Genomic DNA, 70353 nt, shown 5'->3' with positions numbered 1-70353 from the left:
CGTACGGGGAGGGCGGCGGATATTGGGTCAGCCCAGCTCCGGGACTGGTGTGCCGCTGGGGAGGGCGCCGCAGAGTCGAGGCGGCCGGTTCTGCCTCGCTTCGGGGAGGGCGGCGGACACCAGGTCGAACCGGCGCCGGGGCCGGCGTGCTGCCACGGAGGGCGCCCCTGATTTGAGGCGGCCGGTCGCGGGGGCAACGGGTTTACCTCGCTCCGGGGCCGGCCGCGGACATCAGGTCTACCCGGCTCCGGGACATCGGGTCTGGCTAGCTCCGGGGAGGGTGGCGGACACCGGGTCGACCCGGCCCCGGGGACGGTGTGCCGCCGTGGAGGGTGTGTTATGGGTTATGTTTTGACTAGCTCCTCTCCCTACCCCCCACCATGGAGCTGCCGGCCCCTCCCCCAGGCTGTTTTATCTAGCCGGGTGTTTTTTCAGCTTTTGGGGCTTTTTGCCGCTGCTTCCGCTGCTCGCTGCTTTGGCTGCTGCTTGCCGCTGCTTCTGCTGTCCCCCTGCCCCCCTCCCCTCAGCTGCTCAGCTGCTTTTCTCCCCCTGGCTGCCTAAACTGCCCCTCTCCCTTTCCCCCCCCCATCCCTAAGATTTGCACCGGCTCCAGAGGACACGGATCTGAACTTCGGAGACCACCTCTGGAAGTCTGCCAAAGAAGCTCCGCTGCCCTTCCCGGCGAAGATCTGCTGAGTTCATCTCAATCTGGGTCTGTGCTGGGAAGTGTTTCTTTTGTATTTTGTTAATAAAAAGTTTTTTCCACTTTCCCCTGAAGAAAATTCTTTTCGAGCTTAGTGAAGGAAGGAATTGTAAGGGGGAAGGGGACCCTTTGGAGGTCTTTTTTCCTAAAATTTGTCCCAAACTTGGACAAATTATTTTGGTGGCCCGTACGGGGAAACCAGAAAAGTGGAAAAAAACTTTATTCTAATAATATTTTGTTTTCAACTGTTGGTATTGGTATGTCTATTGAATCCAGAATGTCTTTTTGTTGTGGGAGCCTGCCTGTATGGGTGGTTATTAAGTTTCTTTGAAGTGTTAATACCGTTGTGGTCGTTGGGCTTGTTTACTTATCCAGAGATAGCTCCGGTGCTCTCTTTAATACGAAGTTTTTGTATTAAAGGGGTATTAACCAAAATACTCATCGGGCTAGGCTTGGTGATAATGGCATATAAGAGATTTATAAGAATGTTAGAATCGGCTTCAGGAATATATAAATCATGGCTTGTGTTATTTCTTAGAGGAGAAGCAGGAAAAGAGGATTTTCTGCCTTTATTTCCTTTCCTCTCCTCTGAATTAGTTACATCTGTATTAGAAAATATTCAGACCTCCCTGAATATTAAGGACATTATCTTTTTGGCAGTTAATTTGTTAAGTCTTTGTTGCACCATTTGCAGTTTATACAAAATTAAGGCCGAGATTTCTAAAGGGGCTGGGAGGACTCCTGATTTGGGAGTCAAGCTGGGCAGGAGGAATTTTGAGTGGAATGGCAAATGGGAGAAAATGGGCCAGATTTTAAAGGAGTTTTCTGACCCCATAATTTGGGAATTCCCATCTGAACAAATTCAAGATCCAATTGAAGTTGCAAGGTACTTAAAGGGGAAATGCCAGGATGGTTCTAAAGAGAAAAGGATTATTGCAGTAAGCTGGGCCCTGGCACATGCATATCGCACCCTGCTAGGCACGATAGAGCAGGAGACAGAGAAGAGGGAACAGGGAGATAAATTATCCCCTATTCCAGTGACTCAAGTTGCAGCCAACACCCTAGGCCAAAACCCAGCAGCTAAACTGGAGAACAAGCCCCAACCAATGGCTTTGGCTACTAGTACAAGAAGTGGGAAATGCACCAAGAAGACTGATAGGCTAGTGGAAGATGATGATGATGATGATGCTGGAGAGGGACCTTCAACACCTCCTGATGTAAAATCAGGAGTTAAAACAACTAATGGAAGAGCAGAGACTAATAATGAATCCCTTTCCCTGAAGGATCTTCGTGGTTTAAGAAAAGATTACACCCAGAGACCTGATGAATCTATTATCAGCTGGCTGGTTCGTCTCTGGGATGCAGCAGGGGAGGCCACAGTTTTGGATGGCTCTGAGGCGAGACATTTGGGGTCTCTGTCTCATGATCCTGTTATCGACCAAGGTGTGATGAGGGGAGCTAACCCTCAAAGCCTTTGGGCACGGGTCCTGGATAGCGTGGCACAAAGATATCTGTGTGCAGATGACTTATATGTGCAGCAGACCCGATGGAAAACCATAGAGCAGGGGGTTCAACGCCTCAGGGAAATGGCAGTAGCAGAAATTATTTTTTCGGATGATGTAACAACTAGAAATCCAGACCAGGTACCATGCACACCGCTGATGTGGAGAAAACTTGTGCGGCTTGGGCCACCTGAGTATGCGTCTGCCCTAGCGATAATGAAGAGAGATGAGGTGTATGAGACAGTACTCGATATGGCAAAGAAGCTTCGTGCATATGCGGATGCAGTACATGGCCCGACTCATGCTAGAATTGCAGCAGTGGAAACACGCTTGCGAGACTTAGAAGATAAAATAGAGAAAAATCATCGGACACTCAGGGAGGAGATTAAGGAGGACCTCCTCCAAATTTCAGCTATACAGATTAGAAACCCTGGTACCCAACACGGACGTTACCCCAGTTGGGAGAGGAGGTACACTCCCCGAGCTGAATTGTGGTTTTTCTTGCGAGATTCTGGAGAGAACATGAGAAGATGGGATGGGAAGCCTACGGCTGCTCTGGCAAAACGAGTGCAAGATTTGAAGGAAGGAAAGATTGAAAGAGGAAGTTCCACCAAAAGGAAAGCCACTCCTGTTTCTCGCAGCCAAAGTGCTGAACATGATACTGATAATGACATGTCTGACACCCTTGAGGGAACCTCTAAGATGTATGCCCCAGAAAAGAAGGAGAAACAGGCTTAGAGGGGTCCTGCCTCTAGCCAGGGTGAGGCACCAGGGGATGCTCAGGGCTGGGGGGTCTCTGGCCGTGTCACACCGGGAGATGCATGGGGCTCACTTCCGTCTGGTTCTGTGGTGTCACAACACTGCCCTGGGTTCCACCAGGCCCTGTTGTGTCACGATGGGGCCTCGTGTTTGTGAAATTCTGTTGGAATTCAAAATGCAAGGAATTCTCACAACATTGGGCCTGTCAATCAAAGTCTAGAAAACAACCCAGCATTTGACCTGAGGCCTTGGGATAATCTTCCAACTTAGGTGCTAGAAGCGAAAATGTAGATTTAATACTCAAAGCAGAGATGTATTTAGATGAGAAAAACTTCAGCTATAGAGTTTAAGATATAGAAAAAGTAGTTGCAGAAGAGACAAAAAGTCTTAGACTAGGTCTGTGTGCCAGAACTGGATTTGCTAAGAAAGGTCACACTTCAATTAGACTAAATTTCTTAGTTTTGAATTAAACATAAATATCTGTGTTGGCAGTGTTTTATTGGTGAATAAATCCTTAAAAGACCTTGTAGGCAGAAGTTTTGCAACTTCCAGCCATGCTGTTGACACTTGTGACAAGAACTCCCTTTTTTTGTAGAAGATAAGAAAAATCAACTGCACTTTGAAAAGCAACTGGAAGTCCTGTCTCCTGGCTGGGACCCCCAGAGATCCCTCCTATTGGCCTGGCCACCCGCAGAGACCCCTTCCTCTGCTTCTTGCAGGGCCTGACGGGGCTCCAGGAGAGCTGCGGAGGCACCAGGAGCGCCCGGAGCTGCTCCCGAAATCCCGGTGTGACCCCGGCCCTTCCCCCACCCAGCCCTCACATTTGCCCCCAACCCTGGGCCCTAGCCACGCCCCTTTTGGAGTTCTCCTCCTCCCGACCAATCAGATTGCTCGGTCACACTGTGGCCACGCCTCCTCATTGTTACCTCACAATGCAGGACGTTGGCTGCTCCACCCCCACGCTTGTTCCTCGATGCCTATTGGCTAAAGCTAAAAGGGGCGGGGCTTGCTCCGGGTATATAAAGAGCCCCGGTGGCTCGGGTCGGGAGCAGCGGTGGCGGCGGCGAGAGGAGGAGACCCTGGGAGAGGAGCCCCGAGAAGCGCCAGGAGGAGACCCACGGGGCGGGCACAGATCCGCTCTGTGCCATCTGCCCGGCAACGAAGGGCGCGGAGACCCCACCCATGACTCCACTCCACGGAGACCACCCCTTCGCCAGCGCACACCGCGATAAGCACAGATCACCCGGCCCCCCCCTCAATGGTGGAGAAAGACCGCGGTGACCTGACCCCCCCACATCTCCACACAGGATAACCACGGAGACACCCTGGTCTCCGGTTCTCTCCTTGGGGAGAGGAGGGTGGACCCAAACAGAGCTTCCCCCCGGGGGCAAGGAGAACGACGGACCCCAACAGAGCATAGCCCCGGGGGCAAGGACAACGATGGAGACCCACTGAGCATCCCCCCGGAGTCGAGGAGGACGACGGACCCCAACAGAGCATCCCCCCAGGGGCGAGGATGACGATGGACCCCGACAGAGCATCCCCCGGGGGCTCGGACGACGGACCCTGACAGAGCATCCCCCCGAGGGAGAGGAGGACGATGGACCCTGACAGAGCATCCCCCCGAGGGAGAGGAGGACGACGGACCCTGACAGAGCATCCCCCCAGGGACGAGGATGACGATGGACCCCGACAGAGCATCCCTCCGGGGACGAGGATGACGATGGACCCTGACAGAGCATCCCCCCGGGGGTGAGGATGACGATGGACTCGACAGAGCATCCCCCGGGGGCGAGGAGGACGGACCCCGACAGAGCATGCCCCTTCTTGAAGGCGACCAAGACAGCACAGCGTGCCAAAGGTAACCTGGATGGACACCACTCCAGCTCACCCAAACCGCAGGGGGTTGGACACCACCCCAGATCAACACAGGTAAGGACAGACAAGCCCCGGGACAGTGAGGGACTGTGCCGGCCCCCCCACATGGGAGGGTTTTGACCATCGTCCCAGCCAGCTAAAAATAAGGACAAAATAAAGTTGAAAAAAAATCACATCAAGTGCTGTTCCTGATCTTTGCTCTCCCAACAAGTCACTCGCCACTCAAAACAAGTTCGCAACCCCGCCCGCCCCATGCAGAGGCGGACGGAGACCCTCGGGTGGGCAGGGAGCACGAGGGGGCCTGGGGGTGTCTCCGTCCCCCTCCTCCCTGGGTGGTCCTGGGGGGTCTCAGGCCTCTCCGGGTGGGAATGGCGGGGCTGGGGGGGTCTCGGGCTGTGTCACACCGGGGGATGCTCAGGGCTGGGGGGGTCTCGGGCCATGTCACACTGGGGGATGATGGGGCTGGGGGGTCTCTGGCCGTGTCACACCCGAGGATGATGGGGCTGGGGGGTCTCTGGCCGTGTCACACCGGGGGATGCACGGGGCTCGTTTCCGTGTGGTTCTGTGGTGTCAACACTGTCCTGGGTTCCACCAGGCCCTGTTGTGTCACGATGGGGCCTCGTGTTTGTGAGATTCTGTTGGAATTCAAAATGCAAGGAATTCTCACAACATTGGGCCTGTCAATCAAAGTCTAGAAAACAACCCAGCATTTGACCTGAGGCCTTGGGATAATCTTCCAACCTAGGTGCTAGAAGCGAAAATGTAGATTTAATACTCAAAGCAGAGATGTATTTAGATGAGAAAAGTTTAGCTATAGAGTTTAAGATATAGAAAAAGTAAAAGTAGTTGCAGAAGAGACAAAAAGTCTTAGACTAGGTCTGTGTGCCAGAACTGGAATCGCTAAGAAAGGTCACACTTCAATTAGACTAAATTTCTTAGTTTTGAATTAAACATAAATATCTGTGTTGGCAGTGTTTTATTGGTGAATAAATCCTTAAAAGACCTTGTAGGCAGAAGTTTTGCAACTTCCAGCCATGCTGTTGACACTTGTGACAAGAACTCCCTTTTTTTGTAGAAGATAAGAAAAATCAACTGCACTTTGAAAAGCAACTGGAAGTCCTGTCTCCTGGCTGGGACCCCCAGAGACCCCTCCCATTGGCTTGGGGCACTCTAGAAATGGGACTGGGGCCCCCAGAAACTCCTCCTATTGGCCAGGCCACCCCCAGAGACCCCTTCCTCGGCTTCTTGCAGGGCCTGACGGGGCTCCAGGAGAGCTGCGGAGGCACCGGGAGCGCCCGGAGCTGCTCCCAAAATCCCGGTGTGACCCCGGCCCCTCCCCCACCCCGCCCTCACACCTCTCTGCCCTACCCTACCTTGGGCACAAGCCACGCCCCTTTTGGAGTTCTCCTCCTCCTGACCAATCATATTGCTCGGTCACACTGTGGCCATGCCTCCTCTCTGTTTCTTCACAATGTGGAACGTTGGCTGCTCCGCCCCCACGCTTGTTCCTCGACGTCTATTGGCTGTTCCTAAAAAGGGCAGGGCTTGTTGTGGGTATATAAAGAGCCGCGGTGGCTCGGGTCGGGAGCAGCGGCAGTGGTGGGAGGAGGAGACCCCGGGAGAGAATCCCCGAGCAGCGCCAGGAGGAGACCCACGGGGCGGGCACAGATCCGTTCTGCGCCATCTGTCCAGCAAGAAAGGGCACGGAGACCCCACTCGTGACTCCGCTCCACGGAGACCACCCCCTTCTCCCCGCCCCCAGCCCACCCCAAGGTACGCACAGAGACACCCCAGCTCTTCTCAATATTAGGTGGAGGACGGCGATGGCCGGCCCCACCGCAGAGCAGCGAAAGGGCAACAAAGGGTGCGGAGACCCCAGCAGAGACTCCTCCCCTCCACGGGGCGCACCCCCACCCACACCAAGGTAAGCACGGAGACCACCCGGACCCCTCTGTGGGGAGGAGGATGGACATGACCTGACCCCTCATCCCCACAGTGGGCGAAGACAGAGACGATCCCGCTCCCCAGTAGTGGAGGAGTGGCAACGACGGGCGCGGAGACCCCACCGATGACACCGATGCTCCATGGGGACCCCCCAGCCCACACCAAAGTGCTCATGAACAGAGACCCCCCCAGGCCCTCTCCCAGTAAGGGGAAGCGGGTGGAGGTGTCCTGACCCCTCTTCCCATTCCCACACAGGACGAGGACAGAGATGGCCAAACTTCCACTTAGTATTGGAGCCTCAACAAAGGGCGTGGAGACCCCACCAGAGACTGCTCCGCTCCATGGAGACCCCCCCACCCACACCAAGGTAAGCATGAACCACAGAGACCAGCCCGCCCCCTCCCAGTAATGGGAAGCGGGCGGAGATGTCCTGACCCCTTATTCCCACAGTGGGCGAGGACAGAGATGAACCCGCTGCCCCCTCATAGTGGGGAATCAGCAACGAAGGGCACGGAGACCCCAGCAGAGACTCCTCCGCTCTACGGAGAGCACCCCACCCACACCGAGGTAAGAACAGAGACCACCCAGCCCCCTCCATGGCAGAGAAGGACGGACATGACCTGACCCCCTCATTCCCATAGTGGGTGAGGACAGAGACGATCCCACCCCCCCAATAGCGGAGGAGTGGCAACGATGGGCGCGGAGACCCCACCAGTGACTCTGCTCCATGGAGACCCCCAAGCCCACAGCAAGGTAAGCACGAACAGAGACAACCCGGCCCTCTCCCAGTAATGGGAAGTGAGCAGAGATGACCCTGTTGCTTAATCCCCACAGTGGGTGAGGGCGGAGATGATCCAGCCCACGCTTAGCGGAGGAACCGCAACGAAGGACGCGGAGACCCCACCAGAGACTGCTCCGCTCCATGGAGACCCCCCCACCCACGCCAAGGTAAGCACGAACCACAAACGGAGACAGCCCAGCCCCCTCCCAGTAATGAGAAGTGGGCGGAGATGTCCTGACCCCTCATTCCTGGCAGTGGGCGAGGACGGAGATGAACCCGCTGCCCCCTCGTAGCAATGAAGGGCATGGAGACCCCAGCAGAGACTGCTCCCCTCCACGGAGACCCCCCCACCCACACCGAGGTAAGCACGAACCACGAACGGAGACGGCCCGGCCCCCTCCCAGTAAAGTGAGGAGGATGAAGATGACCTGACCCTCATCCCTACAGAACGCTCCGGACCCTCTAGTAGTTGAGGAGCCGCAACGACGGGCGTGGAGATCCCACCAGAGACTGCTCCGCTCACGGAGACCACCCCACCCACAGCAAGGTAAGCATGAGCAGAGACCACCCAGCCCCTCCCTGTAATGGGAGGAGGATGGGGATGACCTGACTCCTCATTCCCACACAGGAAGAGGGTGGATGCTTCTGGGTTTTGGGGATGGGGGTGTGTCTGTTGCTGTCATGCTGGGGGATTCTCAGGAGGTGACCCCTTGATGGGAGGAAGGAGACGGGGACCATCCAACCCCCCTTTATGGGCGGAGGGTGGAAAGGAAGAGTGATAAAATGGAGAGTGACCCTCCCGTCACGCCGACCCCGCCTCCCTCCCTCGCTCCTGGAAGCCTCGCGGCCCCTCCCCCAAGGCGCGGCGCTGCCGCCATCCCGCGCGTTTTCCAACCGGCCTTGCTATCCCAGCCAGCAGCGGCGAGCCCCGTACCCAGCCGCGAGGCTGGGGGGGGCTCACCCTGAATCCCCCCCGCTGCCCGTGCCCCCCCCTCCGCTTATGCCACCGCCAGAACCTCTTCCGGCGATGCCTCGGCTCGGCTCCCCAGCCCCGGCCAGCAGCGCTCCCCGGGGAGCTCCCGTCCCCGACCCGCCCTCCCGTCCAGAGCGCGGCTGCAGCCGCGTCGCCGGCCCGCCCGCCTTCTCTCGCCCCACCACTCGAGCCGTCGCTGCACAGCTGCTGTCCGGTGCCGGCGCTGCCGTCGCGGTGCCCCGTCCCCGACCCTCCCGAGCAGCCCGCGTTCCCCGCGCCGCTGCCCATCGCCGCCGCGGTCCCGGATCCGGCCGTGCCGCCTTCACCGCAGCCCCGCCTCCGGCCCGCCGCGCTCCAGCCACGCTCTCGCCTACAGCACCGCAACCCAACCCGGGACCAGAATTCTCCAGTTCAGCCTTATTATCACACCCTGGAACACTCGCTATAAAAGACAGAGGGGGAGGTGATGCCACAGCAGCCCCGTTAATAATGGAAAAACAAGGAACTATTTTACACCTGCCAGAAACAGCTCAGGAAAAGAATGGAGTTGTATCGATTGTGTGAATGCATGTTATTTTTCTTTTGTTTTAGTTTTTGTAGTCAAGCTTTACCTGTAAGTCAACCAAAGACAAATATTTGGGTTAATTTAGCCAAGTCTGCAGGCTCTGATACCATTTGCCTATCTAACACAAGTCCTGAAAAACCCTTTTCAACCTGTTTAGTTGGAGTACCTTTCCCAAAAGGTTTTGATAATGTTACCCTTGAGAGGTACTGGCCTTACCATGATCCTCATGCTCTTTCAGATCCCAGCCAAAAATATCAAACTTATATTGACAATTCTAAAGTTGGTCAATTTGATCTCCAAGAGCCGGAAATCTTAGGTTCAGTAACTATGAACAGTTGTTATTTCTTTCATCTCATGGAAGGAGACAGTCCTCATTTAAATGTTACCCCATATCACCCAGTTTATAGCAATGTGACTTTTTGGTGTAATCAAACTAAACTTCTCACATATTTTGAGCCACACGCAAGTCGATTTAGCAAACTTCCAATACAATTTCCCAAGGGAATTTGGCTCATTTGTGGAGACAGAGCATGGTAGGGCATACCTTCATATATAGAAGGTGGCCCCTGTGCACTTGGACAACTTACCATAATAGCCCCCAGTGTTAAAGAGGTGGTCAAAAAGAAAAGTAGAAAAATCATATCCTCCACAGGACATCATTTTGAAAGTGACTTTCGCCTGTGGAACTCTGGCACGACAATTATCACAAGCATTTTTTTACCTCAGGTGAGCACCTCATTTGCTCTGAGACAGTTAAATCAGTTGGGATGTTGGCTCAGTAAAGAAGTAAATGCCACATCAATTGCAATTAGTGACTTGTTGACAGATGAAGAAGCAGTGAAACATGCCACTCTACAAAACAGAGCAGCCCTTGACTTCCTTTTACTGGCTCATGGGCATGGCTGTGAAGATTTTCAAGGATTGTGTTGCATGCATTTATCAGATCATTCTGTTTCTATTCATAAACAGTTGCACAATTTGAAGGATTTAGCTAAACAAATTACTACAAGTGATCCAACCTGGCTAGACAGGTTGTTCAAAGGTTGGAGCTTTGCCTCTTGGCTAAAGGAACTCTGTAAAATAGGCTTGTTTATTCTATTAGTAATAGTTATGTTATTAGTGTTTTTACCCTGCATACTCCAGTGTATAAGGAAAATAATGACCAAGACAGTTTCTAATATTTTTGTTGTTCAACGAAATGGGGGAGATGTTGGTGAAGGAATAGCAAAGACTTATGAATGCCTAGCAAGCAGTTCTGAAACAATAGATGAAATAGAGATGTTAGCAGTATTTGAGATAGATAGTGAAAATAGTTATGTTAAGGTTTGAGGCCTCTTCCTTTGTTTAGATAAAACCAAATACCATACATGCCAAAGAACCAACAGACATCCTGTCCCAAGCCTGGCAGGAAAGATCTCAAGATAAGGGTAAAGCCTTAAAACATGGTAATTTAGTTGTTCCTATAGGTTGCATCCAAATATTAGGAAATTAGTATATTGTATTAGATTGGTTATTGGAATTTAGAATATTCATTATGGAATAATACTTATTGTACTGCAAATGGAAAATCCTTCTGTTTCTCTCTTCTCCCTACTTCTCTTATCTTCTGTTTCTACTTCTCTCTTCTCTCCTCTCCTGTTCCTGCTTCTCCCCTTCCCTCCCCGCTCCTCCTCTCCACTCTTATTACCTCTAATCTCTAACTTTTCTCTAAGCTCTCTCTTATACCCACGCCCTATAATAAAATACAACCCTGAAGAACAGCAAATAATAAGCTCCTGAGTCTGTCCCGCGACCATCCAGAAATCCCCCGGTCCCACAGCCTGTCTGTCATTAAAGTGTGTCTGAAGGTGTTTTGCAGCTAGGGAGTGCATTAAAAATGCCACTTCAGTCAGTGCTGAGCTTCAGTGACAAAAATGCCACAAGCTGCTGTTGCTTTGAACGTGCAGAACCAAAGTCCTGCCAAAACACAGCAGTGGTGATTTTCTGATGCTGTGTCTGGCTCTGTTGCCGTGGAAGGGTTATGGAGCAGTGAAAAAACACCAACAAGACACTCTCTTGCTTGGTGCAGAAAAGAGCAAGGAAGAGCAATTTTTGAAAGAAACCATTGCCTTAAATAAGGCAGTTCATGGAAAACAAAATACAAACAGATCAATGGTCAGAGAAGGAGACACCTCTCCTCCCTGACTTTCTCATGGACCTTGCAGGTGTTTATTTCTGTTATGATTTTTTCTCTTGTGTTTACAGTAAAGAAGGAGTCTTTGGCCTGGGAAAAATCCTGGCTAGAGGATGAGAAAGTTTCATGGCCTGAGAAAAATACTGAGAACTTGAGAAAAAGGCCTAGCTAAAATGTGCCTGAGCCTCCAGCAGTGCCCACAACCGGGACTGGCACCGGCTGTGGGGATTGGTTGTGGCTTTAGATCTTCCCAGAGCAGAGCAGCTGCTGGCTGCTGTAAAGTTGTTTCTTGTCAAGGCACGTCAGGCTCCAAAGGCAAAGAGCCCAAGGCTCTCCAGTCCCTGTTCAATCTCTCTGCCATAAAGTCCTGATGGAAGCAGGAGCAGCTCTCTGCTGCAAGAGGTGGAAGCTGCGGCTGGTGCAGAGTCTCCAGAGGCAGATGCTCCCTGGCCTTTCTTCTTCTGTTCTTTTCCTCTTCATCTTCCTCTTCTTCTCTCGCATGCTGGTAGTGGTGATGATGATGGTTGTGGAGGAAGAGAGAGCGATGAGAAAGGAGCAAGAGAGAGCTCTCACTGCAATATACAGATTTTTATTGACAAATAACTCAATGAGCCAAAAGCTGAAGCATTTCTCCTAAACCTATTAAAATTCTGCTACTCAAACGCGAATGTTTATGCTGAACTTCTGCACATGGTCTATCTGTTCTATCTGAAGAATATAAAAAATATTTTTACTCTATTTTTCTTCTTCACAGAACTGTGTTTTTAAGCTCTCACTGTAGCTTGTTTTTTACATCAGCTTCTGTCGTTTTACTTTTTAAGGCATTAAAAACATATTTCTACATACTTCAAACTAAGATTTATATTTCTCCTTCATATATACGCCAATTAATATTCTACTTACCTAAATTATAGCTCAGACCACTATTTCATGTTCGAGTGGCTTAATGCTATTTTATTTCTCAAGAGGTTTTAAATTTAAATTGTGCATTCTGGTCTCTCTCAGAGGGACTGAAAGAGGCTTCAGTGTGACACATTTCAAAACTGGGAATGGGGACAAGGAATGACAATGGGTATGAAAAGAGGAAGCAGGAATGGGAATATGCAAGGGACACAGAATATAGAAATAGCAATTGCAGAGAGAATATGGGATGGGGGTATACAAGATGGAACAGGGAATGGAAACTGGAATATGGGAATAGGAATATGGGAACCAACGCTGGAAATATAGAAATGGAAATGTTATATATACATATCTGTGAGAGCCTCCTGTGAAATCCTTATCATTCCCAACAAACAGGGAATATGGGACTGGGAATATGGGAATGACAACTGGGTAGAGAATTGGCAACAGGGAGAGGGAAGGAGAGTGGGAATGGGAATTGGAGACTGCGATGGGAGCCAGGAGGATGTGGAGCCGCCAGCCAGGTGTCTTCCCAACATGGATCAGAGGCACCAGGGCTCAGGGGGGCTCTGCCCACCGGGGGTCACTGGGGATCATCCAGCGCGGATCCTGCCATGGGGATGGAGCTGCAGCAGGGCATGAAGCTCTTCCCACACTCGGGGCACTCACAGGGCTTCTCTCAGTGGAGACTCCATTGGTGTCTGGTCAAGTTGGAGCTCTGTGAGAAGCTCTTCCCACACTCGGGACACTTGTAGAGTCTCTCTCCAGTATGCATGCGCCGGTGGGTGATGAGGTCAGAGTTGTGCTTGAAGCCCTTCCCACAGTCAGGACACTCATAAGGCCTCTCATCCAAGTGACAGCGATAGTGATGGAAAAGATGGGCTCTTCTCAGAAACCTCTTCCCGCATTTATCACACTCATAGGGCCTCGCCCCAGTGTGGATCCTCTGGTGCACAGTCAGGCTTGAGCTGCGGCTGAATCTCTTCCCACACTCCCCACATTCATACGGCCGTTCCCCCGTGTGGATTCTCCAGTGTCTGATCAGGTCAGATCTCCACCTGAAGCCCTTCCCACATTCCGAGCACTTGTGGGGCTTCTCCCCATGGTGAAGCTGCTCACGCAGCCCCAGCTCCGAGCTCCGGCCGCCTCCCCGGCCCGGGCTGGCTCTTTCCTGCTGGGATCCCCGGGCTGTGCGTTTGCAGCCCCTCCTGCTGCGGGATCTGCAAGGCTTTTCCTCCCCGTTGCATTCCTGCGCCATGGAGCCGCTGCAAACGGCCTCTTGCCCGAGGCTGTGCCCCGGGGATTTGTCCTCCCTGCTGTCCATGCTCAGCTCCTTGTCTGGGGGAGGAAGGACAAGGACAGGATGGGATTTGCCTCCGTGCCAGAGGGAAGGGCAAGGAGATCGCACCAGGGCTGTGATGCAGCCAGGGCCGTGCTGGGCTGGGAGATGGAGCAGGACACAGGGGGAAAGGGGCACTGACTTCCTCCTCACCTGCCTGTGGCTCCCGGGACATCGAACTCGTCCTCATGGCCTTCTCCTCCTCAATGCAGCCCAGGTTTGGGAAATCCTGGTTTGTGGAGGAAAACAAGGGCTGAGCACGTTGGGTTTGATGGTGGCGCTGCCCAAGGGCAGCTGGAGCAGTCAGCGCCCCTTTCAGCCTCGGGGGCCCGGAGCCCGCTCAGCACCAACCTCCCGCATCCCTCCAGGCTGCCGGGGGTCCCACGGCTCCGGGATCGCCCCTCTGGCTCTCCCCGCTCCGGGGCTCGGCTTTGGGCTCCTGCGAATCAAAACAACCCCTGAACCGCAAATTAAAACCCTCCCGGAGCCCCCCATGATGGATTAGGGGCGAGCTCCCCCTCCCCGCTCACCTGCGGGTTCTTGGGGGGGGCGATTCTGCCGCTCCCGGGGGACGCTGCGGTCTGTGCGGGCGGGCGAGAGAAGCGCGTGGTTCCAAAATCGCTCCTCCTCTTCCTGCCGCTCCACCTGTGTCCCTCCTCTTCCTCCCGCTGATTCTCTTACGTCTCTTCCCCCTCCTCCTCTTCCTCCCGCTCCTCCGCCTCTCCCAGCGGTCTCCCAGTGCAGCCAGAGCCGCTGGAACTGGGGTGCCCAATGCCCAGAGAAACCTCCAGGTCCCTCCCAGGGCCCCTCAAATCCCTGGAACCGAGCGTCCCCCGCATCCCCTGGAAGATCCCCCCGTGTCCCCAAGCAGGTCGTTATTTCACATCTCTATTTTTACCCGGTTTTGGGTGTTTGGAAAGGACAAAGAGAAATGCAAGGAAAATCCAGGCCACGGGGAGGGTGTGCAGCCCCCAGCCAGGTGTCTTCCCAACACGGATCAGCAGCACCAGGGCTCAGGGGGGCTCTGCCCACCGGGGGTCCCTGGGGATCATCCAGCGCGGATCCTGCCATGGGGATGGAGCTGCAGCAGGGCACTGTCTTGGTTTGACAGACAGGTGTGTGCTGAGGAGCTCTAGAGCTTCTCTTGAAACGGAAAATGTAAACTCCCTCTCTGTGAATTAATATTACTTGGAAATTAAGGAGCTGCCTGGCAAAGATATGGGATTTAGAATAGCAGTTTTTCACTGGGAAAATGTAAATAAAAGTATAGCAATATGAAGACCAAGACACTGGCAAGGTCAGAATGCAGCCTGTAACCCTGTTGCTCGAGTGTTGGTTACAGTCTGAATAATGGCACCTATAGTTTTCTTGGAGTGACAGATGTGATTTTGTTGAAGCAATAATTTTGGAGAAGGGTGTAGACACTTTTTTAACATCTAGTGGTGATGATGAAGAGCCAGGTCTTCTTGTGGGAATTTAGTGGGAAAGGTTGCTCTGATGTTTCAAATTTCAGAAAGAAATACTTGGCTTTTCTCCTTGGGTGGGGCACCTCCCATAAGGTATAACTCCTTGTGGGGAAGAGTTGTGAGGGATGGCTCATGGCAGAGATAAGGAGCCCTGCTCCACCTGGTTTCAGCAGATGGTGACAGAATGTATACTTCTGCTTGCATATGGCATTGCAACTTAAGATATGATCTACTCCTTATTACCATCTTCATAACACCTTAATTAATCTTAATTAAATAAAGAATTAACCTTCTTAAAACTCTGTTATATATTTTCAGCCACAGTGAAATTTACACACAGTTCTCACTTAAGATTAGGTTTTTCTGTGGTACTCAATGGGTTTCTTTATCTTTCTGCATTACCTACTAAGTGTAACTAGGTTTTTGAGCAAAAACAATTTTACGGATTGGTTTGCCTTTGCTTAATGTGGACCTAATCTAAACAGTCTTAAAATACCTTTTATGTGTACTCCAAAAACTTTATCACCATGCACTGTGTGCAAGGCTTCAGACTGGGCAGGACTTGCTTGAGTGATGGACTCTCAGGTGTTGACTATTTAGGTGGCTTTTGTTAAGTTCATTTCTCAATTTTTGGATGTTTTCCTGCCAAGTGCCTTTAGGGTAATTTTAAGTAGTCTTTTGTACAGTTCAACTTTCCTGGCAGCTGGTGTGTGATAAGGGATATGATCTATTTATTCGATATCCTGTTTTTTGGCTGAGGTGTTTCTAAGGCTGTTCTTGAAATGGGTCCTGTTGTCTGACAATTCTCTCAGGGGTGCTGTGTCTTTATAGGACTTGCTTTTTTGGGCTTCAGACGCTGTTTTGAGTAGTAGTGTGAGATACACGGTGGGTTTCTAATGATCTGGTAGTGGCTTCTACAATTGTGATCACGTAGCACTTGTCTTGGGGGGTTTGAGGCAGTGTGATGTAGTTCATTTGGCTTCTTTATACCTATATTTGGAATAGTGCTCCTCATATTAGGCAAGCCTTATCGGTTTGGCTTCCTTGATTTTAGCACGTCTTACAGTTATGGATAACTTGAGAAGTGCAATTTATATTTAAATGTGCTTTTCAGTGTTGTGCCTACTTATAGGTGGCATTTTTACCTTGATGGCTTGAGGCAGTATGGGCCTATTGAATTAGGAACAACTCTCTCTTATGTTGCTAATTTAAATTTATTGGTGACATCTCTATTTTTGCAGCTTGATCTCCTTGCTCCTTGTTTTAGTGTTCTTTATTAGCCTGACTTTTGGGGACGTGGCCATCTACATGATGGACTTTTACAAATAGTTTGTCTGAGTGGCAATGTTTTTGCACTCATCATCAGCCTGAATTGGTTTTCCTTTATGTTGCTAGCTGGCTTTTTTTCACCTTTCTAGCTAACTCCACAGAGCATTGGTTACTATTTATGATTCAGTATAAGGGTAGAGCTTTGCCCAGTTCTCTCTTTCAGCAGTGTCCAGGGCCAGCTGAATGGCTTTGAGTTCAGCAAGTGCACTTGATTCACCTTCTCCTTCAGTAGCTTGTGTGACTCGTTGTGTGGGGCTCCCTGCGGCCACTTTCCACTTCTGGTTCATCTCAACCATGAGACAGAAAATGTCAGTGACAAGAGCACAGCGTGTTTCTTGTGCTGGTAGTTAGTTGTATGTTGGTGGAGCTTTTTAGCCTGGGTTACTTTTTTCTGTTCCTTTTTGTTAGTGAGACTAAAGATTTTATCTTGTGGCCGGTTTTAAGTGGTTTTAAAATTCCAGGGTGATTTGTGTTTCTAATCTGGCCGTGCTGTGTGATGAGAGCAATCCATGGGCTCCATGTGGTGTGGGTGGCGTGCTGGGTAGAGGAGCCTTTTCTTTAAACATCCACCCCAGAACCGGGAGTCAGGGTGCCAGGAGGAGTTGTGCTTTTGTGATAATTTCTTTTGAGGCGGCTTGAACTTTCTTATTATAGATTTTGTTGGGTTTTTTTGTTTTTTGTTTTTTGGGGTTTTTTGTGAGTGTAGTTTATTTCAGACTTTCTGTAACTTCGGCTCTAGAATTATAGTGCTCGGCCTTGAGTCTCCCCAGGCACCTTCTGCTAAAGGCTCCAGGACAAGCCATTGTTCTTGGCTGCAGAGTGAAGGACATTCCTCACCTCTGCTCCCGTCCTGACTGGGCCAAGGGCATTGCATGAGCGATTTTCTGCTTGCTCTGGGTGAAGGTTTGTTGCTGTTCAGGGCCACAGCTGGAATTGTTCTTCTTAGGGTGACCAGGTAGAGAGGGCTCACAATGTGGCTGCACTCAGGAATGCATTCTCTAAAAATGTATGGCCCTAGGAAAGCTTGTGTTTCCTTCTTGCTGGTGGGTGGAGACACTGTGATGATCTCATTGATCATTTCAGTGGGGATCTGGCTCTGTTCATCTTGCCACTCTACTCCCAGGAACTGGATCTCTCAGGCAGCTCCCTTGACTTTGCTCTTCTCAATGGCGAAACATCCTTCCAGCAGAGTCTGGATGATCCTTTCTCCTTTCTCAGCTTCTTTTATTGCCATGTTCTTCCACACATTATTATTACAATATTATTATTATTAATTATGTTATTGGTGTATTGCAGATGTTTTGGAGCTTTACCCTTTTCCAGTGCATCCTGGATCAGCCCGTGGCAGATGGTGGGGCTGTGTTTCCACCCCTGGGGCAGTCGGTTCCAGGTGTGCTGCACGTCCCCCCAGGTGAAAGCCAACTGAGGCCTGCACTCTGCTGCCAAAGGAATGGAGAAAAATGCATTGGCAATGTCAATGGAGCCACTTTGTTGCCTTGGGCTCCAGCTCCTCCTGGAGATCCAGCGTGTCTGGCACGGCAGCGCTCAGCACTGGAGAATCATTGACTGGGAGACAGAGGGGGTCTACTGACTGCTGATCAGAATCCAAATTTACTCTCAGCTACATGTGCTTATATACCATTTTTAGGAAAGCTGGTAATTTTTTACCACATTGGTTGGGGTAAACATCACACAAACAAGCTTACACATTTTGCAACATTTTTATTTGAATCATTCTTCTTTCCTGTTACCAGTCTTGATCCAATCTTCATGGAGCCTTCAAAGCTCTGTTTGCTCTTGCCATGGCATCTTGGTTATCAAGCTGCTTATGCTGATTAAATCCACAGTACTCTGTCTTAGCTCCCACAGTGGAGTGACTTCATTCAAGGCACAATAGCCTACAGTCACTTTCTATTGTCTGTCACACTTGCTCACAGGCAAACTGAAGCTGTTGAAGGGTGAGTGGGTTTTACTGAGCATTTTTTTTACTTTCTAGCCAAGATTTTATGGGTGGGGATAATGGCATCTTGATTCATCTGATACTGCTGTCTGTCTGCTCTTGATGTGTGTCACGATCCAACCAACCCAAGCGGGAGTCGTGACTGGTTCTTTAGGGATCTCAGAGTGCAAAATACACAGCAGGGGACAAAACATGTTTGCTTTTGCAGAAATGCAGTTTATTTAGTGCCAACCAAAATGCGATAGGGGGATAGAGACAGAGAAAGAGAGAGAAAGGGGGGTTGGGATTATAGCTACCAAGACAGGCAGATGAATCCTCGTGGAGCAGCCAATAGATGTCCGTTGCTGTCTGGGGAGATCTCAGGGGGTCTCCTCTAAGAACGTCACTTTTATAGTCCTTTCCCAAATCGAGTGGTTTCTGGCCAAAAGGTGGGAAGATTTATGGACTATTGTATGTGGAGCTTGTTACCCTGAGGAACAGGTGGAAACAGGACATTTCAAGGCACACCAAACCATCTTTGTTGTTATGAACACACGCAGGGCAGCCCATACTGGACCAGTCCATTGTTGTTCCATCTGTGGGAGCTTTGTTGAGTCAGCGCCCCGTGACTGGTTGTCATGAGAAACCAGTCCTGGTGGGCATCACCTGCGGAACAGTCACTGGACGTTCCTCCCATCCCTGGCCAGCGCAGGCCTCAGGCGAGGGTCGTTGGGCAGAAACAGACGAGAGGCTTGGAGGGACTCTCACATCACCCCGTGACCAACGAGCGTCGCTGAGAAACTCCATCAGCATGATGTTGTGACGTTGTAGCATCTTCAGGACCCGTCATTGATAGCACATCCCGAGAACAGGGACAGAGAAAACAAATAACCGGGGATAAGAAGGAAAAGGGAAAAGAGAAAAGGGAAAGGAAAAGGAAGGAAATAAACACAAAAATAATCAAAGAATTCACAATCATAATCGCTACAATAATTTTCAAACAATCAAAATTAAAACAAATCAATAAAATAACATCTAAACTATTAAAATTCAAACAATTAGAATTAAAACAAATCAGTATCCATTATAATATGTTTTTATGATTAAAACAATTATTTTCCAAAACCGTTTTCAATCAAAAACTTAACATTACTAAAACTAACCACACCAATTATAACAAGTAATAAACAATTCTAATCAGTTTGCTGTTAAAGGCCTGATTTTTACTGCTCGTGTAATTTGTCTGGTGTCAATAACTTTAGGGGTATCTTAAGCTGGTGGAATAGTGATCAAATTATGTGCTTCCATTGTTGATGCCCATTGTGTCAGCCGTTTTACCGTTCTCCAATTCAGGATGTATAGAATGACTGACAAAACAAAACTGATTAAAACCAAAATCAAAAGCACAACAATGGGATGACAAAATTTGTTTAGGATGCCAGTAGCAGTAGGTGGCCACCCAAAAAGAGTATCCCACCACCTGGGTTCAGCATCCCCTTTTACCCTTTCTAAAACCGGATGTATTTCTCTCACATCGTGATGAACTGTCACCAGGATCTTCTGTCCATTTTTCTTGATCTTTCCCAAGGTCACAGTTAAATCCTGGTGAAGCAACAATTGTTTAATCAAAGTGAGGTTCATCCCGATGGAAGCAGGCACTAACTGATGAATCAGTGTAAAATTGGATTGCAAAAGGTGATAAGACATAACTGGAGCAGTATAGGAAAAGTCACAGCCCATGATCGTGGTAAAATTACAAACACAAAAATTTAAATTATTTTTTAGATCCACTGTTACATTTTCTACCATCACTAAGTTGTAAGCAGTTCTTACACACACACATCTATTTCCTATGTACACCAGCACTGTTGCAGGAGTCTCATCAAGGTGTATTTCAAAATGACAGATATTTTGCTCTGTGTCTAAACAGATGTCTTGGGCCACAATGGCATTGCTCTCACAAATGAAACCCTGTTGCTCCCGAACAAGACAAGATTCCAAATTATCAGTTTGCCATTTCTCACCAATTTGAGGGGCCCATTCTCTATGCTTGAAAGGATAGAGAATAGTTCCATGGTGATTCAATCCTAATGCAATGATGGGGTATATCAAATGCACTGAAGCGTTGCGTATTGTCAACACAAAGGCTGTGGATGTGTTTGTGCTGGGGTTGTAGGTAAAGTTTACCAAATTCCACCAGGACTGAAACTTCCTTTCAAAATCATTAGCATTGTCCCAAATTATTGTCCGGATTTCAGTAGGGAAGATGCCTTCTTCCCCTTCCCTTATAATTGAGGCAACAACTGTTTGTATCTAAAGCTGTGCCTAGATGCAGCTGAGGGCTAAGGAGATGTTGTTTTGAGCAGTACCAAGAGCATCAATTATCAATTTGTGATAATTTACATTTGCCTTTTCCCAATCCGGTAAAATGTTTGATAATAACCACTGTTGCATCCCCAAGGCTGTTAAAGAGGACTGCAGAGGTTGTTTCAATTTGGTCAGGTCTCTGGTGGTGGCAACCAATTTGTTCATTAATACCTCTGAATCAATGCTATTTAAAATTCCCAATCCTGTTCCCACAACACCGGTTATGTCTCTTGTTTATTTCTTGAAAGGATCCTCCTGGTTTTGCAACCTGGTTGTTTGTCCACCCCAAGAAAAGGTGAACAAGCTGGCTGAATTTCTGAGACATTGTTTTGCATTGGCAATTTGACTTGTTTAAAAGACCGCGCCGAATTAAACAATATTAGCTGTTGGCCAGTTTTCCGAATTACCCAAGGTCCAATTTCAAAAGTTTTTAGGCTCAGTATAACCGGTGGTTGGGTAGTAGGTGTTACAACATTAACATTGAGTTCCCCTATATATTTTGTATTGTTTTTCCCATACATAGATTTTTTGGGAAAATTGTACAACTGTTCAATTTTGATTTTGGATCTTCACAAAATAAAATACATCTGTAAGGTCCTGTGCTATAACTCTATACAGATTTGATGAGGGATTCAGCAATTAATCTTCACGTTCCATGGCATTATTCTGTGAAAAGTGAACACAACAGAATCTGCCACAAAGAGGCAGGAAGTTAAAATGATGGAACTATGCAGACAGAAGTTCTGTTAACTCCCAATCATTTTGCTGCAAAAAGGAAGCCACTCTGTACCTCCTTTAAACACAGCATAGGAGTCAGTGTAGTTGCAAACAAAGGAGGCACTCTGCATTTCAAGATAGAAAACACCCCAAATAATGATTAGCACCCCAACCCAAGAGTCATCCCATCCCCCAGCAATAATTTGCTCAGCAGAAGCATCAGTGAACAAAGAATTAGTGAACAAAGATTGTCTGGGGGGAGAAAGCAGAGGCTACTTTAATTATTGAGGCAGGTTTGTCATCGCTGTTGCCCAAGTTCTCAGTTTCTGTTATTGTCAGATTTTTTACAGTTCCTTCTGTTACTGAGGATTTCTGGGCTACCCCGTCACGGGGGGCAGTCCCAGTAGTGGCTGTCTTCAACAACTTCACTTCCTGAGAAGCTTTTTGAATTTTCCGTGAAGGAATCTTCAAACCAAGGCTTTTTAGGTGTGAAATTGTTTTCTGTTGCACATCCCTCACTTCTTCTTTTTCTTCTCCTCCTATCAATACATCATCTATGCATTGGTACACAGCTACAGTGTCAGGTTTGGGTTTTTGGATTGGCCATACAGGGGAGTTTTGCAAGTCTTGTATAACCGGTTTGATCTCTACTTTGGCACCAGAGAGAAGAGGGTATTGTTTTACATTTACAGGTGATTGCATAGGTGATTTATGGTCAGCAGTGAATTTTCTTTCATGCATAATTTGCAAGCAGGCAGCTTTATGAATGTTTTCTAGAGTTGGTCTGGGGTGCCAGTTATGGCTAAAGGATCACCTCTTTCTAGGGGGCTAAGTTCCCCAGCCCAGTAGGCTGCACGCTGTGTCAGAGACCATGGAACACGAGTGTTTCCAGTTGTTAAGAAAACTCCAGGCCCCCAGTATCCACTGGATTCTTGTTCACTTAATTCAATTTGATCTCCTCCAGTGAGTGAAACTCTATAAACATACTCAGTCTCAGATTCTTGTGGGAGACGTGAGTATTCTTTCTTTAATTTGGCCAATTCAGTAGCAGTGTATGGTATTTCTTTGGAGGTCATGTGGGGGTCAAAATCCTTGTCATTCAGGTATCTATATTCCGTTTTAAATAGAGGTCTCATTTTAGAGCAGCAGTTTTCCCCACTATCTTATACGTGTACTAACTCTCTCTGTGGATTTATCTGCTTTATGTGATATGTTTCCTTTTCTTGTGTTTCATTAGGTGTATCAGCATGTTGTGAGGCATGTGATAATTGTAGCAAATAGTTGTGATTTCCTTCCTGCTCTAGTTGGTTTTGCAGAGTTTCTACCTGATTTCTTTCCTCCTGTAATAGTTTCTGCAAAGCTTCCACTAGGTTTTGCAAGGAGTCTATCACTGCACTTTCCTCACTTACTCGTTTAAAACGAGATTCTATAGCAGCTGAAAGACAAGCACCTAGAACTGAGCAAAGTGTGGTTTTATTTCTCTTGCTCAGTTTGAATTTTGTTTCATGTTGCAAAGAATGTATCTTATCAATCACATTTTCTAAATTAAACCAATTACTGTGTGCCCAGTCCTCCCCCCCTTGGGAGGGTCTGGCATTATACTTAGCTAGTAAAGTGTAAAATGCAGCTTTATCATTTTCAGACATTTTTATGAAGGGACTAAAACCACTCTCAGGGAGACACACTTAAAGTTACACAAAAAGCACAGCTGAAACTGTGAATCCCTTCTCTTCCCTGGAGCGGGTGAAGAGACACACTACTTGGGAGGTACTAACTTAACTACAAAAACCACTTGTCTCTTCGCGATCCCAAGTAGTCAAATACAATATACAACAACTGTAACCTCTCAGTTACAATTATGTGCAAGGGGGAAAAACCACTTCAGGAAGAGAAACACTTGTCAACCAGACTTCTGCTGAGGACAACCCCCTGTCATCCCTGGAGTGGCTGAGGAGACCAAACTGCTTGGGAGGTTCTCTTTTAGTTTCTAAATGGGTGTCTCCTCGACTACACCAAGCAGCAAACAACAAAAAACACAAGTCCTGTCTTTTGCTCAGCTGAGATCCTTTCAAAAAATTCTCTGATTACTGAAATGGAGTTGATTATCCACCTGGGTCTGTGTGCAGATTGCAGGAAGAACCCAATACCACCTCCCTTGCTTTCTAACACTGTTCAGTCCTTACGGCACTGACAGGCTAGGTGTGGCTGAAATGGCACAGGTCTTCCCCTGGTACAAAGTGCACAGAAACCCCAACTCCCCCAGTATCAGGAATTCAATTGCCGACTATGCCAAAAAATGTCACGGTCCGCCCAATTCAAGAGCGAGTCGCGACTGGTTCTTTTGTGGATCTCGGAGCGCAAAAGACACAGCAGGGGACAAAACCAGTTTACTTCTACAGAAATGCAATTTATTTAGTGCCAACCAAAAAATGCGATAGTGGGACAGAGAGAGAGAGAGAGAGAGAAAAGGGGGGTCGGGATTATAACTACCAAGACGGGCAGACGAATCCTTGTGGAGTCAGCCAGTAGGTGTCTGTTGCCGTCTGGGGAGATCTCGGGGGTCTCCTTTGCGAAAGTAACTTTTATAGTCCTTTCCCAAAGCGAGTGGCTTCTGGTCAAAAGGTGGGAAGATTTATGGACTATTGTATGTGGAGCTCGTTACGCGGGGGAACAGGTGGAAACAGGATGCTTCAAGGCACATCAGACCACCTTTGTCGTCATGAACACACGCGGGTCAGCCCATACTGACCAGTCCATTGTCTCTCATCTGTGGGAGCTTGTTGTGTAAACTCCCCGTGACTAGTTGTCATGAGAAACCAGTCCTGGTAGGCATCACCTGCGGAACAGTCACTTGGCGTTCCTCCCATCCCTGGCCAGCGCAGGCCTCAGGCGAGGGTCGTTGGGCAGAAACAGACGAGAGGCTCGGACGGACTCTCACACTCGCTGGGCATCCCTTCAAAGGAAGTTTTTCTCTGGGTTTTGTGCTCCAGTGAGACACTTCTAGGCCTTTTCAGAAAGCCTGGCATCCCTCCCCCATGCTCCTCGTGTGCTTATGCTCTCAGAACTCAGCAATGAACTCAGCTGGAGCTGTGCTTTGCCTCAGGCAACCATCCACTCCAGTTCTGTCTTCTTCAAATGCTTCACGGTCTATTTTCAGCCCAAGGCAGGCAGCTATTCTTCCTGGGTATGGGGTGCTCTCCCCTGGCTCAGCCTGATCCTGCCTTGTCCCAGGAAGCCCTGGGATTCTTGTGCCCAGGACACGGCTGTGTGCAGAGAGAGAGGCTGGTGCTGAGCAGAAGGACTTCAGTGCTTCCCCTGCCAGTGATGAAGCTGGGGAGGAACAGGGATGCCCAGTGCAGCACAGCAAAAGCTGTTTGGTGGAGGGATGGGTAAGAGCAGGCACAGAGCACCTCTTGCTCTTGTTCCTGGGGGTCTCATTGTGGATGTCCCTGTGCCCACACAGGGATGGATGATGACTCTGCTGAGACCCTAAGCCACAGCTTCAGTTTGGAAGCTGTTAAATTCATTAGTGCAGCATGAGGCCCATATTAATATGATTTTTCTTCTTTAACAAGACATTTTCAGCAGGATCGGGGAGATACTTCAAAAGCTTCCTAGATGCCAAATACCAGAACTCAGCAACTCCCATGTCCCAGTGTAATCCTCTCTGTGTGCACAGCTTTTCCTCTGCTTGCTGGCCTTGGGGAGGGGGGGGCTCCAACAAAGGCCTGCACATAATTTATGAACTTCGGGTGAAAATCATCAAACCAAATGATGGTTTGCCATGGGAGTGAAGCCCTTTTCTGTCCCAGGAATGTGTTCTCTGCATCAGTTGCAGCCAGTCCCTGTTGTTCATCTTGGCTTGATGACAGCTAAACAGGTCCTTCTTTTCTTCTGAAGGGACTGAGATGCTTTGTTCCAAGTCAGATTAGAGATATGAGTTACTACAAAACAGAAGCCCAGCTAGCCTTCAGGAGAGTTCCTCTAGTCTAGACACAGCCTCCCCTGAGCTCCCTGCATCCCAGCACAGCCCTGCAGCTTGTGTTCAAAGCAACCCAACAGGCTCCAGAAGCCTGAGTAACCCCTGTCGAGTGAATGCTCCGTTACAGCATAAAGGAGAAATCACATCTGAGTGATTTGCTCCCAGAAATTAGCAGGATGGGTTAAACCAGGACATGAGCACTGTCTGCTGGCACAGTGCATCCACTCAAGAGATCTGCACTGGCAGGGAGCTGTAGTGCTTCAAAATATGTGTGTTCCAAGCCTGGGGTGGGACATACCCTGTGAAACCAATGTCTGCAGCTTCTGTGGCAGCAAGAGAGATCCTTTACTGTCACCTCAGCCCTGAACACAGCCGTGCCCAGGGCTCACTGCCTGCCCCACCTCCAGCTCTGCCACTGCAGGGTTGGTACTGTGATCCTTCTGTACTAATCAGATTTTGGCTCAGATTTGGCCACACAGTCAGTCACTGCAGAAAAAGACAGAATAGTATTGTGGGAAGAGGAAGAAAATTCAGTCAACCTATGGAAGAAAAGATTTGTGGATGTACATTGTCATTTAGCATGGTGGTCACTTCCAGCCTCACAGCCAAGCAGGTTTGGACTCTGGTGAGAAGAACTTGTGTCCTCTGGGTGTCTGTCACAGCTGGGGACTGTGACAAACACTTTGTGCTCACACTGCTCTGTGAGTGACACCAGCCTCGCTCAGCCCCCACAGCAGAGCTGGTTGGGCAGCCATGGCCTCGATGCTGCCTTTTCCTCTTTGGGGAGATTCAGCACTGTTTGAGGTGCTGCACCCAGGTCAGGCCAATCCCAGGCACGAGCACAGACTGAGAGAAGAGCTCATTGACCAGCAGAGAAGGACTTGGAGGATATGATGGATGCAAAGCTGGACATGAGCCAACAATGTGCAGGCGCTGCCCAGAAACCTCGCTGTGCTGGGCTGTACCCACACAGCAGGGATTGTCCCCCTCTCCTCTGCCCTTGTGAGACCCCCTTGCAGAGCTGCTGCAGCATCAGAAGGATGTGGAGCTGATAGAGCAAGTCCAGAGGAGGCCATGGAGATGCTCCCTCTGCTCTGGAGCCAGGCTGGGAGAGCTGGGGATGTTCACCTGTACAATAGAAGGCTCCAGAGAGATTTCAGAGCCCTTTCCAGTGCCTGAAGGGGCTCCAGGAGAGCTGCAGGGGGACTGGGGACAAGGCATGGAGGGACAGGACACAGGGAATGGCACATTTGGATGGGATATTGGGCAGGAATTGTTCCTGGCAGGGTGGGCAGGGCTGGCACAGGGTGCCCAGAGCAGCTGTGGCTGCCCCTGGATCCCTGGCAGTGCCCAAGGCCAGGCTGGATATTGGGGCTTGGAGCAGCCTGGGACAGTGAGAGGTGTCCCCAGGAAGGAATAAAATTATTTTATGGTCTCTTCTGACCCAACCCATTCTATAATTCCATCATCTCCTCTGACTCCACAGAGGGGCCATTTCCACTTCCCCATTGCCATCACAAGATGGCATTCCAGACCTAAAAGCTGAGCTGGCTCAGCTGATACTCAGAGATCTTTCCCAGGTCCTGAGATGTCCAACCCCAGAAGAAGCTGTGGATTTAACCCTGCCTGCTGAGCTCCTCTGCCAGGTCTCACCCTGACACTGCCTTTTAATCACATCCCTAATGCCAGGGCTGAGCTTTAATCACCTGCACTGAAACACTGCTGCCCTTACTCCAGAACCTCTGAGCCATCTAATTGCACTGCTTTAAGCCAGTTACACTTTTGACAGTGAATGGCATGCAGAGCACTTTCATCTTGACCTGCAACACCTCCAGCTCTTGCAGGGCCTCCTCTGCCCCCAGGAGACACTGCTAATCAGACCAAGCCAGGATGTTTTTTTAAGACACAGACAAAGGGGACCAAGGGCAAATAATGAGAAATGAATCTGACTCATTTTGTTACAAAGCACTGTTGAAGGTACACTGCCTTTTCTTCCTTTTCGTTGCCTGAGAATGATTTGGGAGAGTAGTGAGAAGCCGTTCAATAATTTATAACTTCAAAAAAATAATAAAAATAAAAAATAAAAAAGAGAGAAAAATTATTCATCTTCCATATGTTTTGTAAAAAGAAAGCTTATTTTGAGTTAGGTGCATAAAGCCCTGGTGCAGTGTGTTATCCCCTGTGTCTGCTCCCACATGTGAGTGGGCGCTCCAGGCTTCATCCACCAGTTGCTCCCTCCATGTTCCAACCACCTCCTTCCCTGGCTGGCCAAGGGCCTGCAGCCTCCCAGCAGGGCTTGGTGCCATGTGCTGGGTGCCAGCTCGGCCAGCACAGCTCCCAGGGGTGGCAGAGGGGCAGGATGTGCTGCTCAGCTGTCCTGGAGGCTGAGGCTGGCTGAGTCCCTCTGGGGAGCTCAGGGAACAGCTGCTCAGGCTGTTCCCTTACTGTGGAGTTGGGGAGCAGCCTTGCTTGGTCTTGTCAAGAAAATTAATCCACAAACACCAGAGTTTTATGTCCAAAAAGGAGACAGAGGAGTCCTTTTACTTTATTTGAATAAAGGGAGAGGCCATGGGGCATTCCCGTGGGATCTCTCAAATGTTTGGAGGACACAGCCTCCTTTTTATCCTAATTTCCCTCTCTCTTTCCCTATTGGCTGAGGTACTTGGGAGTTACAGACTTCACAGATACCTAAGATTCCCCTCTAAGGTATAACCCTCCCTTTTAATTTTTAATTCTTAGAGAATTCATGGGTTTCCCCATTGCTTCTTTCATCTTTCAATATCCAATTTCATTTACCAGCAAGCCTACAATTTGTAAAGGCAAATATCTTTTTCCATTCATCAATTAGTGGAATCCATCCCATTGTTTCTTTTATTTCTCAGTGCTAGTCTTACCTACCAGCAGAACCACAGCTTGTTTGTAAAGACAAATCCCTCATTCCTCTCAATCCAGGAAGGGCAGTGCCACTCTGCATGTGGCAGGACAGCACATCCCTGCTGTGGGATCCTGCACCCCTCTCTCCTTTTCTCCCCCTCCACACCTGCCTGGCTGTCCTGGCCCTGTCAGAGCCTGGTGTTTTTGTGGTTCAAAATGCACTCGTGGAGCCTGTGCAGCTCCCTCTGCTCTGGGCTGAAACTGCTGCACAGCAATTTCTTTTTCTATTTCATCTCTGGCAGAGCCCTTCAGCTTTGCTCCCTTCCTCTTCCACCCTCCTCTCCTCCTGCTGAGCTTCTCCCTGGCCCAGTCTCCTTCCCTGGTGTCCCCTTCTGCTCCCAGCTCCTATTTAACCCCATTTTTTCTGTCCTCTCTCTCTCCTTCAGTGCTCCTACCCAGAAGACAGATCACAAACCACAAGCTCTGCTATTCACCTAACAGTTCCTAAACCACTTTCTCAGCGTGATAAATGTGCTAATCCTGTGGAGAGGATCCCCTAGGATGCAAACCCTGCTGGGATCTGTGGCAATCCCATGGCATCAACCACAGGGTCAAACTCTGCCTTGCCCCAAGTGTGGGCACCACAATCAGCTCCCCTTAGGAATCAGACCTGCACAAAGCCACCAAACACTCTGTGTGCTTCCAGTGCTCCAGCAGGTATCTTGCTTTAATTCTGTGAGCTTTATAAAGCCTGACTCAAACCCCAGGGATTTCAGGCAGTGCTCACACCCAGACCCCTGGGATCAGGTGCTGGGGACAGATGAGTGGACACAACAACCCAGTGTTTTAAAGCAGAGCTAACTAGGAACAGCTTATTCCATTAAGAAAAAAGGAAAAAAAAATATCATTCTTAATTAGGACAGAAACCCCCAGATAGGCTTTTTTAAAGAAAATGCCTAAAAATACAATTTTTGCTTTGATTTGAAAACTATTTTTTACTCTTCAGACTGTAAGATAAAACACATTTGAATTGATGATGTGTTTCACAGCAAAAATGCATCCCATATTATCTTGAAAATGCTGAAATGAGTTGTTACAAAATTTTCAACATTTACCCCCTTTCTTAAAAACCAAAATTTTTGATTTAGATTAAATGTATTTTTTCTCTAATGGAAACTCTTGATTACATTTTTACCCAACAGCTCTAATTAGAATTAACAATTACAGCTGATTCTTGGTGGGGTGATAAACAGCTGGCCTGTGCAGCCCTCTCCACTCTGGGACTTCCAAACAAGCCCCAGCCCTCACAGTTTAGCTTTCTGCAACATTTTAGCCTTGTCTAGTCACTGGAATTTATTTTTCTTTCTTTTTTCCCTAGCCCTTCTCCTCTGAGGGTTAGTTTTTACCAGTGCAGCATCTCTAACAGTCAGGGAACTTCACAGTGTGTTGAGATCGCATTGATTTCTCAAGGAAGAAGCTGCATACTAATTTTTTTCCTATTTTTCTCCCTTGAGGAAAGCAGGGAGCAGCTCAGGAAGGGTTTGTAGATATTATGTTCACCTGCTGACTGACAGGGAAGTCTGAGGTCTGTGGGACCATCATGGGACACGAGGAGACTTTGGCTGGTCTGGTGCAATGCCAGGAAAGCTCATGGGATTAAAGCAGAACAGGTTAAGCCTGAGAGAAGCATCAGGTGAGGATCAGGGGATGGATCAGTCCATGTTATGCTGCCAGAGCTTCCCTCTGCCTCCAGGGTGATCCTCACACTCCCTCAGCTCTTCAGGGCAAGGGCAGGAACACTGCAGCAGTGTGAATGGAGAGGAGGGGACTGTGGTGGAGGGGAAGATGTTAATCTGCTCTTAAACCCCCAAACTCTCTGTTCCAGGCACCCAGGCAGGTTTGTCCAGCCTTTGAAGGCAACCTCCAAAGAGCCAAGAGGCACTGGGGCATTCTCCTTCATGAAACCAGTGTCCCCAGTGCCACTGTGACTCCTGGGCTGCCATGTCCAGTGCTTTCCATCACTGCTCATTCCTGTGCTGGCTCCACACTAAGGGCTGATCTTCTCTCCCTGGAAACAAGCCCATGGCTTCAGCCTGTCCCACCTCACCCCTCCCACTCCCCTGCCAAACAGCCATTACCTTCTTGGACAAACCTGAGATAGTATTAAACAAGAGGGAGGTTTTCATACACAAATGTCCCTGTGATTAATGGATTAAGAGATTCTGTGCAAATTAGAACCTTTCTTCATACTTCACACATCCATCTCTTCAGCTGTTGCTCTTTCCCTTCTAGTCCTTTACACAAGTCCCTGTGGGCCTTGCTTGCCCCATCCTTTTTGCTGCAGTTTTCTCCCCACAGTGACCCAGGGATGTGGCTGGCACTCATTTTCCCCAAAGCCTTCTCCCCGCTGAGTGCTGGGCACACCCTGCTGCTCCTCAACCAGCACTGTGGAGAGGAGGATGCTGTGAGCACAGCTTGTTTGTACACAAAACCAACCCAGGAGAGAGGGTGTAAATGCCTCTTTATTTCCATATTTATCATTGCAGCTCAGATGGATGAGGAACCCAATGGAAAGTTGAGATGAAACAGAAAAAATGAAAAAGTGTTGGCAAGTGGAAGCTCAGCTGAGACTGGCAGCCTGAAGGGCTTCCAGAAGGAAAAAGGCTTTCAATTACTGCACTGCTGCTCCATAACATCCCAATTCCTGTGCCATGCCAGGAGGGTGGGGCAGCTGGGGAGCCCTGCCCTCATGATCACACCCCAGAGAGATGGAACTGAGACCCTAAAGCAGCACCTTTGGTCATGTTTATGTTTTACAGGGCTGATTTCTTATTTCTTCCCAGAGCAGCAGCAGAGTGTGGGCGTGGAGGCTCCCTAAGGATCTCCAGGTTATGGGCATTGTGGTCACACATGATAGAAAGGAGCCACAAAGCCTTTGCTGGACACCTTTGGAACATCCAGAGCTAGGTCTTGGTGATGGATGATGATTTAAAGCCTGTTTGTGCAGGGAATAATGGCTCATAACCATCCCCTGTCCTTCAGTGGTGTGACTCTGCTGAGATGGGTGGTCCTGTGTTTCCACCTTAGAGAGGTGTTTCATTAATTGTCCCTGTCCTTGCTCCTGAGCCCATGTGTGCTGTGATGTGGAGATGCTCCAAACACAGATAAGAGGAGGTAGCAGCCAGGATGTGGCTCCTGGGGAGGCAGCCAGAGATACAGAGGTGGGTTCTGCCCATGGGATTTTCAGTGATCTGAAACCTTGAGCCTTGGGAAGGACTGACTGCCCCAGACCAAGGGAGTCTGACTCTGCTGAGGGATAAGCAGGACTGTGTGTCTGTGACCAGGGTCTGTTCCATGGGGAGGAGGCAGGGGATTGAACTGTCCCCTTGCTGTCTGCATGGCCCTCTGTGCTGGTGACTTTATTGTTCACCCAAATCCCTGCTTGGGCACCCATAAAGGCCCTGCCCAGGTCATTTGGCATGACAGCTTCTAGAAAGCATCCTGGGGTCACTGTCCCTGCCTGGTCACAGCTGAAAACTTGAGTTTCCCTTCACACCCCTCTTCTCTGTGATCTCCCTTTGGGCTTTATTCTCCTCCCTGCTTTCCCCTCGTTTGTGCCTGGCTCCGGAGGAGAGCTGGGAATTGATCACTGATTGAATCCTGAGTATCGGGCGGGAGCGAGCGGGGGCAGCCCAGGGACCCTGCGAGAGGAACTCTGCAGCCACCCGGCATGGCCAGGCTCACCCCAGGCTCTGCCCGCCCTCCTGCCCGCAGCTGGAACTCCCACCAGGACAGAGCTGGCCCGGGGAAGTGGCCCAGAGGAGAGGAGCCATCAGGGGCTGTCACCCAGCGGGATGCTGACCCCCAGCTGTGCCACATGGGCAGCAGCTCAGCCCTGAGCCTCCTGCTGCATCCTCCCTTGTCACAGCCCTTCCCAGAGTAGGGATGGCCCCTGGCTCATCACATCCCACTCATGGCTCCAGTGCCCGAGGGACTGATGGCAAAAGCCCTTGGATGAGTCTTTTTCTGGCAGTGAATGAAACAGGATTGTGCTGGTGGTGATAAGAGGCTGCAAGCTGGACCCATCTGATCCTCACAATTCCGAGAGGCTGACATGGCAGAACAGGTCCTGCAATAGCCTTCGTGTCCCAGCACACAAAATGGGTGAGAAAAAGCAATTTTAAAGTGACTGGGGAAACTCTGCAGCTGTGATGCCATCCCATCTCAAGCCTCTGGCCTCTCTGGAGTCACATGTACTGTGAAATCCCTCTGCTCTGAACCCAGGCTGGGTCATGACTCACATCTTGGGCTGTAAAAATACATTTCATTGTGTCAGCACTGAGAGTGGCCATGGGCAGCTCTCTGGCACCAGTGAGGCTGGCCAGGGCAGGCTGTTCAACAACACCCACTGGAGCCCAAATTCCATCTCATATTTTGCTACAGCACACAAAAGAGGTTGGGGGGAAGGAAAGGCTGGAGAGGAAAAGTGTTTCACTTAAAAATCCTGGTAGGACTTTATCCAGTGGCTTGTCTGGCCACAAATCCATCTATTTTGTTGCAAGTGTGGACTGCAAAGCCTGGGCTTGCCACCTGGAAATGTGACCTCATGACTCTCCTGCAGCCTGTGGAGTTTGCCTTGTATGCAGGAGAGACACCTCTCTGGTGGTGGCATCCCTCAGAGGGAAAAGGGCAACTGAACCCTCTGGATGGCTCTGCCTTGCTGTGTTAAACAGCATCCATGGCTTTTCTCTGGTATTCCCCCAACTAAAACTACTTGCAGGTACTTTTAGTATGAAAAAATCACTAAAAACTCAGAGTTAACTGTCAAGGGGCACCACTGCGAGGCTTCACAGCAATGACATCTTGTGACTTAATTTTGCTTTTGAACTTTTATGTCCAATTATGCCTCTGGGGGTGTTTAGCACCAGTCAAGTAATTTCATTTGTGACATGTGACATGTTGCCAAGGCTGAGCTGCTGGAGAAGCCAAACAGCCTTGAGGAGAGGAGCCTGGTGGCTTCCAGATGAACATGTAGAAGTCCTGGGCACAAACCCACACACCTTTTCCTGAAGAAAATCTGAATTCCTCAAAGGAAGGGGTTTAACCAGGAGGGATCAATTCCATGAGGAAAATCTGAATTCCTTAAAGGAAGGGGTTTAACCAGGAGGGATTAATTCCATGAGGAAAATCTGAATTCCTTAAAAGAGGGGGTTTAACCAGGAGGGATCAATTCCATGAGGAAAATCTGAATTCCTTAAAGGAAGCGTTTTAACCAGGAGTGCAGGACAGCTGTGGGACCAGGACAGGGTCTCTGTGCTCATTAACACCCTGGGCACTAAGGAAGCCCAGGAGCAGCTGCAAACAGAGCCAGCTGAAGGATTCCTGCTGCCTCCCACCAATTCATCAATTACCTATCCATCCTTTTACAATCTAAATAGCACATTTTATAGTCGCTGCTAAGTGATGTGATCAACATCAATTACCTACTAAAAGAGAATCAAGTCTTGATTTAAAATTAAGTGCTGCATTTTCCCATGTTCTTTATATGTAGCCAACAGAATAATTGCAGTGACATAAAAACTAATTACACAACTCCACAATTAGGCCTCCCTCCTAGTGCTGTGATTGTCTTTAAGTATACTGATGAAAAATTACTCCCAGTCCCAAATTACTCTCTCACACCCATCTTCTCTAATACCTTTGGAAAAAACCTCCACCCCATCAGACCAGAGGAACTTGAGATGCAGAAGGTAATACATGCAGAGTTTATTTTCTTATCTCTTTGATATGGTTTCAGATGTGGGATTTGGTTGGGATTGTCCAGGGATGCAGCAGTGCTCCTCTCTGGATGGACTGAGCATCTCAGTGAAGCTTCCCAAACTGCCTGGTGGCTGCTGTGCCCTGAGACAAGCAGGGAGAAAATCCTCTTCTTAGTGCCCCCAGCTGACACTTGGCTCCTGGGCTGCAAGTAGCCAGTCCTGCCTGGTGTGTGGAGCCCAAAAGGAGAAGGAGGAGGCTGGAGTACAGCAGTGCTTTCACCTATCTAACAGCCAGCATTAAACCCAGGCAGCAATCATGTAGCTGCCTGAGAAACCATAAACCCCAACAAAAATCATAAGCATCAATAAAGCTCTGGTGCACTCCTGACAGGCTTTGAGGGATTTGATTCCAGATTATGTTTTTGAGATGTTTACAACCAACCTGGAAAGACTGAAAATATTCAATTACTGGCAAGGGGAGCTGAGATTTGCTTACAGTCAATCTCCTGCCTCCAGGATCTCTGTGGGTGCCAGCAGTGAAACACAGCATGGGTGAGCAGAGCCGTGGGGACAGTGGCCCAGGGACAGGTCCCCTGATGTCGCTGAGCATCTTTCACTGGATAATTAAGCATTGCAGGTTTAATTTTGGGGCTGGCAGGTTGGTTTTGGCTGCTGTGCAGTGGATCCCATGGCCTGTTCCTCAGCCACAGCCCAGCCCTTGCTCAGCTCGTGGCTGTCGATTTTCCATCGTTTCTGCAATGCCATCACACAATCACAGTCGGAGAGGGGTGGGAAATGCTTTGGTATGATTTTAATCAGCAGAGGGCTTTGAGTGAATGAGGTGAGGGGAACAGTGAGCTCCCTGTGCCTTCTCTGACTTTCTCACCTCATTTCAGCATCAGCCAGGGGTGCCAAGGCTGAGAATTTACACCCTTGTACCTACCTGAAACCTCACTACTTTCCTCAAAACCTGTGAAAAATAAACGAGGTGGTGAAGTAGCCTGTGGCAGGGATGATATGATGTGTAAAGCCACATCTCCAGATCATTGTGAATATTCCCTCCTGATCCCCAGGACCCATCCCAGATATCCCCACCTTGTCGCCCAGAGCACTGAGTGCCACATCCAGGAATTCCTTGGACACATTCAGGGATGGGGACCCAAACCTCCCTGGGCAGTTCCAGTGCCTGACCACCCTTTCCATGGAGAAAATTCTCCAGAATTTGTCCTAACACGATGCAGAGAGGTGCCCTCAGCCGGGCAGTCCCGTCAGTGCTTTCCTGAGGGAGCGATGCTCCAGGCTGGGGCTGCTGCCCGGGACAGCCCGTTCCTACAGCCAGGGAGGCTCCTGTCCGCCCAGCGAGGCCGGGGCCCGACCCGGGACAAGAGACACGGCTCATATCAGGCCGGGTCAAAGGAACAAAGGCAAACCCAGCCAGCTCACGGCCGAGCCGGGCCAGTGCCGCCGCCTCATAGGGCACGGGAGGGGCCAGGGCCAGGGGGCGGAGCCAAGGGCGGTGTGACCGAACGGCCGGGCCGGGGGTGTGGCCAAGGGGCTGTGCTGCTGAGCGGGGCGGGGCCAAGGGCAGGAGCAGGGCCAAGGAGGGCGCTGATTGGCCGGGGCGGGGCCGGGGGCGGGCAGAGCGTGCGCAGTGCGGAGCGGTGAGTCGGGGTGGGGGGGTCGCAGGGGGGGCGGTGCTGGCGCCCCGTGAGGGCCGGACCGGAGCTCCGGGCCAGGCACCCGCGGTCCGGGACGCAGTGCTGCTCCCGGCCCTGTGGGCACCGGCCGCTGTCTTCCCTGCGCTGCCCTGTGCCAGCGGAGCCGGCGGTGAGGCCTGGCCGGGCTGGGGCGGCCCGCAGGCCCGGTTCCCCTCAGAGCGGCCGGGCCGTTAGGACAGGGCTGGCAGGACCGGTCCCTGCCGGAGTGTTGCAGCAGGGACCGCAAACGCGGGCCTGTGACGGGTGCTTCGCATAGGACAGGGATCCCTTACACCGACGCGTTTTAAACATAAATATTTACATGTAAGTTTCCTCCAAAGGGCGCAGTTTGGTCCTGCCTGCAGCACGAGGCTGGGCGACCTCTGGGCTGATGTGTGCCCAGGCTGCTGTGGAATAAAAACATGCTGGAGTAACTCTGGGATATTAAAATGAGTGTGCTCTGTAACACGAGGTCTGAATTTTAAAGCTGGTTTAATTGTTTCGGTACAAGGCTGCATATGGTGCTCTGACTGGAGAACTGGTAAAACGATGCGTTGCACAAGGCTAGGAAGGGAACGCTGAGCAAAGGGGCTTTTGTATATAAACACTTTGGAATGTTGCCTTAAAATGCTTAAGCGCAGTGGTTGGCTAACACTCGCATTAGGAGAGATCTTTGGCAGAGCTCTGATGCCGCCCACCTTCAGCAGGGTCAGAGTCGACACCAAGTTGTGCAGACACAATTTCTTAGGGCCAAGTTACTTATTCTGCAGTGTTTTTCTGCTGGAACTAACCCAGTCCTAGTGCGGTGCAGAGGCAGAGCTGCCTGCACCGGTGCTGCTCAGTTTGCCTGCCAAAGGAGGATAATCTGCAGGGGCATTTCTGTGGTGGAGCTGTCTGTGCAAGAGGCTGCTCCGTGCACAGCCCAGCAGGAACCTTTTAAGTGCAGATAAGTCTCCAGAGGATGTTCCAAGACGATGACACACCCTGTCATTTACCGAGCGTGCTGCCGCAGTGTTCTGTGATTGTTCGAATTCATTTGTTCTCTGGGAGTAGCATTGTTAAGGGATGGACGTCTCTTTTTCTCTCTTTTCTGCCTTAAAATGATCCAGTCTGGTCCACTTTGTTTTCCAGCAGCCTCTAGGGCATTTCTATGGTGGAAGTATCCAAAATATTGTCCCAGAAACTACAGTGTAGGAGTCCAGCTACCAGAGGTGAGAGAGCAGTGTTGTGAGTTCCTGGAGGCTGCTGTCTGTGTGACCGTGTACTTAGTATATTGAAGGGATACAAATACAATTCTTTGGAAGAAATCAGCTGGAAACAATTCCTGGTGAACTGTCAGAACAGCCTTTGAAACCAGTCTTGTCCTTTCAGTGTCCTGAAGCAGCACAAGAGCAGGACTGGTGCTACTGTCACCACCTCCTTCATTTTTACATCAGAATTCCTTTAGCCTGAGCAATAAAACACATGGTAAACTCCAGCATCCCCAAACCTGTCTGCTTCTGCTTGACAGGTGGGGTTGAAAGCAGCATCCATACCTTGAGAATTTGTGAGGTGTTGGATTATTGGGATAAATTTAGGGATAATAGTCATCCTCTCTGTGTGCTAATCCTCTGTGCTACTGACTCCCTCCATGGCTTTTCTAACCCACCTCAGCTCTTCCAGTCAGCGTTCTGAGAAACCACGCTCTGCTCGTGAGGGAGGTGAATCAGCTTTAATTAAGATTTGTTGAGAGCTTTGTTGATACGTTCTCAATAGCTGGTTGCTACTTTTTTTATGAACAGGCAGATATTCTTAGCACCTGCAGTGGGAAGTGACACAAGGCTGGGGATCTCTGGGAAGCAGCCCTGCCAAGGGAAAAGGCTCCTGCTCACCGAGGCTTTGTCAAATCCATTCTGGCTGCGGTTCATGAGGCAGCTCAGCAAAACCCCAAATCCCTCCTAGTCTGTGGGAAATCTCAAATGCTCCTGAGAGCTAGGCCCTGCTTTTGCATGAGATTTGTAGCTTTGGCCCCCTTGCTGGATTTCTGCCAAGCTGCTGGTTGGGCTTGGTGCAGCTGTGCTCTGGTGTCACCTGCTTTGTAACACCTTGTGGCAATGGCTTCAGTGGCTTTCAACAACTCAAATTGAGGTGTCTGGGGTAGGCAGGGCTGGGTGATGGCCCTTGTGGGCTTCAGAGAGTTGCAGAGGTCGGTGGAACCCTGTGGGATAGGTGGAGAGGAGGAAAACTGGGCAGCCATGGCTTTCCACAGGGCAGCATCCTATTCCCTGCTGGCTTCTGAGCTGCAAATGGAGCCTGATGACTTCCTTAGTGAGGGATAATGGAAATGGTCACAGTGGTGCTGGGTCTGTGGTTGTGTGGGTGCCCCTCAGCAGGATGAGAAGCTCTCTTGTATTTTGGGGAGGGGAATTAGTTCATTTGCCTTTGTCACTGCTGTAGGAATAGCCAGATGGAGGATGCCAAAATGAAATTCAGGGCTGGAACAGCCTCCTTGTCTATAGCCCTGTTCTGAGCCAGGTGAGAGATCCTCAGCTCCAGGCTGGGCAGTGGTGGATGGTGGTGCACATCTGGACAGGACCCAGCTCCCTCTGGGCCTTGATGGAATCCCAAGATGATGAAATGTCCTCAGAGAGCCTGAGCTCATCTAACTTGCCCGTGCAGCAAACTGAGCAGCCAGTTTGTCTCTTGCCTTCATAGAACAGGGAGCCCCATGGCAGGTTGTTAAAACCTGGGAGCTGGTTCCAGCCCTGGAGGCAGCAGGGATGGAGAAACCCCTCCCCAGCTGCTGTGGGGCAGCATGTTCTGTACTGCTGACTGCTCTGCTGGCTGCCCAAACCCTCTGGTTAGTCTGGGACTCAGAGGTGACACCCAGCACAGAGCCCAGAACTGGGTATTTTATGTTCTGGATCTTACACAGTGCTGGCACATTTAGTTTGGTCCCCAGTTTTCCCCAGGTTCCCTCTGTCTGGAGAGTTTTCCCCTGGACTGTTTGTGTGCTTGATCTCTGTTTGTGCTGTTTCCAAGTGCATTTCTTTGCATTGTTTTCCTTGATTTTCTTTCTATTGATTTGTGGGTGTTTTGGGAACTTTTCTTCTGTTTATCAATTCTGATCATGACCTCCAGAGTGCTTCCAGCTCTTAACTCCTGGACATCCTTTCAGGTTTTATAAAAGTGCCTTCTCTTTGGTTGTTCAAACCATTAATGGAAAGGATGAACAGAAGCAGACTTGGGCTGAGCTCCCAGGGCCCATACACAGGGATTGCTCCTGTGGTGACAGGGAATTGCTGATGCCACCCCTCAGGTGCTTGGGGTGGAGTTGCTTTGGTTGGTCTTTTTTTTCTTAGTTAATAATGAGCACTGGGCCTCATTAAGGTGAGCTTACCCAGCCCCAGCTCCTCTGGCTTTTGAAAGCATCAGATGGATAGAGAGAAAAGCTGCTCTGTGCTGGTCAGAGGTGTGATGGGCAGGTCTCTGTAGTGGGGGATTGTGCTCTCCTTCTGAAGACTTAGGTCATTTAAGAGCTTTCATGAACTTCATTTACCTGAGGCTTCTTGCTGGGGCTGGCACTGAAACAGCTCTGGCAATCCTCAGCCTGCTTCCCACTCAGAGCTGCCACAGCAGTGGGCTGTGCATGGGGGAAGTTGTGTCCTGCACCTCCTGCTCCCCTTTGTTTCTCCATAAGTCTCTCCTCAGTGAGAGCTGAGCATGTCTGCATGTGACAAAGGTAGCAAAAACACATTTTTCTCCTCAAGCAATTCCAAGTTCCTTGTGTGGTTGCTCCTCTGGACAAGATAAAACTACTTGCTCTGGAGAAATTAATGACACTCATTTTTATTCCTAACTAGTGTGTGTCACAGTGGGAGTGGTTGCAGGATGCCTCACTGCACCAGGGCTCTGCTGTCACCTCAGTGATGCTTCAGGAAGAGGAATTATTTGAGCTGAAACAGATTTCACTGCCCAAGCAGGACCAGCTCTGCCTTCCCTGAGTTCTGTGAGTACTGAGCTGCTGGGCTCAGCTGCCTGAAGTTTAAGAATGGAAGTCCTCCACCTGCTTTCCATTTGTGTTTGCACATGGGTGTAACTGTGGGGTGAAATTTGAGCCCAACCAAATTTAAGGGCAACACAGGATTCCCCTGTGGTGTTCATGTCTTGCTCTTCCCCAGGCTGGTAACTTGTGGTACCCAGCTGTTCACTCCAGCTGTGCTTCAGGGGCACCATCAACAGCATGGAGACTCTGGGCCCTCCTTGTTCTCCTGTACTGGTCCATGGCTGATGGTAGAGTCACAGAATCATGGAATATTCCGAGTTGGAAGGCACCCACAAGCATCACTGAGTCCAACTCTGCAGGTGCCCTGACCTAATTTCAGTTCCAGGGGAAAAACTCAGTCTCCCTAAAACATTCCTATGGCTTCTGTTGGATTCTTCCTTGCTGCTGTCCAGGGCCCTGTGTGCTGTAGTTAAATATGGATGGAAAGGTTGTGTTCCACTCTGGATTACAGCTGAATCTCACTGGTGGATAAATTGCATCCCAAGTCTAGTTTGCAAAGCCCTTTGGGCTTCATGGGCTGCAGGAAGCTGTATTTTATTCTAGATGTGTGTTTGCTGATAATTCTATAGGATTTGCAGACAGCAGGTTGTAAGAGCCCTGATTATACTGGTTCCCTGTGCAGTCAGACTCTGCCCAAATAATTCAAGTGCCTGCTGCAGAGAGAGGGAAAGGAAGATGGAAGGATGATTTAGAAATCTCTGGAGCAGATGGGAAGAAGATGTATATGTTCATCTGAAGGAGATACCAAGCTACATATATGCCTTTAGAGATCTAAATAAAGTCAGGATCTTGTAATGGTTGCCTACTTTAAGCCTAAATAATTCCTTGAATGAGAGGTTTTAAAGGTTTAACTTAATTTTGGAATTTTTATTTTGAGCGTACTTCCATAAAATTAACTTTTTGAATGCAGAATGCTTTAATGTCTTCCCTGTTGCTGCTCATTTGCAAGAAATCTCTGCACAGTTATTTCTTATGTACCAGTTAAATCTATCAGCCAACAGATGTCAAGTGTAGCAAAAATGCTATAATAATATAATGGTCTAATAATAGTTATAATGATTCTAATTACCTGGTGCAGCTTTAGAGAGAGGCAGATTCAGGAATGAGTGCAAGTGTTTAACCTTGAACTGCAGAAGCAGGGCACTTCCAGGGGTGCCTGTGCTGCTCCCCCTCCTCCCTTTGGGACATCCCAGTCCCTTTATTTGCTCCAGCAAACGAGGAGTAGCACTCTGGTGTGTTTGAAATGCTCAGAGCTCATCCTGGCTGTGTTCTCAGGAGTGCTGGAGAGCTGGGGATGAGCACCTTTCCTGCAATGCCTGGGAGTGTGAAGCCTGCTCGTTTTTAACCTCTGCCTGCCCTGCTCTTGGCATGCTCCCACTGCCTGGAGCTTGTGGCACAGATTGCTCCCCCCTCTCAGCAATCTCTGTGCAAGATGCTTGTGCTGCTCTTAAGTGTCAGGGGAGGCTTTGCCCCAGCCTGAGAAGCACAGAGCCAGAATCTCCTGATGGGAGAGATTTGGGGGTGTGCAGATGAGGGGCTAGGTGTTGTGGATCCCTACAGAGGCTTTGGTGTGGGGGTAGGAGAGCAATGGGCTGGTGCCTGAGTGCTGTGCTTGTTTTGCCTTCGATAGTCTGGCCCCACAGAGCCTTGTCAGAGTCTCCTTCCCCAACTGCTCCACGTGCCAGCTCTGTTACATCACTCCCAGTGCTCTTTCACATGACTCCCAGTGCCCTTTTACCACCAGATTTTTCCTTTAGGAAGCATCCTGGGCTGCATTGCCTGGATCCCTGTGGTTGTTGCTGTGTGCTGTTAGTGCCTTGGGGTCCCAGTGCTCGTGTTGCTGTGGTGTGATGGATCCCCTCGTGCCACAGCTGCTGATTTTAGTCCTGTGCCATGCAGGGGTGAGGAGTCCCTGGTTCACAGAGCAGCAAGCTCTGCGTGGGCTGCAAGTTGACAGCTTTCCATGATTCTATGCTGAACCTTCTTCCTATAAATAATTGATTCACAAGCTGATGAGAACTACAGGAACTTGTCTCTCAGTCGCTGCTTCCTGGCATGGGAAGCAGCTGGAAATCTGCTGTTTTCCTATAAAATGGATCCAGAGGTGCCCTTGCAAGGTTTTCTTTGTTTCCAGCTGCTCCTAGGCTGATGTGCTCTGCTGCTCAGGAAAGCCCTGCCTGCCAACACCTGCAGCAGACTTTGTGCCAGGGCTGTCAGGAGACAGCTCTGCCTCTCCCTTGGGGATGTTCAGCCTCTCCCTTGGGGATGTTCAGCCTCTGCTTTGGGGAGGTTCTGCCTTTCCCTTGGGGATGTTCAGCCTCTCCTTTGGGGAAGTTTGCCTTCTTGCAGGAGTAGTGTGTGTGTGTGTTGGTGCATCACCATGGAGATGAGGCCCCAGGAGCTGCAGGTTCAGCCTTCTCCAGGCTCACGTGAAGGAGGATGCACTAACGGGCTCCTCCTATTTAGGGAAAATGATTTCTTGGAGTAAATAAATCGTCAAAGAGCACTTGGCATCAGCCCAGGTGCTATTAAGGAGAAGATCTCTTGGAGCCAGAGCTGTGAGGCTCATGCAATATTCACTTACTTTGCTGTGCTCCACATCAGGCATTGCTGTTGTGCCCAACTCTGACTCACTGACCCACTTGTGCTTTTACTTACCCCGAGATAACAAAGCTCCTGTTGCTTTTCTCCTTTTTCCTGTTTCTCATCCTGTCATAACAGCACCTTCCTGCATCCCTTTCCTTGGCCACTGGGTGTCCAGGCTTTCAGTGCTTCCAGTGGTTACGAGGCTTCACTTCCATGGCTGCTGCTGCTTTGGCCAGGTTTGCAAAGGACATGCAAAGGCTGCAGTGAGCTCTCCCCCATGCACAAACACCTGTCTCTAGGTTGTGCCAGCACACCCCAAAACTCTGGTCATGCTGGCATTCTTGGGACATTGGGGACACTGCCCTTTCCATGTGCCTGGCCATGGCACACTCTTTCCTTGTCTAATTTCTACACAGAACCCTCCCAACCAGGTCTGGAGGAGCCCTGTGGCACCTCTCTGCCTCATTGCCTCCATGTCTCATTTCAGACTTCATCTGTAAACATCTCTTTGCCCTTGCTAAAAACGCTGTCTCTTAATTTCCCTCTGCAGGAGTATTATTTAATTTGTAACAGTTTTAGGCCATTATTTGAAAAATCCAATATGAAGCTGTATTTCATTTACTGTAATGATCCACTAATGCAGGCATATTTCAAAGGCAGGCTATGCAGTACTGTGGGGTTTAATTAAATTTTGTTTTTCAAGTAAGCATCAATAGACAGACAATAACAAATGGTGGACAATATGCATACAGAACAAAGTCTCTTCATTTTCCTTTTCAAGACTGTGGAAGAGAAAATGTATAGCCCTTAAAATGGACTTGGCCTGCTCACAACTCTGCTTTAGTGTAGTTAACTCACTTCAGGAGGAGTATTTGCTTCTGACTTTGCCTTAATTAATTTTCTTGCTCTCTTCCTGCCCACAGAATAAACTGTTACACTGTGGAAAACTTCCAGCAGGAGCCGTGGGTGATCCAAGTGCTTCAGCAAGTTCTGGACATAGTTTTGAATGCTGTGTTGGTACCCAGTGTGTGATGGCTCCTCCACATGGGCCCTCCTCAGGGTGGCAGAACAGAAGGGCTGGGTGTGAGGTGTCTGTCTCTGGCAACTGGACATGGCACATGTCAGCCTTGGAAAGGGAGGGGAAAATGGTGTTTCTGCCATGCTTGTACTCCAATCAGGAATTAGCAAGTGGCTCTGCAGTGCATTTTGTTCCTTTTCTCCCAGCAAGCGTGGGGTAATCAAGTACAGAGTGTGTGGGGAAGTGTTCCATGTCAATAGGAGGCTTCTGGGAACCATCCTCTTACTCACAGCATGGCACTTGGACACCTGTTCCTGGGTAAAGAAATTTGTCAGTGCTGCTGTGAATGGGCTCCTTTGTTCAGATTTGAGGAGCAGGCTGAGATGGGGTGGCTGAGGCAGGTTTGGTTTCCTGCAGGTGTCTGGAGAATTGACCACTGTTCAGGAACAGAACCAGAGTTTGCTGAGGAACCTGATGTGAGTGTGACTCCCACTGCACTTTGATTCTCTCAAAGGCAGAGAGCTGAAAAAAAGCATTAATTTTTCAGAGGAAGAGTCTCCATTCAGAGATGTGAGTTCAAGCCATGTCCTGGGTTGATACCTAAAGCCTTCTCTGCTTAACCTGCCTTCAAAGGCTGAGGGCAAGGGCTGTGCCTGGAGCTGGCTCTGCTTGCCACCACTGAGCTGGGCTGGATCACAGTGCAGAGAGTGCTGGCTGGAAACTGGAGCATGCAAAGGCTGGATTCTGTGGGAGCCTGGCTGCTGATGTCTGTGCAGCTGTAAGTGCCTGGAAAGCATCTCTGTACATGACAGACTGGAGTCTGTACCCTCCTCCTCCTTGCCAGGATCTCTGTGTAACACTGCCCGTGTTCCAGGCACAGCCTGGGTTTGCTCCTTGCTGGAGCAGTGCTAGGAGTCCTTCACAGCTCTCCTGGTGCCTGGGCTGGCTGAGTCTTGTGTTCTGAGCTGGGTGAGAGGCTCCTGGAACAATGGATGGTCCAGGAGCCAGTCCCTGTGGCTGGAGAGGAGTCCTGGTACAGATAAAAGGGGTCTAAATATAGCTTGTCATCAGGCACCAGATGAGTGGTGCCTGACTCTTTAAATGAACTGGAAAAGCCCCACACAGCTGATGTTTGTACTGGCCCTGCTAATGCCAGGGGAATGCCCTGTGCCTGATTGCTTGTTTTTCCCTTGTTCCCTGGTTTAGGCTGCCACATTTCCCATTTGTTCACTTCTTTTTGTTGATAGGCAGTGATGAGGTTCTGTTGCTTTCTGGTAACTTGAAGCAACACCTCCAACTTCTCCTGTGCTTCCTTTGCACCTTCTGCCTTTCTCTTTGCCATGAACTAATCTCTGTCCAGCCAGGAACTCTTGCAGACTCACTTTTATGGGGCCATTATTCTTCATCTGTAGAAGGAGTGGCTTTCCTGGCTATGGCAGGGCTCAGGTGGAGATGGAGCCCACATCTGGAACATCTGGAGCAGCAGCTGGGCCCTGGGCTGAGGGATGTGCCCTCTGTGCAGACCAGGGAGTGCTTGAGCCTGGTCTTTGCAGGAGCAGGTGAGCAATTTGGGATCCTCACAGTACTGCTGGCATGATATACAGCCCACAGCAGTTTTAGGGGTTTGTTGTGCCCAGCAGGATCACAGACAGGGACATGCCCAGGCCCTGTGCTTCAGTGGTTCTTGCAGGACTGTGCAGCAAACGGGATCTGCAAGGGGCCTCAAGGCAAGGGCACAAACCCAATCATGGAAAGTGCAGTGGTGCTTGGGAGTGAACAAAAAAAAAAAAAAAAAAAAAAAAGAAAAAGCCTCTAGGACTATTTAAAAGGAAAAAATAGTAATCTGTAGTTCAGTTTGAGGGAGTTCTTGTAGCAGGAGAGCATGTGCTGTCTGGGAGGGAAGAAGCCCTTGCTCAGACAAGTGATAATCCATTGCAGCCATTCCAGACACTTGACAGATACCAGCCTTCCTCAGGCCTCCCTGGCATCAGCGAGGTGCTGTGCCACAGCATGAGTGTGCAGGTTCTGGACTACATGGAGTGATAATTGAAACACCAAATCCTTGCTCCTAGCAGGAGCTGCTGGTGGCTGCCTGGCTGGGGTTGCTGATGTCTCACCACAAAAACTGTGCTGGGCTCCCCCAGCACTGGGGGCTGACAGTGGACACTCTCTTTCCTTGGATTCCTGCTCTAGAGTTTGGCAGCTGTCTGCTTCAGGGAGCACCGTGGCCTCAGAAGAGTTGATTTGATCTGACACATGACAAATTGTTTCTGCTGGAGGCTACTGGAGGCACAGGCTGTTTGCTGGCAGCCCTGGCTCTGCGGGCTGCCATGGGGAGGAAGGCAGAAGGATGTGCCTCCTCCTCCTCCTCTTGGCAAACATCAGCACAGGGAGTGTAGCTTTGGCCCCCCTGCCACCCCAGCCTCCCTTCTGCTGGCTGATAATGGTGCTGTTTGCTGGATTATTAATGATGTTTGTGTGCTGGGTGTGTCTGCAGGTGCTGGTTGTGGTTCTGTGGGCAGAGGAGAGCCTGTGTTCTGGAACCAGCCCCAGCTGCCATTAAAAACGCTTTGTTAAGTTCCTTTTTTTAGGACACCCTTTTAGCTCTGCAATGAGGAGCAGAATATTCCATTCCTCAGCAGAATAAAAAGTACATGTCCCTTGTGAGATAGTGTAAATACATTTTATCTGTTCTATTACCTGCAGTTTTCAGAATATGTCCCCTAAGCATTTTAATCTTGTTTTCCAGGGTTGTCTCAGAGTGAGGAATCGCTCCTATTTGCAACTTTGGGAATGATTACTTGTTCATTAATTTCTTCCCTTTCCTGCTGTCCATCTATTATTGCTTCCAAGAGAAAAAAAACCTCTCTGTAAATCTCCACCAAAGCAGGGCTGAGTGCCTGATGAGACAGAATGATGTGTGCTGCAGGGGGTGTTCCTGGGAGATCACCCTGGAGCTGTGGGTGTTGCTGCTGGGGTGCCCAAGTGATGCCTTTTCCTTGGTTTTAAAATTAAGAGCCAGACACATTAGAGGATAAAGGGTTTTTATCTGGGTATTTAATAAGGATCTTTATGGTGCAGCACTTCACCAAAGTGGAATGCCCCAAAATGCACACACATGGTAAATCACATATACAATTGATAGACCTTGCAAATTAGCATATTTAACAAAGATACCTCAATGAGAGGCTTGAATTAATAGTATAATATCTTTCTGTTTCCAAGTATTCCTGTCTAGATGGGCCTAATTTTAATTCTAGTTTGCAGGATGTATTTTAGAGGACCTTGGTTTCTCAGGACAGCGTAGGGCTTTCCAGCTTGCAAGGCCTTTAGGATGTTTGGTTTTCTGGCCTAACAGAATGCCAGGTTTATGCTAAATTATCAGACTTAAGGAATTACAAGTATGCATGTTAAGGCCACTGAGAATACATAAAAGATATATAAAAGAAAAGGCAAAAAATCATCATGGCATCACAGGTGCCTGGGCTGGCTCCCTGCTCCTTGGCCTGGGATGAACAAGCACGTGCCAGGGCAGGCAGGCACACCTGGAGCACACCTGGAGCACAGTGGGGAGGTCAGGGCAGCTGCAGCACACGAGCAGGGCTTTGCTCCTGCCGTGCTGTGCCTGCAGGGCTGTTATGAAACAGGAAGGAGACAATGCAGAGCAGTTCCTGCTGCCATGCTTTTGTCCAGCAGCTAAAAGCCAGTTCAGAGGGTTTGTGGAAGCCTTGTTTGCTTTGGTCTTTTTTTTGCTCTTTCTTTAAGTAGAGACTTAAAAGAGCTGGAGACTGGAGGCCAGTGTAATTATTATTTCTTCCTGAATAGCACAATAAATGTACCGTTTGTTCCATAAATGACAGGGTCCTTGCCTCAGAAAACATATGCAGCCTGTTCCCACTGCTGCTCCCTTTGACATGTGAGGAACTGCCCTGCCTGCCTCTGGGTGTGTGGAGATTTCTCACTCCCTCGCTGGGGTCGCTGCCAAAACTTGTCTTGACATGTGACGTGTGTGGTCACTGGAAGTCACTGGAACAGCCTGGATTCACAGAGCAGCTTCATTTAGCTGGCAGCTGATGGATGGAGAATGGCTGGGGATGAAATCTGTGTGCAGGAGGAGACAGCTGAGTTCTGTGGCCATCCTGGCAGAAGCTCAGGCACTCACAGACATGGTCTGGCAGTGCTGTGGTGGATGTGCCACGTCCTCACCTGCTGTGGCACTGCCAGGATGCTCAGGCAGCTGCTCAGGATGTTCTGGTGTCTCCCAGCAGAGGGGAAGGTGCTGCAGGTGCAGCTTGGATCAGAGCTGTGTGTGGGAACAGCCTGCTGCTCACTCTGACAGCAGATTTTGAGCTCTTGGCTTTGCCAATCACCTTACAGCAAACACCAGGACCTGGAGAGTGAAAGTCTCTGTGTCTTTGGGTGTCTGCAGAGCCAGGAGGTGCAGTGACAGCCAGGACTGTCAAAGGAAGAACCCTCCGTGGACCAGTGCTGCTCAGCTATTGAGACATGCCAATCCATGAAATGGCTCTTTGTAGGGTGTCTCCCAAAAAGGATTTTCCTTTTGAGTGTCTGGATCTCCTGCTGTTGGTCTGAGCTCCAGAAGAGAGTCAGTGCATTGACTGAAGGTACTGAGGTTACAAACAGAGTGATTGTCCCTTGGAAGGGATCACTGTGGAGGAAACCCACTCAGTCCTGGTCACGTCTCTGTTCTTGTCCTTCCCCAGCGCAGGTTTTGGAGTGCTGTGGTTGAGGGGCACTGGGATGGAGCTAAAGTACTGCTCCTGAGTGAGCCCACAGCTCTGAGGAGCAGGGAGTCTGGTCATGGAGGGACCTGTGGGCTGGGAGCTTTCCTCCCTCTTCAGTTCTGTGTCCATAACACAGCAGTTCAGATGTCTATGGGGCAGTAGGGGGTTCCTGTGAGAGGGGCTCTGTGGTGGTGCAGGCATTCATAGAAAGCTTTTTCAGAGCCTCTGCTGGGATTCACGAGACATTCACAGACAGGTTCTCCACTCAGCCAGCATTTTATCAGGATTTAAGGCTGAGGAGCTCTTTGAAGCACTGCTCAGTTTGTTCTGCCATGACAAGGTGGAGATGAGCGCTGGTGTGGCTTCCATTCCCCAAGGAAAAGGCTCTTTTGCACGGATCACAAGCTGTGACTCTGCTGCTGTTTGAAGAGACCAGAGGGATCTCGGATCCAGGCACTCAGTGCCACATCAGTGCCTCCCCTCTGAAGCTGGGGAGCTCCAGCTCCATGTCCTTCGTGTTGGGGCAGCACAAGGAAAGAAGGTTCCTGATCCAGGAGTGGCTGGGGGATCAAAGCTCTGCTTGGCAGAGGCTGATGAGGCAAAAAGCCAGGATGGCAGCAGGAAGGACACAAAGCCTGCAGAAGATCTGGGCCATCTGGTAATAGACCTGCAGAGGGGCCTGGGAGACCTTCTGCTCTGCTGGAGGAGTGGGGCCAGCACCTCCCCTTGAGGAGACAGACCTGCAGTGTTCTGGGCTTGACTGGAGCCATTCTGTTGTGCCTGAGGGATTGTTTAATTAAAAAGAATGCTGCACCATCACATTTCAACTGTTTTTCTCCATACATTGCTGCAAGTAACATCTAAAATAGCTCTAAAAGGCAACAAACCATTCCCCAAAGCAGGGGTAGCAGATGAAGAACAGGAGAGGGAAGGAATTATGTTCTCTTTTTTTTTCATTTGCAGCCCTTGGGGCTGGTTTTAATTTAAATTTCCTTAGGAAAAGCCCTGCTGAAGAAATGCTGCCTGCAGTGGCTGGCTGTTCTGCTTTGGCTTTGTCCTAGAGAAGCTTTGATGCTTGGGGAGCAGGAGTTGCTTTTCAGTCTTGGTGGAAAATGCCTGGATAGAGGAATGGCAACCACCCAAGAGTCACTTCTGGATGATGGGACTGGCAGTCTCTCAGCTCTCCCTTTGTGCTCATTCCTGTCCCAGGGCTTATTTAATTGCTTAACCAAGTCATCCTTTGCAACCACTGAGAAAGGACCAGTGCAGGGAGGTAAAAAAACCAAACTTGCATCAAGCCTTTCATCCAAGCACAGGAAGATGTTGCTGCTGACCTCAGTGGGAGCAGCCTTGGTTGTAACTGTGGTGTCTGTGTTGGGAGTGGAGCAGCTGAGCCCCAGCATGGCATTGATGTGTCTGGATTGATGCAGGGACTGGGGACAAAGCCAGGACTGGTCCTGAGGGAACCTGTGTGGCAGCAGGTTGTGTTCATCCCCAGAAAGCTCCTTATTCCCCTTCAGGGGATATTTGAGATTGGCTTGCTAGGGCTTTATTCCAGGATTTGGCAGCTCTTTACTGGGTTTTACCCACAAGGTGCATCCTAGTGGCCTCTCTGCCTTTTCAACTGGGAGCTTGCCACAAGACTGGAAGCATGTGGGAGCTAAGCCAGGGCTGGACATCCACCAGCCCATGCAATCAATCCACCAGCTGCTATGCCCTGTTATTCCTGACCACATGTCCAGAGCCCCACCTTTGCTGCCCGTGTGCCATCCTGCTCCCTGCTGCTCCCTGTCCCTGGGTTGTCACAGGGACTCAGAGCTGTTACCACCACCTGGTGCTCTGTGGAGAGGTGAGAAAATGCATTTTTCATAAAGCTCACAGCTCATGGCTCCTGGTGGATCAGCTGGGCAGCTGGAGGAGCCCTTTGTGTGCCCACTGTTGGGGTACATCTGTGCCAGGTGCTCTGCAGGGAGTGCAGGGGTTCCTTGGCTTGGGTATCCCCATGGGAAACCTCCAGGCTGAGCTGGGGCTGGGAGATGCAGCCACAGGGAGGGATGGTTTTACTGAGCAGGCAGAGTGGTGTGAGTGCTGCTGTGGGACTCGTGTGCTGGATCCATCTCTGCTGGATTTCTGTAACACTGAGCAGGAATTTTGCATGGTTTCTTAACCTCTTAATTGAGTTTCTTTACAGGGAAGCCAGCATCTGACAGGGGAAGGAGGTTGTTATTCCCTGTGAGTGCCACGGGTGAACAGCAGGAACTTGGAAAATACAAAAAGCTGTTTCCAGAGAGGCTGGGAATAAGCCAGTTAAATCTTTGGCAGTTCCTGGGCCCAGCTGCAGTGGGACATCAGGGCTCTCTGGGACCTTGTTAGTGCAGCCTGTGCTTTCTTGCCTGTTAGATTCTCCAGGCTTGGGAAAGCAGAGGGGATAAAAACACATGGAATGCTGGCAGACTCCTGGGATAGTGTGAGGCAAAGTGTCACCTTGCAAATAGGAGCTGCTGGAAAGGACAGATCTGAGTGGGGGCAGAAAACATCACTTATTGTATGTGCTGTGCATGGGAAATGGCAGCCAGAAGTGGGAGAAGGGAATAGGTATGGGCAGGATTTGGGGTGGTGGGGAGGTGAGGAGGAAGGGGGAAGCAGTTTAAGGTCAGGCACTGTGACAGCTTTCACCAAGATGTTTGTCCTGAGGGTCTCTGCACCTATCTCATTTCCAGGCAACTCCTAAAGCCCTAAATGGGTTTAAATCAGCACCAGCACTCTGGTGTGGGCTCAGAGGTCCCTGCCAACCCCAGAGCTCTGAGGAGCAGGAGTGTCATGTGGTGTGCAGGCAGAGCAGAGCCCTTTGAGAGCAGCTGCCAGAAATTCAGATAGATGTGCTGCTTATAAATAATAAATGATAAATTCAGCCTCTGATCTCCAAGGCACACTCTGCTTCTGCACACTGTGCTGGCAGAGAAGATCCCCCACCCTGTGCTGTCTCATGGAGGGTGAGAGGGATGCTGGGGAGGCAGCTGGTGGAATTGGGGCCGTGCTGAGCCCTGCTGGAGCGTGGCCCCTTGTGCCAGCAGCACTAATGAGCATGGCCCCTTGTGCCGGGGCTGCTAACGAGGGCAGCCCTGCTCAGCCTTCCAACCACCCAGGCACAAAGCTGTGCTCCTGCCCTCTGGAGAGCAGCATTCTGTGGGAATGCAGCCTGCTGAAGGAATTAATTAAGTCAATTTAAATGATAGACTGAATGATTCTCAGTATAAGAGCATGGTCAGGGTTGCTATGGCCGGGTAGAGGGAGAGATTCTGGCTTTGTGCAAGTGATGGACACAACTCCTCTGCTCTTGGGGGAGCTGTGGCAGTGCTGCTGAAGCTGCTGGTGCCAGGAGCTGTGCCCTGGTGCTGCTGGGCTCTCTCCTGCTGCTGGATCATCCCTGTCCTGCTCCTGCCACCTGGGTGGTGTCATGGCCAAGCTGCAGCTCCAGGGGCTGATGTGAGCTGATGGCTGCACAGGTAGCCTGCAGGGGTTATTAATATTTATTATTATTATTTGTTAGCAGCAGTTACAAAGGTTGCATGGGTGTTTGGTGGATGCCAAGCTCTGTAAACACGTGTTTGTGCCATGGTTATCCTGTCCCTCCACCCTGTGCCCTGTCACAATTCCCTCCTGTGGGCTGGTTTCAGTTTGGAACAGGGCTGCTTCTGCAGGAGCTTCTGCCCCGTTTATTCCTGCAATTCCTGCAGCCAGCCCAGTTTATTCCTGGACACCTCAAAGCCTGTCTTCCTCACTGTGTGGGCTCTCTGTAGGCAGCAAGGTGTGCCCACAACTTTTCCCTTTGGGTGGGAGTGTTTTTAACATGCCAGAGCAGGGTCCTAGTAGGAGTAAATGGTGAGGAGCAAGCGAGAAGAATAAATGTTTTTCTAAAAGCCATTTCATAAGAGACATGAATGGAATGATCTGTATGGCAGCTGAACCCTCTCCACTGATATCCTGGAGGTGGAAGGGTGCTTGCAAACAACAAAAACTCCTTGAGCTGCCTTACCTGGCTGGGGCCTGGTGCCCAGGTGGGACCCTCTGGCAGGGCTTGGGGCTCTCACTGTAGTGGGCTCCTGTGTAGGGCTGGGGATACCCATGGGGTGCTTTCCTGAGGACAGGAAAATGATGCCTTGAGAGGCTCTCTGGAACAGAGGCTGGGCAGAGTTAAAGGAATAAAATAAGGATTTATTAAATGCCCTTCAAAGGATTTATCTTGGGCAGTGCAAGACCTGGCTGTGGTTACACTCAGGATGGACCCAAGATGGACCCCAGGTCATGAGTTTTCACACTTTTATGTTTGGGTCCATTTCCATCTTGGGATTCATTGTCCAATTCCAGCTCCAGCTTCTGCAGTCCCATCCTCACACATTGCTCTCCTCAATTTGCTGTTTTTTTCACTTTTTGTGGCTGAAGCTGTAGTGGTGTCCTTGGTTCTGGGGTTGGAAAAGGATTGTTCTGTGTGACTGAGCTGGGAGGAGAACTTGCTGGCACTTTATGAAGTTCAGAGTTACATCCTAATTCAGAGTTACACACTAAAGCAGTACAGAATCTGGGAAATATGGAAGCTAAAACTTAAAGCATCACCTGGAGGAGCAGAGCTGCTGAGATCATCCTAGGCATTGACCTCAGGTGATGTGTGCAGGTTGTCCTGCTTGAAAGCACAGGACTGAGCAGACCCAGTTAGGGACTGGGCAAGGACATTGATCTGTGGCCTCCCAATTATCCTCTCTTTGCCCACTAGCTGTTTCTCCTAGGCAAGGCTGGATTTCAGCTCCAAACCTCCTTTCTGCTGTTGGTGCAGCTGTACAGCCATGGGGCAGGGACAGCTGACAGGGTCTCCCAAGGTGTCTGCAGCACACCAGCAAACAGGAGTGCTCCTCACAGACCTGGGCACCCTCTTGCTCAGAGGAGGGAAGTTGCAGGTCAGGCCAGCTAAATTTCCTTCTCTTTCTCCGTGGCACTGCACATCACTCACTCAGCCTGTCACCCTGGATGCCACCATCAGAAGGACATTGAGTGTGAAGGGGATCTCAGCTCACTGTGATGGTCCTGAGAGCCTCTGCAATCCCTCAGCCCTGTGCACAGCTGGCTGGAGATCACTCCCTGAGCTGCTGTTGCCCAGGAAACTTCCCCTTCAGCCGCAGAGGCTGTGGGTGATGCCATGGTTTGGGCCATGGATCAGCTGGAGGTGCCAGGGCTGTGCCCCTCGAGGGTTCCCATCCCTGCCCTGCCCTCATGCTGTGCTGCTGGTGCTCCCATTGCCATCTCAGTGAGGGGTGGCTGCATGGAAACCTGGCCTGAATTAATTCATCTTTTGAATTAAAGGTAGTTTAGCAAGGCTGCAATGCTGATCCTGCTCCCTCAGGTCATGGCTAGATGAAAACAAGCTTATTGTTGTTTATTCTTAGAGATAATTGGTATTTTTGTATCAGCACTGGGGTGGCAGCAGGACCAGGACAGTGACAGGACTGTCCCTGTGCTGGCACTGCTGAGGGACCTCCAATCCTGTGTCCAGTTCTGAGCTCTCATGGCAAGGAAGTCATGGAGGGGCTGGAGCATGTCCAGGGAAGGAGCTGGGAAGGGGCTGGAGAGTCAGTGCTGTCAGGAGCAGCTGGGAGAAGGCTCAGCCTGGAGAAAAGGAGGTTCAGGGGGGACTTCTCCAGGAGGATAGAGCCAGGAGTCAGGCTCTGCTCCCAGGGAACAGGGGACAAGACAAGAGAAAATGGCTCACAAGAGGGTCAGGGTGGGCAGAGCAGGAATTTCCCCATGGAAAGGGAGCTCAGGGGTTGGAACTGCCCCCATCCTGGAGGTGTCCATGGAATTCCTGGAAGTGGCACTGAGTGCTCTGGGCTAGGGACAAGGTGGGGATCAGGCACAGCTTGGACTCTCTTCCAACCTCAGTGATTCAGTCATTCTGTTTCCAGCTGGCTGCAAAGCCAGAGGCTGATGCTGAGCTGAGGAGCCCTGGGATGTCTGTGTGCTGTCCTGGAGCAGCAGCTCAGAATTCAGATGAGGCTCCAGAGGATGTGCTGGAGTGGCACAGGACAGGCAGCGTGGGCTCAGTGCCGGGACATGAAAGCACAGAGCCCTGCCAGCAGCAGGAGGCATTCATGAAATGTGCTGCTCTCTCTGGCTCCCTCTGAGCTGTCACCTGTGACTGTGCAGCTCCCTGGTGCTCAGCTCTGCCATCACTGGAAATGTCCCTGCTAATGGGGAGCACAACTCTGGGCTGTTTCCAACCAGGATTTCAGGAGCTGTGGAGCAGAACCTCCCAGCCAGCAACATCTCCTCCTCTGACAGGAGGGTTACTGCCAGCAGTGGGGACTTCTCAGAGCCCGACCCTTTGCTCTTTCCCTAGTGTCTCATTTTGTTTGACAAAAAAATATTATGAAGGAAAAAATCAGCCCTTTGTCTCTGTGCAAGGGGAATCTGTGCCTTTCCCAATCCAGGGTTTTGCTGCTGTATGTGGGTGCTGCCCCCAAAGATACCCTCAAATCCAAGCAAAATTCCCTGTGCAGGTGGGGTCACCAGGAGCACCCTTTCTGCTTTGCAGGCTGCAAGGTTTTATTTCTGAAAATCCATTGTGTCCAGAAATTCCGTGTGGAAATCCTCCGCTGCCCTCTGTGTGCTGGCTGTGAGATGTCATTCTGTGCTCTCCAGGAGCTCCAGGGCCCCTGCTGCACATGTTGGCTCCTCCTGCCTACCTGGGACCGAGGAAAAGTGCTAATTGTTGTGCAGATGTCATCTGCCAGGCAGGCAGGAGGCTGGAGGCTTGAAAGAGGCTGTGCTGTCATTTGCTACCAGCCTCCTCTTACACGTGAGCTCTATTTTTATTGGGAGTGTGCGTTTGCTTTCATCCACTGCTTTGTTGAATTTCTTTTTCTTTTTTTTTCTTTTCTTTTTATTTCCAGGCTTGCAGATAAAGTTTGAGGGATACATCTATTTTTCATTATTCCAGTTTTGCTGCTTGTTTTATAACTGAAAAAAAACCCACTCGACCAAACCTGAAAACCTGTTCCCTGTGTAAAAAGCAGCAGTTTGTTCTGAGATGAGAGGGAACTGTGTGTTGTGGTCACTGCACTGAGGTCATGTCTGTGGCACTGTCCAGAAGGATGTGAAGATGAAGATCTGGGAGCAGAGGAGTCTGAGCTGTGCACTGTGCTCTGGGTGTTGGTTATAGCCTGGTTTTGCTTGGCCATGTCCCAGGAGAGAGATGGAGGCTTTGGCCACAGGTTGGCTTTTAAAAATAGGGAGCTTTTCTTCTACTCCAGCTGTGGTTTAATAAGGGCCTGTGGGTCCTTGGGGTGGTTCTTTGACCCTTTAGAAACAAGGAGACGCTGAAGGAGGAAAGGGGAGGTGATGCTTTCCTACACTGTGTGAGTTGAGCAGGGGAACTCACTGCTCAGGGATACTGTGGGTGGCAGAATCCCAGATCTGTTCCAAAACCAATTAATGGAAAAAATCCATTCATGTGGTGGAGGTGGCTCAGAGGTAGGCTGTTCAGGAAGGCCCTGGCTCAGGAGTTTTTTGGAAGATACAGATGTATATCAGATGTGCTGTTACCTCTGCTCCCTGTTCTGTCCCTCTCCTGTCCATCCTGCCCAGGGGGATGTGGTGGGTTCCTTTTTATTTTTCTAGCAAAAACCAAGCAGGGAGAGGAAGAAATAACAAAATGGAGTGGAGAGACAAGGCACCAGTGAAAGGGTGGAAGTAGGGGAGGCTTCCCTCCATGTCCCTGAAGGCTTCTGGGAACAGAGGCTCCGTGGTGGCAGGAGCTGCTGTGAGCAGGTTTTCTGCTTTGTGGCACAGAGTGGTTGCTTCAAGGAGGGAAAGCTCTGCTCTCTGATGGACAGCAAGGCAAGATATTTCGGACTGTGTGTAGGGGAGGAAATTCTTCAAAACCTGGATAGGAGTAGGAGCAGACTTGATGGAGGGATGAGTAATGAAGGAGTGTTTGAACGGAACTAATCAGTCCCATCTTCTTTCAAAAGACCTCATTTAGTTTAATTTAGCAGCAGTGTAAATTTAGAGCCAATCAAAGGAAACACTTGTGCAGCCTGTGTGCTGGCAGGCTCTGCTCTCCTGAGCCCAGCAGCGAGCTGGGGGCTGTAGGTGGATCCCAAACCTCGTGTGGCACTGGGGGCACATGTGTGCCTGGTCACACACCCAGGGTGGGCACCCACGGCAGCAGAGCCCTTTGTGTGACCCCTCTTTGGTCCAGCAGGTCAGGGTGGCTCTGTGCCATGCCTCTGCTCCCAGCTCCTGGCCCCACAGCTTTCCTCTGAGCAGCAGGGAAAGCCTTGTGCTGTAGGAACCACCAAGGAGACCTTGCTGACCTCTGCAAAATGTTGTTTTCCTCAAGAAAAACCTACATATGGATTAGGTAAACCCCTGATCCTTGGCCAGCTGGTAGTTTTGTTTAATTTGAATTAACGTTCAGAACGAGGCACAGGCAGAAAAAGCCTTCACGGGATTCCACTGCTTCTTATTTTCCCCTCTAGTTGTCATCCATGGCACCGACACGGTGATTTTAAACAAGTCTTGCAGGTCTCCTCATATTTTCCAGGAGAGATATTATCCCCTGTGGGGTCAGAATCAGGTGCTTGGCATTACCTGTCACAAAGCCCATTAGCAGTGAGCCTGGCTGTCCCCCACCAGCCCGTGTCACATCTCGAGGTGTTGTGCCTGCCGTGTCACACCCCTGAGCCCATCCTGCAAAGTGGCAAAGTGTTGTGCAAAGAGTCCTGAAACCTGTGAAAATGGATAGAAAAGTACTGTTGGGTTTGTTCTGCTTTGCTTTTCAGGCTGGTGGCAATGCCTGGGCTCCTCTCCACCACAGCCAGGGTCAGCCTGCTGGTGCTGCTGGGTTCCCTGCTCTTCTCCTGCTCCAGCCTAAGCCACAGAGTGCCTGTAAGTTTTGGCTGATCCTACTTAATAAACATAAATTTATTAAAAACATACATGTTTTTTGCCTTTAAAGAAATGCCCATTGCTCTTTAGGAAACCTCTTTCTCCTGCTTGAGTGAAGAAAACAAACCAAAAAGGTTCTGCTGATTTTTGTGTGAATGAAGAATCACTTGTGTGGTGCTAGAAATGTTAATGAAAATGGGGCATTGCAAAGCAATTGTGGCCAGGCAGTGACAGCAACACTTAAATGAACCAAGTCACATCCTTTTATCCTTACTGAGCATTTAAACCCCAGCTCTTTTCCTGAGCAGAGCTGGTAAACATCAGCTGTCTCCATTATATGTTTGAACAGACCCAGCACTGGGAGGCCTGGTGGTAAATTTACAATAGCCTGTATCACTAACTCCCTCTTGGATAATCACAGAGCCCTGGAAATCAGCTAAGTAATAACTGCTCCACTCACTCCTCTTTAGTCCTGTTGAGTCTTGGCTGGGAAAATGTTAACATTGATTTTCATCTGCAGAACCTGGGCTTTTATGGCTGTGATTGTTCCTGAGCTTTAACCATTTGTTACAATTTGAACAATTCCAAGCCCCTGTTGCACTCAGCAAAAGCAGGAGTTAAGATCTGGCTTCTCGTGCATTTTCTGAAATTGCAGTCCCTTTCCACAGCTGAAATAAAAACATTCTGTAGGTTTGTCAGCCATCTTTGTGTGTCACCACAAGTGTGGAATTGTGGAATTTTTTAGGCTGGGAGAGACCTTTATGATCACTGAGTACAACCTTTACCCCAGCCCTGCCAGGGCCACCACCAGCCCATGTCCCCAAGTGCCACATCCACACTGCCGTTGCTACTGTGCCTGTTTTGCTCAGGTTGACATTTTCTGCTGCTCATAAATTTTTTAGGCTTAGGATGGTGTTGCGGGCAGTAGCATGGGACACAGGGTAGGTTTTTAATTATTTAGTGGTGGCTTTTACTATGGTTAGCACATAATGTTTTTTTTGGCGGGTTTGAGGCAGTGTGATGTAGTTAATTTGCTAGGTTTTTTTATACTTGTATTTGGACTACTGTTTACTATATTAGAGGGGTTTTATTTGCTTGGTTTGCTTGATGGCAGCGCAAGTGTTACAGTTATGAATGATTTGGGTAATGCTGTTTATGGTAAGATTTATTTTTTGGTTTTGTGCTTATTTATAGGTGGCATTTTTACTTTGATGGCTTGAGGCATTATGGGTTTATTGAGCTAGGAATAACTTTTTTTATGTTTTTAATTTAAGTTTATTTTTGAGACTTTTATTTGTGCAGCTTGATTTACTTGCTTGTTGTGCTTGTGTTTTTTATTAGTTTGATTTTTGGGAACATGGGTATTTACATGACGGACTTTTATGGGGAGCTTTTTTATTTGAGTGGCAATGTTTTTTTACTTATTAGCAGTTTAGATTGGTTTTTTTTACGTTGTTAGTTAGCTTTTTTTTACTTTTTTAGCTAACTTTACAGAGCATTGGCTACTATTTACGAATTAGTGTAAAGGTAGAGCTTTGGTTATTTTTTTTTTTAGCAATGTTTAAGGCTAGCTGAACAGCTTTGAGTTTTGTAAGTTGATTTGATTTACTTTTTTTTTGGTAGCTTGTGCAACTTGTTGTGTGGGGCTTTATACGGCAGCTTTTTACTTTTGGTTTATTTTTACAATGTGGCAGGAACTGTTGGTGAAAAGGGCGCAGCGTGTTTTATTTGCTGGCAGTTGGTTGTATGGTGGAGCTTTTTTAGCTTGGGTTACTTGGTTTTGCTTTTTTTTATTAGAGAGACTAAAATTTTTACTTTTTGGCTAGTTTGTAATTATTTTTAAAATTTTAGGGCGATTTGGGTTATTAATATGGGCGTGCTGCGTGATGAGGGCAATTTATTTGCTTTATGTGGCGTTGGTGGCGTGGTGAGTAGAGGGAACTTTTTTATTGAACATTTACTTTAGCACTGGTAGTTGGGGTGCTAGGAGAAGCTGTGCTTTTGTGCTAATTACTTTTGAGGCAGCTTGAACTTTTTTATAGGCAGCTAAGATTTTTTTTTTTGTGGGAGTGTAGTTGGCTTTGGACTTTTTGTAGCTTTTGCTTTAGAATTTTAGGGGTTGGCTTTAGGTTTTATTAGGTACTTTTTGCTACAGGCTTTAAGACAAACTATGGTTTTTAGCTGCTGAGTAAAGTATGTTTTTTACATTTGGTTTTTTTTTGACCGGGCTAAGGGCTACTGCATGGGCAATTTTTTGTTTAATTTGAGCAAAGGTTTGCTGCTGTTTAGGGCTTTAGTGGAAATTATTTTTTTTGCGGGTAATAAGGTAAAGAGGGCTTACAATTTGGCTGTACTTAGGAATGTGCATTTTTTAAAAACTGATGGCACTTAGAAAAGCTTGTGGTTTTACTCTCAAGTCTGGAAATAGATATTTATATGCAGAGCATCCAAATTCTGACAGAAAATGTGCATGAATTTTTTTTCCAAAGAGTGGAAGAACTGAAGGCAGAACATGTCCCAGAATTTCCAGTTCACCTCTGAATTTATTCACGTTTTTCCCTGTGAAAACATCCTAAGGATTAATATCCAAACACTTCATGAAGTGAGCTGTAACTCTATTCTAATTGCCAACAATTAGGACTAATCATTCCCTGTAGGGTGGTTATCTCAAATTCTTCAGTGGTGACTGAATTGGTGATCTGAGAAGCTGAAAATATTCCCTTCAGCAGACACTGAGCTGTGGGGATTGTGAGCCTGGACCAGTTCCTCTGTTCCTGCTGGAAGCAAAGCAGCCCAGAGCCAGGAGTCAGAGCCTGGTGTGACAGTTCAGGTCATTACTGTGCACTCTCCAGAGTTCTTTTATCCCACCAGCTCCCTGGGGAGGATTTCCATTGAACAGCAAGGTTTTCCTCACAGCAAGGATATTTTTTATTTTTTTTCCCTGCTGTTCTCTCCTTTTCTTCCCTTGGTGGAACATCAAACCCCTTGTGCTGGCTGCTCTATCCCACAGCTCTGCCAGCCTCGTGCTGCACTTGCCATGGAGGTGGTGAATAAATCCCTAATCATTGTTTTAAAAGACTTGGAGAACACTGGGAGAGGGTGGAGAAGAGGATCCTCACATTTATATCATGTGGGCAACTCGGTGTGTTTTTTCCCCGTGTCCTATTTTGGAAATAGCTGAACTATTTTAGCTGAAATCTTCTCCAAGCCTGAAATAAGTGCATTTAAGAAAAAAAAAAAAAGGAAAAAAAAAAGAAAAAACCCAACAAAAAAAACCCCAAACCAACCAACAAGCCTTGAGGCATTCCACTCGTGTGGAAAATTTCAGCTGAAAAAGTTAAAAGTTTGACATATTTTTAGGCAAGGTAAAATGGGGTCTTACAATGTTACACAACCCTAATAATAGCCAGGGCTCCTGCCTCTGACTGAATACAGGTGAGGCTCTGTGAGAGCTGGTTTGAAGCCTGCAACCTGCTCTGGAATAGGAAATAAGCTGCGTTGCTTTGTTCAGCACAAATGTCATGCTAGTTATGCATGTTTAACCTTTAATATACTTTAAATCTAAATTTAACCATGTGGAAAGAATCTCGGATGTCAAAAAAAAAAAAAAAATCTGCTGGCGAGGGAAAAAATTTTGTATTCTCAGCCAGCACTAAATTACCCAGATGCAATTGCTAATGAGCTGAATCTCTTCTCTCCAAAAGGAGTTTGCCCTTACAAAAATAGAAGAGAGCGACATAAAAGATGCCAGTGGGAAGGAGCCGGTGACAGAGGATGACGCTGATCCCGAGGACCTGGAAGTGTTTCACCCCACGGATCAGTGGCAAACCCTGCGTGCAGGTAACTGCTCTGGCTAATTTTAGATCCCTCTGGAAGCCACCTGGCAGCACTGACAGAGCCTTGCAGCCACTCCAAGCTGTTTGTTCCCATGACAATGTGTGGTGTTCACTTGGTTTTTGCTGGTTTGCTGGTGTTCACTCACAGAGAAGGGCTCGGTGACCTGGTGCAGGGGATGGAGGCTGTGGGGAAACATCCAGCGAGGGGAGTTGTGGCTCTGGGGCTTTTAGGGCAGGAGGAGTGGGATGCCAGCCCCTTGTGACAACCCCCAGTGTCTGTCACTGCCTCCCCAGCCCCTTCTCTCTTCGTTTGTCCAGGGCCAGGTTTTATAACATTTGCTGGCACGTGGATTCCCAGGTCTGCTGTGTCCCAGTGTGGAGCTGCTCAGTGGAAGCTGATTAGGAGCTGTCACTGGAGCACTGCACAGCTTTTTAACAATGGCTTTTCTGTTCCTCAGCTGTTTGAAAGCTATAGCTTTTATTTCCATCCGTGCAAACCACAAAAACCTCTTCTCTTTCTTTGGGTTGGTGTCTTTCATTAGACGTGCCTGGGACTCTGTGGTGAGAGGAGCCCAGCAGAGCAGCTTGGCCTCCGTGTGCTGGGAAGGCTCTGGAAGAGCCAAACCCATTCAAACACACCCTGATGCACATGTGCATACATATTTCAACAATTAGCCTGGCTTTGGGGTCCTGAATGAGCTGTTTAACCCACTTGTGCCTTGGTGTCCTCATGCATATGCAGGTGTAATACCTTCCCACCTCACAAGGGTGAACTAAGTAGTAATTAATTTTTATAAAGTGTTCTGAATTTAAGAGCTTTATCCTGTGCTTGGTATTATCATTGAATGAATAAGTATGGGTTCCATTTGTCTTGAAATTTCTGCCAGATATAGCAGAATGACTTTTCCAAATGTAAATCTTTGTATAACGTGAATGGCTCCAAAAGCCCCTGTGTTGCACAGAGCTGCAGTGTACACTTATATTCCATTTCTGTACCATTATGTATGGAAGGCATGTGGTGTCCCTGCTCATTATTCAGCCTGGCAGATCCCCACCAGCTTTGTTGGAGCAGAACATGTACACACTTGCAATCATTAGAAACCTCATTGCAGGGTTTGTTCACAAGCATCTTCACTGCTCAGGTGCCTTATTCCACTTTGTTTTTGTAGTTATTCCATGTTGGGCACATGCAGTGGAAGTGGGGAGCTTGTCAGTATTCACAGAGGAGAGTCATTTTGGTTACTCTTGTAAAGACTTAAATGGTGTCCTGCCTCATGCTCTGGCTGCTGCAGATCCCAGCACTGGGTATGTGGCACAGAGAGGAGCCTGCCTTTTTCTCCTGCTGCCAGCCTGGGTCTCTGTCTCCTGGGGTTCCTCTGGAGTGAAATCTCAGTGAGGATTGGCACTCACACCTTTGTCAGGAAAATGAATCCACAAACACTAGAGGTTTATGCCCAAAAAGGAGACAGATGAGTCATTTTACTTTATTCAAATAAAGGGAGAGGCCATGGGGCATTCCCCTGGGGTCTCTCAGATTTTTGGAGGATGCAGCCTCCTTTTTATCCCATTTTCCTGGCTGCATTTCCCTCTCTCTTTCCCCATTGGCTGAGGTACTTGAGAGACACAGACTTCCCAGAACACCTGATATCTAAGATTCCCCTCTAATGTATAATGCCCCCTTTTAATTTTTAATTCTTATAGAATTCATGGGTTTTCCCCATTACTTCTTTCATCTTTCAATATCCAATTTCATTTACCAGCAAGCCTACAATTTGTAAAGGCAAATATCTTTTTCCATTCATCAATTAGTGGAATCCATCCCATTGTTTTTTATCTCTCAGTGCTAGTCTTACCCACCAGCAGAACCACAGCTTGTTTGTAAAGACAAATCCCTCATTCCTCTCACCTTCAGCATGTGTCAGGCTGGGGACCCTGGTGCCAGCATGAGCCCATCCCCAGCCCTGGCCCTGAGGCTTTCCCAGCTCTGTGCTGGGCAGGAGCTGCCCTGCACAAGGATGCTCCTTTTGGTCCTTGCAGCAGAGCCATGCACCTTGGCAGTGTCTCACCCACTGGTTCTGCTTCTTGCCATGCTCTCCATGAGGTTTTACTCCCTGGCAGCTGAGCAGAGCCTGGCTAGGCTGGCTCAGGAGTTTGCCTTCTGCTGCCCATCTCTCCAGGACACCCCACTCCTGTTGTATCCCCGTGGCAAACTGGGCCAGCCTCTCTGGGGGAAGGAAATGTCTGAATTTAAAATCTGGATCTGCAGTTCTCAGCACTGGGAGGGAGCTTGGAGCTGTGTTTCCCCCATCTCACTCCTGTTTCAACTTGTTCTGAGCTCACACAGGACTTTTGTGCTTCTCTACAATGGTGCAGCAGCTCATCTTTTATAGATGTATTTCCAGTTTTCCTCTGCTGAGTTTCTAGTTCCCCATTGCTAATTGCATCAATCCACATTTCCACCGAGGCTGCAGCAGTGTCATCAACCTGTAACCTGTCAAATCCCCCCCAAATTCAATTGTTACTGTATCTGCAACGCTTTGGGCACCTGTTCCTCGCTGTCTACAGGGTGAGCTGGGTTTTGATCAAGTGCTTCCTTGCACTTGGAGCACACTTCAAGCTGCTGGAGGTGGCTGGATGCAAACACAGAGAGACAGTTGCCCTAAGAGCTGTGCTGCCTGTAATCTGGAAGCAAGATCAGTTGTCTCTTCTGCCAGACAGCCAGAGCTGACGGCTCTGGGAAGGTTGGTGAAACTTCCCAAAGCCCTTTAACACTTGGTTAGGCATTGCTTCTTTCTCACTTGGCACTAAATAATGCACCAGGTGCAGGGCTCAGGCTGGAAGGTGCCTCTGAAAGGCTCCCAGCACCTCTGCTCTTAGACTTTTGGCATCACCTGTGGGGCTTTTCCCTCTGTCTGTGGTTGGACTCCACAGGAACCTGCAGGTTTTTTGGGGGTTGTGAGTTTTAGTGAGTGAACCTCTTTTTACTTTTGTTATTTGAACACCAAATTTCCCAATATTTTTTTAAGCATTCCTGATGATGACTGAAATTTGAGCTGCTCTAGTTGTACCACTGAGCAGCAAATTTCCCGTCCTGCATTAGGGTGGGACATTTTCCACCCAGCAGTGGCTCCTCTGGGAAGACTTTGCTGTGAAGATTCAGAAAAAGGATATAAGAGGCAGGAGTTGAATTGGGAAAGGAAAAGGGTGTTAATCACCCCCAACAGTGATGAGTAGAGAGCTGGGGCTGCACAGGGCTCTGCTCTGCCCACCCCTGTGGGCAGCAGCACTTTGCTGCTCCCTGATGTAGCAGAAACCCTCTGGCAAGTTTTCCAGCTGACAGTTGGGAGTTAATGAGTCCAGTTTCCAATCCAGATGGACAAGTGAGAACCTGCTCTGCCCAAAAATATCCAAATATTTACAGATTGCTCTGCAGTGGGGCAGAGCAGCTGCCTGCAGACTGGAGGGATGGAGCAGAGCCTGGCACTGGGACTGCCATGGATCTCTGGGGTTTGCATGGATGTCTCAGGGCAGAGCTGGGAGCTTGGCTGCACCTTCAGCTGTGGTTAAAGCTCTGCCTTGCAGAGCTGAACCTGCAGTGACTCCCCAGTGTTTGTGCTGCCCAGAATAATTTCCTGAAGTGCCTGATTCCATCACAGTTAAAAACCAAGGAGCCATAGCTGCTGCTGCTGCTCAGGCTGCCAGAGTGAAGCTGATGTGAACATGCTGTTGGTGCTGCTTCTGCAAAGATGAAACCATCTTATGTTCAGCAGGGAGCCAGTGATACATTGCTTGGCATTTAAATATCCATGGCTGCAGCTTCCAAGCATCCTCAGGCTATCTTTGCTGCTCCTGCTTGTCACAGGTCTTCTCCTGTCTCATTTGCTGCTCAAACAAGGTTTTTCACCTGTGGGAACACAGATCTCAAGGCAGCCACACTGGGGAGGTGTTTTCAAGGCTGCTTTGGAGGACTTGCTGTGGAGAGAACAGCACTGAGGATGGGGAATGGCTCAGTCCAGTTCCATTGCCCAGGAGATTTTGCTGACCAGATGAGCCAGCACTGCTTTAAGCTGAGAAAAGGTTCTTAAAGCTGGGGGAGGAAGGAGGCAGGAGGGACTCCTTGGGCTCAGGAGTCCTGTCCCACAGCCTGTGGTGGCTGCTGAGGGTCCCTTACACCTGGTCTGTGTGTCCTGCTGCTCTCTGGGATGTCCTGAGCTCAGCACCCCTTCTAATTGCTTTGCTGAACTAATCACTGTCCAAACCATTGGCTTTGCACTGACCTGGACCTAATTCTGCCAGTGGTGGGCAGGTCTCTGAAATATTTATGGCAGCACAGTCAAGGGAGGGCTGTGAAATACAGAGTGAAACCACCAGGGTCTGCTCGTTTTTGCAAAGTTTGACATGTCTAATCCAGGAAATAGCAGCCTCATCAGATCAGCACAGATTTGCATATAGAGGGAAGGCAAATGGAATTTTTAAAACCTCATCTATACTAGATGAAATGCTTCTTCTCTGGGTTTCTTCATAGAATGACTTGTTAGTGATGTGCAGAGGGGGAAACCTCGACTCTGGAGTTGTTATAATCTTGTCTGAGCAGCAACAGGAGAGCTGGAGGATGATTCCAGCAGCTGGGAAAGGCCAGGCTGACTCGAGAGCAAATGTTCAGTGCTTGGAAGCTGAGTTATGGTCCCTGGTAGCTCTGCCTGTTCTCAATCTGACCTCTTGCATAGGAGGCTTTTCATCTCCTAAGTGTATCTTGTGCCTGTCCTTTTTATTGCCAGCTGCCTTCAAGGGCTCTTCTCTCAGCTTCCTGCCTCAGGGGCTTTCCCTTGCCTGTCACCTTCACATCCCAGGATGCTTGTGCCTAATTCTACATCCTTGGCAGAAGTGCCAGGGCTGAAGCTGCAGTGCTGCTCCTGCCTTGGGGTGGGGCAGTGCCAGGCACACCAAGCACGTCCTCCATGCCTGCTCCTGCTCTGGGGAAGAGGGTGGTGGTGTTTCCCTTGGGGAAAGGACAGGACTGGGGCTCAGGAGATGCTGGGACAGGGAGTGTTTGGAGGATGCCAGCTCTGGACAGGGGGACACAGTACAAGTGTCCCTCCCTGCAGCTTGGTTTTAGCATTTCTGTAATGAATTGGGAGCCAGTTTTTGCCCCCGCAAATGCAGGTCAAACTTCTCCTCTGTCATTTCCAGAAGTAGAAATGGCACTGGTGTGGTGGAAGAAACCCTACATGTGGATTGCTCAGATTTAGGAGCAAAGTGGGCTTGGGGTGGGTTTTTGTGTGCCAGGTCAGTCCTGTCCCTTTCTGGCCTGATGTTACTGGTTTCATTAAACAAACTGGTTACAGAAGGCTTTTGCAGTGATGCTCCTTCTGCCAAAAACTATCTGTGCTTCTGAGCCACCAGAATAAATTCTGCAGCTTCTCTGACATGCAGCCATGGGCTGGGCTGTGGGGCACTGCCAAAACAAGGGAGCAGTGCTGTGTTTTCACAAGCCAAGCCATGGCCCCTGCTAGTGGTTTGTGGAACTCTGAGCCCTGCAGGGTATTCCAGGTGATCTGGAGTGGTCATAAATCAGGGGATGAGGTGCTGAGAGTCAAACAGTGGTTTTAGTGCAACAGGAGGAGGCTAAGCTGCAGCTTTTAGAATAATTTCAATCTTCGTTTTAATGATGCTCAGGCTGCTGGTGGTGTAATAGCAGTAGACATCAGCAGTGGGAATCATTCCCTTGGTTAAATTTACATTGTTTGGTGGGGGAAAGTGCTTTGAAAGCAGAGAGACTGTTTCCCAGAGAAGACATCTCTCATTCCTTTCTTTTATCTCCTCCCTGCCAAGCTGGGGGTGCTGTGAGTGTGTGAGCTGCTGAGAGGTGCTTAAATGAGTGCTGGGTGATGAGGAATACCTTGCTGTGGTTTTTATGTGCAAGCAGGCTGTATTTTCTGCAATAACTCTAATAACCTTCTCGTGGCTGTTTAGAAGGATGAACCTCATTAAAGAAGAGGTATTTAATAACAGGCCTATTTTTATCTCTGTCTTTATCTAACAGTCTGCACATTTATTTCAAGCTTGTAACAGTGCTTTGGAGGAAAAATGTTTTCCCTTCTCTAAAATGTTTTGGCAGTGCCTCCAGCCTGGGTTATCTTGAATTTCCACTTTGGCTGTCATCCCTCCTCCTTCCAAAGCCAGCAAGGCTCACCAGTCTCCATTTTCCTTGGGTATTATGGGAACATGGTTTAAAAACGTGGGACTTGGGTCCCAAGGTCCCTGAAACAGTTCTGGTGGTTTGATCAAACATAATCACAGCAACTCCCTCAGGCTTCCAATGTGTGATCTTGTGTGGGACAAGCTCTGCAGGCATTGCAGTGTTTGCTGCAGGATGTGATTGACCACGGGCTCTGGGAGAGGCTGGCAGCTCTGGGGCTCAGGCATTGCTGCAGAAATTTATTTTTTTCTCCCCCCAAATTTGTCAACTTTATTCTGTAATTTCATAAATTAAACCCTGATCTATAGATATTTTGCAGACATTGTGTTCTCTGTGTTTGTTGTCATTTGCTGGATCATGTACATCCCTAAACCACAGTTTTGCAGCATTATCTTTTTCCATAATTAGGGAGTATTTTGCATGGCTTTGCTCAGGCCCTTTCTCCTTGCAATTTCCCCCATGGGCTAAGGCCTGACTTTCTGAAACTTCCCCAGAACTGATTCTGGGTGGGCAAGGACAAGGTCAGAAGCTTTCCAGGCAGTCAGCACAGTCAGATGGCTCCTGTGAGGAATATTTCACTTGCTCCTTCACAGTTCTTGCCTGCAAATTGTGCTCTTGCTCAGATGGGGTTCCAGCTTTTTTTTTTTTTCCCCTTTCTTTCCTAGGTTATTCAATTTTCCATACATTTATTTATAGGGTCACACAAGCAACAGGTTCTGCTTTTTCCACAGATCCTTCCAGAGCCACGTGCTGTGCCTGCTCCATTCTGGTGTAAAAGCACCTTGCTCCTCTGAGGAAAACTCAGAATATCCATCCAGCTGTCTTGACTGAGCGAGGCATTTTCTCTGAACCCTGCCCTCTGTTCATTTCAGAATCTGCAGGGAATTTGGGACATAAATTAAAAAGCTATTTGATGTTCCTTGAGGTCTAGAAGCTGGTTTTGCATTTGTTCTTACTTGAACGCACTCTGAGACAAATGGCTCTGCTTTCCTGAAGCTGCTTCCTTTAGCATCCTCAGGAAGCTTCTGAGTTAAAAAATAAATGTGGCTCTGTTTTTACAAAGCAAAATGTAATCTCCTTGGGTCTGTCCTGATGCTTTGTAGAACTAATTCCCATTTATTGGAAGAAGTCTTCCACGCCAGATTCACGTTTAATTTTTTATTATGTGTTTACATTTTGGAAGGAGTAAGGGTGGTGGTGGAAATTCTAATGAGGGACAACATTTCTGATTCCAAAGATCTTTCTTCAGTCCAGAGATTCATTTTCCTCTCTCCTGATTTTTCTGCCTGCTCCTTAAGACTGCAGGAAGTTTTGCTTGGGTCATTCACTTGCAAAAGGATGTTATGTGAATACAGAGTGAATGTATGCAGCCTGTCACTTGGAATTGCTGCTGCTCTGCTGCTGGAGAGCTCCCAGGGTTGCAGAGTCCTTGCAAGAGGCAATAACAGGAATGTACCTGTGATCCTGCAAAGCCAAAGGAGGAACACGGAGCTGTGAGCCTCTCCCATCACTGCAGGGTGTGAATAAATAGATCTAATCAACAATTTACATGTTAGCCCCAGACCAGGTGTTATTTTTAGGATGTGTCATTCAGCCTGAGAGAAACCTCTGCATCTGGGGCTGGTGGTGTTTCTAAAAGCAGCTCTGAGTGATCACCCAGGCTGGATTTTAAGCTGCATTTACATTTTGATAGAATCTGCTGCTTTTCTTATCTGAAACAAAGCCCACCTGATCTTCATTAATTACACTATCATTTCACCTGCTAACCAAGGTGCTGCTAATTACACTTATCTACCTGTTCTTCACCAGATAATACACAGAAATTGTTATCCCTCCCTGTATCTGGATTAGCTGGAGCTGTAAGGAGGTGGCACAGGGTGATGGGTTTTACAGGTGGAGTGAAGGTATTTATATTGTATTTATAGCCTGGCTGAGGGGAAGCTGGAGGAGTGGCTGCTGTCCCCTTGGCTGTGCTGCCATTCCAAGACACTTCCACAGCAAAACACACAGAAAACACTGCTGAAACACAGAAAAATCTGGTTACTGCAGGGGGACTGGGGCAGGCCAGTTCCACAAGAGGGCTGGTGGAGTCCTGGGACATCCCAGAGTCTCCTGAACACAGGGCTGAAGGTTGAGCAGGGGTGATCCCAGAGCTGTTTCCAGCCTCAGCTATCAGGGACTGTGGCAGTGCCTTTCTTAGGACAGAAGAGCTCATGGTGGCCTTTGTTGCCTTTTTTTTATTCTGGAGAGGCCTAAAAATGGTTCACAGGATTTCTTCTGTGCCTTCTGCAGTGCAGGTGGTGCAGGCAGGGATGGAACAACAGCACCTTTGTACTTGTCAAGTCTCCATCCACACCCAAGGCGCTGCCTGAGACTCAAAGGTGATTTTCTTGCAGGCTTAGAACATAACACCAGCAGGGAGAACAAGAACTCAGTGCAGATTATGCTGCAGAAAACCTGGTCCATGGTCCAAATGCTAAATATGGAGCCATGGAGGTGCACATGCAGTAGTGGCAGAACTAGGAATGCTGAGTGGGGAGGTTTCCTGCTGCTCTGGCACGAGGAACTCTGGTTCTCCCTGAGGATCTCTGATTCTCCATAAGGATCTCTGGTTCTCCATGGCTCTCCCTGAGGATCTCTGGCTCTCCCTGAGGACCTCTGGCTCTCCCTGAAGACCTTTGGTTGTCCTTGATGATCTCTGTGTCTCCATGCTTTCCCCAAGGATGTGCTGATGCCTTGCCCAGAGCTTGCTGTCACAGCAGGCAGAACTTTCTGGTGGCTGCTCTGCTCCAGGGCTGTGGTTCTCCCAGGAGGGCAGGGCAGGGATGTTCCTGTCCCAGCAGGTCACAGGGCACACAGGTACCACCTTAGAGCAGCTGCTCCTCCTCTGCATCACTTCCAGAGACAAAACTCCTGCCCTGCAGAGCCAGCACAGAGGGGGCAGCACCTGGACAGCACTGGTTTCATAATTTATGAATGTTTAGTAGTATTATTAATTTATAATGGCCAGTTCTGCCACCAAAGCTGTGTGCTGGCTGGAGATGTGTGTTTGGGGGAGGGCTGGCCTCACCATTAGCTTGTCAGGGTTTGCAGCACTGGCAGCTGGGGAGAAAACTGTTATTAAGTGTAACGTGGCACCTGGGAGATGGAAGCATGGGGAGACAATAAATACAGCCTTCCATAATGCCATTCCATGGTGTCACTCTTCAGAATTTATTAGGACTTAGCTGCAGCCATGCCTGCAGCCTCCTGTGCTGGAATCAGTAAATTGTGTTCATTATCTCCAGCACTTGCTCTGACCTGCTGTGTTTTACAAGGGAGGAGACACTGCAGG

General features: G+C 49.2%; 1 protein-coding gene across 4 annotated transcripts; it reads left to right on the top strand.

The window, feature by feature from the left end:
* Window positions 1-35587: 35587 nt before the first annotated feature.
* On the top strand, window positions 35588-69435 carry LOC306815885 (nucleotide exchange factor SIL1-like). Of its 4 annotated transcripts, none has more exons than XR_013777511.1 (6): window positions 35588-35614; window positions 38087-38164; window positions 39493-39638; window positions 56879-56984; window positions 60689-60824; window positions 67751-67771. XR_013777511.1 is itself a non-coding variant. In XM_079332397.1 (4 exons), coding segments are annotated over exons 1-4 (288 nt in total). In that variant the 5' UTR covers window positions 35621-35972; the 3' UTR covers window positions 67795-67809. The 4 variants fall into 4 exon arrangements, 1 of the variants encoding a protein (XP_079188523.1); XR_013777512.1 differs by lacking the exon at window positions 35588-35614 and adding an exon at window positions 37347-37551; XM_079332397.1 differs by lacking the exons at window positions 35588-35614; window positions 38087-38164; window positions 39493-39638 and adding an exon at window positions 35621-35974 and having other exon boundaries at window positions 67751-67809.
* Window positions 69436-70353: the final 918 nt, after the last annotated feature.

Source organism: Erithacus rubecula, assembly GCF_903797595.1.
Source record: "Erithacus rubecula genome assembly, contig: scaffold_273_arrow_ctg1, whole genome shotgun sequence".
Taxonomy (NCBI): Eukaryota; Metazoa; Chordata; class Aves; order Passeriformes; family Muscicapidae; genus Erithacus; species Erithacus rubecula.
The sequence above is the reverse complement of the archived record's forward strand: the minus strand, read 5'-3'. Positions and strand labels throughout refer to the sequence as shown.

What these genes read in the sequence shown, in the direction of transcription:
- LOC306815885 (XM_079332397.1), top strand. An exon ending in GCCTAAGCCACAGAGTGCCT is followed by an intron (nt 56,985 to 60,688) that starts GTAAGTTTTGGC and finishes TCTCTCCAAAAG; the next exon opens with GAGTTTGCCCTTACAAAAAT. An exon ending in GTGGCAAACCCTGCGTGCAG is followed by an intron (nt 60,825 to 67,750) that starts GTAACTGCTCTG and finishes CTTTTTCCACAG; the next exon opens with ATCCTTCCAGAGCCACGTGC.